Raw genomic sequence first — 72,089 nt, forward strand, 5'->3', positions numbered from 1 at the left:
CCGGCAGCTTCCTTGACTCGCAAGGCACATGGAAAAATTACTAAAAATCTGCCAGTGTCGCACGGGCATCTTTAGAGCTCTTGACGCTTAAAATCGTCCTAGGTCGAGCCGCCGCCTTCGACATTGAATATTTTTCCCTTGATATTCGTAATTTTTAGCTATTTTTAAGCACTTCTCGGCATCAAAACTCCGCTCTCCCTGTAGTGGAAGCACGGATTGAAAGTAAGAGCTATGATGGAGAGAGAGAGAGAGAAAGAGAGAGGGAGAGAGAGAGAGAGAGAGAGAGAGAGAGAGAGAGAGAGAGAGAGAGAGAGAGAGAGAGATGAGATGTGGGAACTCTAACGATCACAATGTGTGACCAACCTTCCCTTTATTCAAATGTCACTAAAGGAATAAAGAATGAAGTGACAGTGATGGGCGCTCACCATATTGGGGGTAAATGCACTTGTGCCTAGCTCCCTTTGTATTAGCTACACAGACAATGATGCACAGTGTATTAGTTACCTACACACTTGTATACTATAGAGGTGATGGGTGCCTATCACTCTCACTTTATTCTTGATCCTTTCAGTGATATTTGAATAAAGGGAAGGCCGGTCGCACATTGTGACTACTGGAGTTCCCACATCTTGTGTATGTATCTCTCTCTCTTTTGCTCTTGCTCCTTCCACCATAGCTCTTGCTTCTGCTCCATGCTTCCACTTTAGAGCTCACTCCCTTCAATTGGTATTAGAGCTATCTTCTCGACTTGGCAGTTTGTGGAGTATACCTTTAGCCTACAATTTTAATGGTAGCCATAGCTTCTTCCATTCGAGGTGAGCTTTGACAAAGCTCTTTTAAGCCATGATGGCTTGTAATAAGCAAAATAATACCTTAGCCAATATTCAACATTAGGTCTACGACTCTAGAGATCTCTCTATTTGCAACCCATAGATATAACAACATCTATGGTAGCATATGCATTCCACACTACAACTTGCTTCCTCCAGCTTGTATTGTCTTATTCCAGGCCATGGGTAGACTTGTTTAAGTCTCATGAGGTGCTTCCCCAACCCCATTCACATTAGCAAGAGTAGCAACTGGAGCAGCAACAACAACATAAATTGCACCTATTGCTGCGCCCCACTTCTTTATACTCTCACATATATTCTTTAGCTCATGGCACTCTCCCGACTCTTCCTTGAAATTGGTCTTGTGATTCTAGCATCATTTGAAGCTCTTGGGATCAACCATTGATTCACAATTTGTGACAATTTGCTATCATATAGTTCATGTTTAGGGGTCACTTATGCTTCATGGGATGTCTATCATTTGGGGATGCTATACTAATGTATTGGAATGCTATGGATTGATTTGAGTACTCATTTGCTCAGTTTTATAGAGCTTTTTACTACTATAATAAGCATGGATGAATACCATTATATCAAGGATCTTGTATGCCTATTGCCATTGGATGCTTTTCGAGCACTTTGGATGCTACATTGGGGTATATCATTGATCTTACATGCTTGGTTATGCTCTTTACATGCTCTTGAGTTGAGGTTGGAGCTTTGATTCTTGACATTGGTTGTCATTCACTATTATGTATGGTCGTTTGATGTTATAGTAAGAGCTTTGCAAGTTACTTGGGTCAGATGCTCCCAAATATATATTACTTGGATGTTGGATATATGGATACCTTCCACATGATGTTTTGAGATTTTTTAGCTCATTAGACATTCAACTTTTATTCTAGTGGGAGTTGTTGCTTGACACTTGAATGTTACATTGAGCATTAGGTTTTCAATTGAGCTTGAGGGTCTTACACTAAGACCGTGGGACTTGGTGATATGTACATGCTCTCTCATGCTTATGTATGTAGTTGATGCCTACTAGGCTAATTTGACATTACTTTTGGGTTGGTACCTATTTCTATCACACTGTTGTCAATGATGTATGCATCTTGATTGGTTATGTATTGAGCTTCCATTACATTGCTCAATCCCTTATGCCTTTAGTTGGTCTATTCTGTTACCTGTGAGATCTACTCTATGCATAATGGTTATGCCTATGGGATACGTCTTAGTTCGATATATTGATCCTTTGATAGTTGTCAGTGCCAATCTCATATTCACTCACTCCCAGTTGCAATTATTCCCTGGCAGTTGTAGTTTGTCTTGTATCAGTGATTGCCCCTCTTTGGCATTGATTTCTTACTATTGTACTTCATTTTCAATATGTTGTAATTGCAATTTACTACACTATTTATGTGAGCCATCACCTCCATTTGATAGTTCTTTGCATTGAGTTTGTGGACAGCTCATTACTTTGTCAATATCCCTTGTTTTTAGCTTGATTTGGTAGACATTTTGCGGCTAATTAGTAGGTTATTATAGCAACTCGTTTTGCCCTTTTGTGTATTTTCTTGGTCTCAATATAGCTGGTGGTTCCAATGATAGAGTTATCTTTAATATTGATAAGTTGGATGGCACCAACTACAGCTACTAGAAGGCCCAAATCTTGCAAGTTTTAGTGCAGAAAATGTAGGTTAAGCCTTTGTTGAAACATGAGGGTGTTAAGCCCGAACGTATTGATGCAGAGGATTGGGCTCAATTGGATGAGCTATGTAAGACCACCATCATTTTGTCCCTCTCTAAGCAGGTGTTCTATAATGTTGAGGCAATCCACATGGGACTTGCAGGATAAGATTCGCAATGTCTATGACAAGTAGAGTCTCACTTCTTAGATGTATTGGTTGAAGCAACTCATGGACCTTCACATGAAGGAGAGCACTTCCATGTCAACCCACTTAAATGAGTTTCATTCTATTATCAGCCATTTGTCTTCACAAGGGATTGTAAATCTTCCCTCTATACATTTTGTACTGCTGTACATGTAAACATGCCTTCTAATGGGCTAAAGTTATAGGATATAGAGGGTGCACTCCTGTGAATGAAGAGGTTAATAGAAAGAATGTTGATGCTTCCCACACTTCTCATGCTTTGACAGTTAGAGGAAGTAATGGCAGGAGCGCTAATGACCATCGTCAAAGAGACTCTCAACAATCTTGTTCTCAGTCACATGGAGAGTCTTGTAGTAACTCCTGTGGCCATAAGTCCTCATTGATTTGTCATTACTATGGGAAAGCAAGACATATTCGGCCACAATGACATAAAATGCATGACAACATGCGTAAGGAAAAGGGCAAGGGTAAAGTACAAGATAAAAATGATGATCACAACATTGTCCCTAGCAAGCCCAATGTTAAGATTGAAGAGATTAATGTCATGCAAACTAATTTTGATAATGATTTTATACTTGCAGCTTCTTCACCCCTCACAGAGAGTGGTTTCACTCCTATCATAGTTTGACTGGATTTGTCTGTTGGGCATTAGAGATTGTTGGTACTGGTGATGTCTAGCTATAGTTTGATTCAGGTAGCACATTTACATTTACTCTTTGTGATGTATGTCATGTAGTATTGGCTCTCATAAAGAACCTCATCTTTGTTGGCACTTTGGATGATGTAGGTTATGTTATTTCTTTTGGTGATTTCTCATGAAAGATTACCTATGGGAATCTTGTCATTGCATGTGGTGTTAAGTCCCATACTCTGTGCCCCTTGCTTGTATTTGGGTCAGTTTACCATGTTTTGGCAGTGGATGTAGTTCCACATGTATCTCTTTGGCATTGTTGACTTGGGCACATGTCCTTAAAAGGAATGAAAATGCTTACTCGTTTGTAGTACCTTCCACTCCTTGACTATAAGTGCTTTGAGTCTTGTGATCATTATTTATATGGCGACATGTACACATGTAATACACATAAAAAGTCTGGTATGACACACATAAGTAAGCCTTTGGCTCTTGTTTCTTTGAATGTATGCGGTCCCATACCCTCCAAGTTGTTAGGTGGCGTGAAGTATTTCATTACCTTCATTGATGACTATATGCATAAGATTTGGGCATATTCTATTAAGCAGAAATCAACAATCTTGACTATATATGAGCATTGGCTTGCTTTGGTTGAGAACCACTTTGGGTATAGGTTGAAATGCCTTAGGTCAAATAGTGGGGGTGAGTATGCCTCTAAAGCCTTTAAGCAATTTTGTGACGAAAGGGGTATTAAGTATCAGTTGATTGCCCCAGACAACCCGCCCCAAAATGGTATGGTTGAAGGTGCCTATGCCTAGCTACCCATGTATTAGTTACGCTAATAGTACTTGCATTGTGTATTAGTTACTCACATAGTTGTACATTGTAGATAGCGGGTGCCCATCATTGTCACTTTATTCTTTATTCTTTCAGTGACATTTGAATAAAGGGAAGGCCGGTCACCCCATATCATCTCTCTTCTCTCTCTCTCTCTCTCTCTCTCTCTTTCTCTCTCTCTCTCTCTCTCTCCTTCCATTATAGCTCTTGCTTTCACTCCTTGCTTCCACTTTAGGACTCACTCCCTTCAACACGCCACCTGTAGTGTATAGGTGTGTGGGTGACTAATACACAGTGCGGGTATCGTCAATGTATGTAATATACATGGCAGTCAGGCACATGTGCTTTACCCCCAATAGTAGCTACATTCCCCCCTACGAATAAGGCAGGTTTAGGTTTGCATGATCTAGAACATCATATTGACAAAATTGCCTCCAAATGGATAACAAGAAGTATTCTACACCCTATCCATATTGCTTCACATGAATGTGGGTCATTTCTCTATTGAAGACTGTCTAAAATGGAAGAAATTGTTTGTACTAATTGCTACATTCTCTAAGATCCCTATCTTTGTGGAAAAGTCATTTCCCATGGTTAAAAACATATGATCTGCTTGGTTTATATATATTCTTTTAGCCATAAGATGAACTTCACCCTCCCATCGGCTCTCAAGTCTCAGTATGGGGTTCTATTTTTTCTATGGGTTTACATGAACAAACTAGCTAAAGCAGGTTGGAGGCTTTGCAAAAAGGGTATTCATATGTGGGAAGACCTTTGGGATTTCCAAAGCAAACAATGGCTCGGCCTAGACATCATCCTTACCAAATTTAACCTTAAAAGGGGTGATCTTGCATTAATACAATACAAAATTGACAAGTCGAATCTGAGCCTCTTTAATGCCATCTAGATTAGGGGCCAATTTAACCATAGAGCCTTCACCTAGGATAATGGGCTCCCTCTCCACCATCTCCATCTCCTAGACTTTGCGCCCCCCGCCCCCCCCCCCCCCCCCCCCCCCAAAAAAAAAAAGTAAACTGATAAATAAGTTGAATGATAAGTGGCACATTCGTTGGGATAGTAAATGCGAATCTGGATGAACATATATGTGGTCCCTAAATATGCCAGCTAGGAAGGCCACTTGTTGTGGTTAATCTTCCACAAAGGGTTATGGATAGGAGAATGAGCTTTAAAATTGGGTGTTGGAGATGGCAAAGTTCTAAATGTAAGTTTGATTTGGAAACCCTAACTCACTTGTTCATATATTGCAGGTATAATAAGGAAGTTATGGCTTTTCTCCATTGGGCAATTAAGGATTTTCACCCCCACAAAACCTCTTGGAAAGAAGTTCTATTAGGAGAGGCTAATGTCCTACCTACTGAATTCTAAAATTTCATTAGAGCCCACTTTCTTTACCAATCAGGTTTGAAAGAAATGATGCTTGGTTTAAAGGTAAATGCTCTTTAGTTGTCCATGAACTAAAGTTTTATTTGTTTGGTAGGTTGGTAACATGTAGCAAGGCCTTGTGAAGCAGTTAACCAAGCGGCCTAGAAAGACCTTAAAACAACTTGGAAGGCTCGCTACTAAGGCTCAAAAAGCCATTATTAGGTCCCTAAGAGAAGAACAAGAGCTTAGCTAGATCCTCAACACCATAAGAGATGCAATAAGACAATATTGATAGTCCTGATTGGCTCCCTCAATATGAGCCAGACCTCCTCTTTTGTTCACCTCGTGCCACTAGGCTTCTATGCATGCTTTTAGAATGCCGTGGAGTCTCCAAAACAATGCCTAGCCTTGTAAACGTTGTGATGTATCTATGGCAATGACTATCCTTCCCTCTATCATGCTTAACTTCTCTCTTTTTTTGTGGGAAGCTTCTATCCATTCTGGATGGTCCTCAAGGCAAGTGTCTGGATACTTTATGTCCATGTTGTAATATTTGCTAAATAATATTTACACATTCAGCAAAGCAACATTTTTTATTTATCTTTTTTTTTTCTCATTCTTGGCGTTTAACTTTTTGTTTTTAGCTTTCATAGCTTTTAGATTTTAGATTTTCTATGGAGCTGTTTTATGGAATAAGAAACATAGACCCAATGAAGCAAGAGACACAAGAGACAGATTTTATTTTTCTACCTTTCTCAAAAAAAGGAGGAAATATTGCAGACCAAATATGTAACATCGGGGGACCGAGTCCCGCCCGTAAGACGGTGGGCCTGCCCACAGCGATGCCTAACGGCTTGTAAACTGATTGTAACGAACGCTGAGACAAGTCGCGGTGTTTTGACAAAAGTCTCCCTTCTCCTCTCTCTAATCCCCCCAACCATCACGCCCCTTTCCTTCCCGTTTTGTCAATGGCGGATGAATGAGAATTTCTAGCTCCCAACCTTCATTACTCTTAGTCGGTGATGGGATGGATCGTAGCCTCCCGCGCGATCGCGGTTCAATCTAGCCGGCACGCTTCATCCCTGCCTGCGGGAATTCAAAAACTTTAGGCCCGCATTCGAAGAAGCAGAAGAAGAAGAAGAAGAAGGAGGAGGAGGAGGAGGAGGAGGAGGAGGAGGAGGAGGTGGTGGTGGTGGTGGTGGTGGTGGTGGTGGTGGTGGAGGAGGATTAAGATGATCAACGTAATCCAAACGTAGGCCCGCGTTCAAACAAGAAAAAGAAGAAGAAGGATTACGATGATCAACGTTCGGCAGAGCATCGTCAACCGGCGGCCCAAACCTCCTACATCAACCAACGATGAGGTATGATGCTTCCACTTTTTCTTCCTTAATTTTTTATTTGACATCTTAAGGATCCGCACAGCTAATAAGATTTAATTAAAATACTACAGCTAGGCTAATTGCATATGGATCCTGGTTAGGTTTGACTAACATAAGCAGTGCAGTCACTTTGCTTTGATTTATACTGACATTTCTGCGCACATGCAATAATACACTATGATATTGGGTTAGCAGCATCTTTACCCTGGTAATTTCGCTTGCTGAGTAGTTTACCACAGGATATGTCACCTTTGCTGAAGTAATTTCGTCTGCTGAGCTGTTTACCACAGGACATGTCACCTTCACCCTGATAATTTTGATTGCTGAGGTGTTTACCATAGAATCTTGATGTATTTTGGAAGAATAGACAGACCATATGTGACATTGAGTTGGATGGTGAAATTCCCAGCTTCTTTAGTAGGAATCTGACAGAAAGGATTTGGTGTTATGGAGGAAGCAGAAAGATGGCAAAAGGGCTTGCTTGGGCATGAAGTGTCAGTTTATCTGAATATAGGTGATTGTTAAACATACATCATGTAAACTGCATATCTTGGATGTCTCTGCATGTGTGTGCGAGTCTGTGAGTGAGTGATCATTCCCACCTTTTCCCAGAGATTGCTGGATTATGTTAACTTCCCTCCACTATGAAGTGTTAGTATTGGGTTATTGATGTTATAATTAACTTTTCTGATGTTTTACTTTTCAAATACTCACTATATGTTTTTATGATATATCCGCGCAGATTTTGCTGCCTAATTATTTAACCTGCTATGGTAATTTGTTTCAGTAGTAGTCTCTATCTTGTCAATGAGACAGTTTTGACAAGTCTCTGCTATTTGCAGAGCATTGATAAGGAGTTCAATAAAGAATTGAGCTCTTTACACAGAAAGCAAAATCATTATGCTTGGAAAGAGGCTGAAGTACGCCAGTCTGTTTCCCCACAGAGAGCAGAAACTTTAAGACGGCAGTAAGATGCTGCTTTTGTTTTGTCACTCAATTTCTCTATAATGTCATTGCTGCTATGGTGAAAGAAAATTGTTTACAAGTCTTAAAATCATAAGTCTATGCTTTGAAAGTATGGGTGACAGATGGACTCACATACTTAAGACCACCAATCTCTTTAAAATGTGTGATGTGGGAGATGGACTTACAGTAGAATCCACCAATTAATTAAGAATTTGATCTATTTTGTATCCAAATATCTCTATCCTGACATTGGATCTATAGACTACAACAATTGTAGCTCTATAAATATGTAATCAGTTCACGAATTGTCATGTAAAGCAGAGCTGAACTAAAAGCAGCCATGGATGAACAATTACAATTGCGAGAGGCTTGCCGTCAGCAATTGGCTGACGAGGAGAAAAAATTCGACCGCTACAATGAGTACCTTAGAAGGTACCTACTGTATTGGCTGTTTTGGCAAGTGTGAGGTGATTGCCAATGTTAGAATGCTTATTTTTGTGCAGTAAACACTTTTGTTCACCAAGGTATTTTTATTTGCTTGGTCATAGGTTTTCTGGTCCTCATTCCTTGGAGGAAGAGATAGCAAGGCAGCAGCGCAGAAAAGACTATCTAAAAGGATTGATGGATGAAAACATTCGGGTGTGTTTTTGTTATTTTGTGTATTTGATTGACTTCTTTGTTTGAGATACATTAGTTAGACTTTTGCAATTGACTGTTGGTTCTTTTAACAAAATGCTCTTGTTTTTTTAGTCTCCAACTTTACTGTTTGTATCTTTGTTGGGTCTCCAACTCTTTTCTGTTGTTCTTTGATGGTGGCTTGGGTTTGGCACACAAAATTGTTATGGAAAACAAGTCTGTGCATACATGTGAAACCTAAAACTATTGCAGTCATGGTAAACTATTGATAGTCTTATTTTCGAAATTTGCTGTGCGTACATGTGAAACCTAAAACTATTGCAGTCATGGTAAAATATTGATAGTCTTATTTTTGAAATTTACAACTGCAGAAACTTCTGGGATTTTTAACAAATCTTTTAAGGCATCCATGAGAATGTAGAGGACATAGATTGAACAAGCAATATAATCAAATGACAAACAAAAGCAGGCCCCTCATAGCTTTGCTTTCTTGTACTTCATCTTGATGTTTTGTGGACTCTACATGAGAATTTGGTGCAGCAAATTCCAACTCCTCAAGTTATCTAGCATGGGCAGCTGCAAAGAGAACCCATACTCGATTTTCTAAAGGAAGCTCAAGGATAGTTGTTCTTGATTTTCTACTGCCAAGATACGATTCTCGCTCGGACTGTGATATCCTTTGGATCTCTCCAAACATTTGTATATCTCTCTGTACAAAAGGATTGTTGGCCTATTTTCTAGGCCAAGCAAGGGTTCTTATAAGTTCCAAACAGTATTTTGTACATTTTCAAGAATCTTCTCTTGGTCTTGAAAAAGCTCATCCCACCTACATGCTTCATTGCCTTGTCAATCAACCACCTCCTTCTTCTATGCATTTAACATGGTTGACATCTTGTTCCTTCTTGGCTACATCCTTATCTTCATTTAGGGAATCTAACGGCCGTTGTTTTGCTATGAATAGAAAACATGGGGATATATCCTCCTTATGGCATGCTTCATTGGCCTCTTTATCTTCTTGCTGTTGTGGGGAAAGTCATGATTAAACTTATGCTGTGGGCATGGGTTAAAGATGCAGTGGGAGAGCACAAGACATTTGCATTTTGGTTTTGTGGGGAAGTCCTGATTGAACTCTGTGCTGTAGGCTTTTATTTTGCAGTATGCTCTGATGTTGGTCTGGTATATCAGTTGGTTGTCATTGGCAAGAGTTTTGGGGGTTGGTTGTTTTGCATATTATGCCTTGGGACTTCCATTTTAATCTTAGAGTTTATGAATTACAGCCTAATATTGGCATTATGGAATATACATGCATGCGCAGATGTGCATGCAGATGTAACCCACCCTATTGCATGCAATTCCAAATTTCAACCTTTTCAACTTCGTACAAGTTTGAACAGCTGGGCCATTTCTCAAGGTGATATGCACTGACTTTCAAACAAGTGGTTCAAAATAACAAGGGGATGCAAGTACAGCCAATCAATAATTTTAGCAACTACCTATCCTCCCTATCTTTAGTCTCCTAACAAAGTCCCAAAAAAGTGTGGACCAGGGTGGATAGAAAAGGGAAAGGGAAAGTTGACTTTGAATTTCCAGAAAAGGATGCTGTGTCATCTCTTTCTAATCCCTTTGCAAAATCGGTCCTTTAGGTGACTATTGATACTTCATTTTTACAGATCTAGCAATATAAATACCAAGTACTTATGGCTGACATATCATTGGCAGACTTGTTCTTGGGATAATAAAATATGTCATGGTCAATGCTGCATGGCAAGTTATGCATGTGTATATCTACTTTTCATTATTTGTGTGCACGTGCACCTGCTTTTACGTGTGTGGTAAGAAATGCTAGGGAAAACATAGAGAAACATGGAAAGCATGACGAACACAATTTGATGGATGCTCAATGAAGATGGATGTGCATAGGAGTGTAGATGATGCAATGTGGCCTCGAACCTTTGTCTCAAGCACTAGGGCAAAGGTGAGCTGAACAGCTGTGAGAGTGTGTCAACCTCATGTTGGATCGCAAAATGTAGCAGCAATATATTTTGCTGTAGCATAGTCCTTCCATAGCCACATAAGGGATGTTCAAGTGGTTCCACCAATCAGATGCAAGGTCAAAATGTTGTGATTGGGAGTGAAATTCAGGTAAGAGGTCTTACATAAGCTTGACCATAGTTGAACATTTTTGCTTTTCAAAGAGCGGACAACCTCGTAAGAGGACTAATGTGGGTTAAATGAGTTGCTTATAGTGGAGTCCTATCACGAGTTGCATAGTGGTCAGTCAAGTGAGCCCATCAATTAGATGCAAGGTCAAAGTGTTGTAATTGGTTGTGAAATTCAGGTAAGAGTCTGTGCATAAGCTTGATTATGGCTGTGGCATTTCTGCTTTTTCAAGAGTAGACAATTGCATGAGAGGACCAATAGTGGTTAGGTTGGGTTTCTACCCCTATACAAGGTTCCACAAATCTTTTGAGTCCAAAGCATGCCACATAGGGCTTGACCAAGTAGTGAAATTTGACAAGTCAAATCAAGTCTTGTCATTGAATGCATTTGTGGACATAGCAAAAGAATGAATGGTAAGCGAGGTGTCTGTTTGTGGGTCTTGTTGGATAGACAAATGCTTGGCTAGGTACATGTAGCACCAAGATGCTTGGTATGGTGACTCATGGCGGTTGTGATCCATTGAAGGTGGAAAACCTAATAGAAGATAGATGGTCCACTAGGCATAGACATTTGTGCAAACTTTGTGGCCATCTGGGTTTGGGGTTTATTAACATGCGTGGGATGGTGTCATGAGGATATGTATTTTTGAAACCTCACTTAACATGTGGATTAATTTTTAATCACATGGTTAAGTGAATGCTGCACATGCGAGGTGCAACTGGGGTTAGAGTAAATTTACGAGCCCGGGACCCGAGGAAATTACGGGATGTCAAAGGCAAAAGTTGCTATAAGTTATGCCACACAAGTACTTGGTGGTATTTGGTGCCAGTTGTTGGCCTAGGTCATTTATTTGGCCATAAGTGTTAGTTGGTGACACTAGAGAAGTGGCGTTTAATGGTACTTAATGCCAATCTGATAGTCAAAGATGGCGCAAAGACACTCGGGAATGGAAGTTGCCTAGCTAATTTAATTATTGGCCAGTGAGATTATTTTTCAGGTCACTGAAATAATAATTAGATTAATTTTCAGTATTTAAAGACTGAAAATTAATATTTAATTATGGATAATGCTGAAAAATTTATTTGGGAAAGCTGCCACTTGTCAAAAATGCCCATGCAAGACTGAAAAACGTCTTTAGAGGTTGGAGAGAGGCATTTTAGTGTATTCAACCTGCAAGAGAGGGGGAGGAGAGGTTGCTAGTCTAATTTGCAGCCGTTGGAGGACCTTTTGAGGTAGCCAGGGTTAGGAGAAGACCAATCAACAGCAGGTGACATCATCTACAAGCTGTTGAGACAAGGCAGCAGCAGTAAATGACCGATTTTCTTCAGTTCTTTGCATCTACAAGCTGTTGAGACAAGGCAGCAGTAGTGAATGACAGATTTTCTTCAATTCTTCGTGAAGAAAGTCTGAATTTTCTCTCTCCTAAGCATTCTGTCTCATCTCCTAGCCATTCTACAGCCTTGCTCCGAAGATTATATCATTGAGATTACCAGAGGTTCAGAAATTTCAGATTTCTTTGCTGTAAACCCTAATCTACATCAAAAATTAGGATTTACGAGCAGCCTCAGGAATCGTGCTAGAAATTGGAAGCTCCAAGCCTTGGATTCAATAGGGCTGAAGCTGTTTTCAGTCAAATTCAGGTGGAGGGACCAGCAAATCAATGAATTTGGGGCATTTTCCATCTCCATCAAAGTAGGAGAAAACCAATTGACTGCCCGAATGAAGGGCAAATCAAATTGAAGACTTGTTGGTCATTTTGGACAACAAGGGGAGTTGGAATACCGAAAGCGATTGGGAGAATCCCATTGTACATCAACTTCTTCTTCAATTAAGTTAAATAAATACCAAAAGGGGCACCGGTTTTGGGGCCAACAGGGTATCCAATGCCCAAGATTATATGGTAAAGTGTGCATTTTAGTTTTGTGAATTTGTTAATTGCTGTAAATAGTGCTTAATCAAGTTATTTACCACCCTATCTGAGGAGGAAGGCTAGTTACATGGTTTCGTTGTTGGGACACCACTCACAATCTCTTGATTTGGTGGGACCGAGGTACCTGATTGCAAGCCAAAGCTTTGTGCTAGTGCTGATTTTTACTCTCAACTGAGACATTATAGCAATATGTCTTCATACAATGAGATGGACTCAAGCAGTGATGATGTCTCTCAGTATGAACATTCACATGGGAATGAAGGAAATGCAATATTTGACCTTGGACAAGGGTCAGCAGACCATGGACAACAAGCTGAAAATGTTTCTGTTGGGCAAGATGCATGGCCTTCAGGGCATAAGGAGGTTGATGACCAGCAAAGTGAAAAGGAATTTGATGAATAGTTCAAGAATCGGATGAGATTAACAATAAGTCTCTTTGCTGAATTGGCAAAGGATCCTCAATTTTCTCGATTTTTGAATGCTCCAAAGAAGGACAACAAAGGCAAGAAGAAGAAGACGTCTTTTATACCTTCGGGACAGCATGGTGCACCAAGGATAATGCCAAACCCTTCATTTGAAGCTCCCAAAGAGATGCCAATGAAATAAAACAGTTGGTACCTACGGGGCAAGGAATGAAAATACAAGGCCATCATGGAAGTGTCAATCCAATGGATTTTGGACAGTCAGGCATGCATGCTATGATGGGGCAGCTAAGATATTTTGGTGGAAGCACGATTTTTCATGCTATGATTGGATAAGAACCGCATATGGGAATATATGGCACAAATCCCTATGCAACCAATGCATGGTGTGCAAGGCCCAATGTATTTGGGTATAGCTGGAAATATGCAAAACCCTATATATGGTAGTATTTGCTTGTGGCCTGGGACACAAAGTAGCATCTTTGGTAGTTCATTTGCACCTTGAATGCTTATGGGGCTCAAGGAATGAATGCTGATCATGCAAATGCTCCGTTTGGCATTGGTTCTGATGTAAATTCCAAATGCACTCTTTTTGTAGTAGCCAGTGTATGACAACTTGACACCCAAAGGGGCAGCAAAAGACTATGATGAGGGTGGAAAAGCATTGAAGTTTGAGTCCTTCAATGGTGTCCAAGATAGGCTACTTTCATTCAGCAGTTTGATGCAACCTATTCAGGGGGAAACTTCACGGAGTTCTCGAAGATTCGAAAGGCAGCCACTTTCTTGAAAGGAAATGGTTTATAGTGGAAATTTCAGCATTTGAAAAGTTGAAGGAAAAGATGACTTTAGATCCTGTGCTTGTGTTGCTCGATCAAGGAAGTCATTCATAGTTCAATGTGATGCATGTGGTAATAGCATTGGGGCTGTTCTTATGCAGGACGGCCGAGTTGTGGCTTTTGAGAGCTAAATTCTCCACGGTGCAGAAAAGAACTTGCAGGTTTATGAGAAAGAGCTCTTGGCTGTAATTCATGCACTATCTACATGGAAACATTATTTGTTGGGGGCTGATTTTACAGTGCATATAAACCATTAAACTTTGAGGTGCTTTCTAACGCACACAAAGTTGTCCGAGAAGCATATGAGATGGGCAAATTTTCTCTTATGTTTCATTTTCAGATTGTACATATTGATGGTTAAAAAAATGTTGTGGTTGATGCACTGTCATGTAAGCCACAAATTTGAGTTGTTAGCATGGTTTATCACACTGAGTTGGATGCCATGAAAGAGCAATATGTTGCTGATTCGGACTTTCCTAATGTTTATGATCAGCTTTACAATGGCCAAAGGCATGAACACTTTGTGCTAAGAGATGGATTTCTGTGATGATGCATGGACGACTCTGTGTCACAAAGCAGTTAAGGCCTAGAGTTATCACTGAAAATCATGCTTCTTCGTATGCAGGACACAGAGGTATTGATGCCATGGTCAAGGCAATGGAGCATTTTTTTTATTGGCCAGCTTTGAGGCATGATGTAGAACAGTTTGTTAAGACATGCATCGTATGGGAGAAGGTAAAGTATAATAGGCAAAAGATGCCAGGTTTGTTGTAGCCTTGCCTATTTCAGATAGGCCTTGGTAGAGCATTGCAATGGACTTTATTTTTAAGCTTCCTAAGACAGCTATAGGGAATGATGGGATATAGACTATCATTTGCAGATTTAGCAAACATGCTAGAGTTGATCTTTATTTGTTGAAGACCCCTTTATGACCAGTTTATTTTAGAAGGGGCTGTTTGAGAATATGGGTACCATGCTGAAATTCTCATCATCCTTCCATCCGCAGACAGATGGTTAGTTTGAGGAAGCAAATTCCACAGTATTAGTTCTTTTGAGGTGCTATGTTTCAAACCACAATACACAGTGGAAGCAATATTTGCCCTTGGTTGAGTTTGCTTACAACAAGATAGTGCATAGTTTTACGGGCAAAGCTCCATTTGAGGTGGTTGAGGGCGTCAAGAAGGTACTACCTATTCTGCAAACTAAGGATAAGATCTTTGAGGTTGATTGTTATGTGGAAAACTTGGATGCAGCCTATGCAAAGATAAAATATGCACTTCAGAGATCGTAAGAAAAGCAAAAGAGAGCAACGGATCGCCACAGACGTGCTTTGCAATTTGTAGAGGGTGATTATGTATTGCTGTGTTTTGAAAAGGCAAGACTGAAAAAGATGAAAGGAAGAGAAAGATTGTATCTAAAGTTGAGTATGATATACTATGGGCCCTTCCAGGTATTGGAGAAGATCAATGATGTGGCATATCGGCTAAACTTACCTCCACATTGGCGGATATACAATGCCTTTCATGTCAGTTTGTTGAGGCCTTAGGCTGAGGTTGAGAAGCTGGATGAGATTTTGTTACCCGAGCAAATTTTGGCACATAAGGAAAGAGAGGTCAAAGGTAAAGTTTCTAGGAGATACTTGGTGAAATTTTAGAATTATTCACCAATGGATGCCAAATGGATGGAAGAGGATGACTTGGCAGACCATCCTGAGTTGTTGTAGCTTTAGCTAGATGCCTTTCAGTTAGAGCAGACTTTAGTTCGAGCTCCGTCAAGTTCAATAGAGCAAGGGTCTGGAGTATTGCCTGATGCTTAGAGATAGCACTTTCACTCCTCCAGTTATGGACAACTATCGTATGTAGTGGATCTCGGATGTATTCAACATGCATCCAAGGTATTGCACTAATAGTATGTTTGCCATGAGGCCACTACTTAGTGTACTAGCCATTGTGAGATGTATGCAGATGAGTATGAGTTTCACCCGGGCATTGGAACTATACTTTTGTATCAGCTTATGATCAATTTGGCATGAATTTTGCCTCAATTTTGAGACAAAAATTCTAATCAGTTTCAGCTCAGTTTTTGATTAGCTTGAGAACTGTTTATAGTCACTTTTGGGATTAGTTTTGCATTGATTGCTGGTTAGTTTTTGCAATGAGTTTGTGATCAATTTGGGGCCACATTTTTAGCAATTTGTGATCATTTCTCAGATCAGCAAGTGATTAGTTTATGATTAGATTATGCTCAGTTTTCAATGGTTTACATCTGGTTCCATGGATAACAACATATGTTATGATGCCATTGATGTCTTAGCCATGGTTTATACTTGGTTATGCTATGCTATGGTTTGATTTTGCTACATGAGTTGAGCTCATGAAAAATAGACATGTCACATGATAATCTGGCAGTGTTTCTAAGATTCTTTGTGAGTCTTATGTTATGTTATGATTGGTTGGTAATTTTCAGAATGTGTTGGGTATATGGAATGGTTGAGCAATAGTGCGCAGTGTTGTGTTAACTATGATGCCTCGTGAAAATTCTAGTCCATTATTTTGCTTTTGATGCATCTGGCAATGCAATCGAGAACGATTGCAAGGATTTTGAGAGGGAGGGCTATCATGAGGACATGCATTTTTGAAACCTCACTTAACATGTTGATTAATTTTAATCACATGGTTAAGTGAATGTTGCACATGTGAGGTGTAATTGGAGTTAGAGTAAATTTACGAGCCTAAGACCCGAGGAAATCACGGGATGTCAAAGGCAAAAGTTGCTATAAGTTATGTCACATAGGTACTTGGTGGTATCTGGTGTGCCAGTTGTTGGCCTAGGTCATTCATTTGGGCATAAGTGTCAGTTGGTGACACTAGAGAAGTGGCGTTTAATGGTACTTAACGCCAATCTAATGATCAAAGATGGTGCAAAGACACTCGGGAATGGAAGTTGCCTAGCCAATTTATTGGTTGATTGTTACCGGGGACGTGAGATTTTGAGATGCTTTAATCTTACCGATAACATTTGATTAAGTTATTAAGCAAATGTGTAAGGTTGTTTAGCACATATGATGCACATGGTAATTATTTCTTAGTAATAGACCAAGGACCTTGAGGATGTAGTGGGTGTTAAAGGCAAAAATTGTATAAGTTATGCTTGATACGTACTAGGTGGTAGTTGGTGTTAGATTTGAGCTTAGACCAATTTATTGGCCACTAGTGGTGAGATTAGAGACTAGGCATAAATTAATTAATTAATTTATTTCTAAGGGTCAATAATTGCTTAGTGATACTTGGAAGACAAATTGGCCTAGCCAATTTAATAATTATTCTAGTGCTTAGAAAATTAATTTCACCAACCAATAATATTTTGAAAATTAATCCAATAAGCTGGATAATGCTGGAAAATGGTATTAGAAGGATGCCACTTGGCAAAACTTGCCCATGTAAGTGGGAAAAACGTTTTTAGGGCTTGATGGAAGTCTATTCCAGCATTGTGAGAGAAAAGAAGGTTATTAGAGAACAAGGAGAGGCCAGTGATGTGATTTGCAACCACCAAGGATCAGTCCTACAGCATATGACAGCAGTTTGGAGCCCTCCATGAGTAGATGACAACATCCCAAGGTCCTTTTGGTGCAGATGATAGCATACAGGAGAGGGCAAGAGTCTTTTTGGTGGTCCTATACTATAGGTGACAGCATCCATGGCTATTTGAGCAGCGCAGTAGTAGTTTTTCAAAATTTCTTGCAATGAAACTTTGAAATTTCTCTCTCTATAGCATTCTCTCTCATTGCCTAACCATCTCTCAAGTTATCTCATCATTTTTCAATACCTTGATCCATCACAGGAAGAGCTTTCAGTAAATCTTTGTTGTAAACCCTAATTTACAACAAAAGTTAGGGTTTAACAACCACCTCAGGATGCATGCTCAGAGCTGAGGCCTAGGACTTGAATTCTAGTAGCTGAAATAAAGGAATTTCAGGGAGATTCAAGAGACCAGCCAACCGATATCAAATCTCGAGCTGAATTAGTCTTTCAAGGAGCAAGGTGAAGGCCGATTCCCAAGCAAACCAAGAGGCAAATTGGTTTGGAGGCTTGTTGGTCAATTTTGACAGAAAGAGGCATTTGGATTAGCAGAGGAGATTAGAGGATCTCAATTGTACTTCTTCCATTTGCAATATGAGATAAAGAAATACCACAAGGGATGCTAGTTTTGGGGGCAACAAGGTGTCCAATGTCCAAGATTAAAGTGGTAAAGTGTGTATTTTCAGTTTACGTGAATTTTATGCTTGCTGTAATTAGTGATTAATTAGATTATTTACCACTGTATTTGAGGAGGAAGGTTGGTTTAACTGATCTACATAAATCCGCTCTTGTAAGACACCATTCAGAAAGGTGGACTTAACATCCATCTGATAAGCAGACCAATGGTGGTGGGTTGCAAGAGCCAAGATAGCCCGAATAGCAGACATGGGGGCTATCAAAGCGGAAGCCTTTGTGACTAATCCAAGCCTGCCCGTTGTGCAAAACCCTTGGCAATAAGCCTAGGTTTGCCAGGTTTTTGGCCTTATAGACTTCATATCAAGCACTTTACGCTTGTTTGGACGTGAAATACTTGGAGGAGTTGGCAAGGGTGGGGGAGGCAAAAAAAGAGGTGGAGGGGGCGTCATTGAAGATGAAAAAGAGATGCCAAGTGGTACTTTGGAAGGTAATTGTGATATTGATGGTGGAGAATGGGTAGAGTTGAAGAAGATCCACTTGAAAGAGATGCACCATCCATAAGCCTCATCAAAGACAACATCCCAACTCACTACAATCTTAGGTTTCTTGGAGTCATAAAGTTTGTATTGTTTGATCACTTGATTATAACCAATGAAGATTGCTTCTTTGACTTGGCATCAAGCTTTTCCTTTTGTTTCTTATCTATATGGACATAGGCATCGCATCCAAAGATACAAAAATGGGAGATAAAAGGCAAGTCTGGTTTGGTGCTATGTCTTTCAAAGCTATCAATTGAGACTTGTTGACGATATGAACTATGATAGAGATTGTCTCCTCCCAAAGGGTGTGAGGATGACTCTTGAAGACTCTAAAGTGGAAACTACAAGCTAAGAGCCAAAGAATGGCTCATATGGAGTCCTTTGAGGGACAACCGCAATGAGGCATTGGTTGAGGATGTACAGTAAAGTCTTAACAGCCCAACGACGCTTAAGGAACTCGGTTGTGAAGAGTATATAGTGTGCCATATTCATGATGGTCCGGTTGCTATGCTCCATGACTCCATTCTGAGAGGGGGAGTTGGTAGAGGTAAGCTAGCGAGAGATGCTATGCTCTTGTAGAAACTCAAAAAACTTGTGGAAGTTAAACTCATCACCACTATCACTCATGTATCCTACACGACTACATCGTCCAACATAGTGAGATTTGGGCCCTATCAATGGCAAAAACTGATGTGACCATGAGCCTGAATCTTGATTGAGGAGTTGTTTTCAACGCCAGCTATCTTTCATGTAGGGTCTTGGGAGATGAAAATGTCCAAGATGTAGCTTATATGATGAGTAGCTCCATTGTCCACAATCCAAGGGGTAGCTGAAGTACTTGGTTGTGATGAGTGGGCCTTTACTGTAACCTTGTCAAGAGGCAACTCGTAGATATGGACAAGACTTGCATCTTCAAATGTCTTTAAGGAGAAGATGTAGGCCAGTCAGAATGCCCTCTAGTTTTGAGAATGATATTGACTATGATGGTTAACCAATGGCAACGTGGGTTTTGTCTCGCCACTATCCTTGTTGTTGGGGGTTGTTACCACCCTGAATCCCTTGATGGGCGTTGCTTGATTGAGGGACGGGGGTCTGACTCTTAGGTTTTGGTGTTGTGCCTCTTGCTATTGATTAATATTTCTCATCAAAGTGGATAGTCTTTTGACATTGTTGATAATACCTATTTTTCTTGGGTATATTCTGCCACCCAAGTTTTAGAGAGGACTAAGAGTTCCATGGGGTCTCACTAGCTTGGCTTTGGTTTTAATTTTAATTTACGTTTTGATTTTGGTTGCTCTTCCCTTACTGCCCCCTTTTGAGAAGCAGCAACAAGAGCCCCCTTTGTAGAGATCATACTATGAAACTAATCGAATAGTTGAGTGTAACTCAATAGTTAACACTCAAATTTATAGAATGTGGGTATAGTGGACTGTGAGATCACCTACTGCACAAAATGGAAGTATTTCCGTGGCAACTTGTTAAGGAACAATGTGACTTGATTATTGGAGGACTTAGGAGCCCCTGTGGTAGAGAACTTGGTGAAAGTTGCTCGTGGTTAGCCAACTTAACTTTCAAGTCATCTTGGTCAGTGATTTCAAAGTTTTGGAGCTCATGGTTAGATCTATCCAATGGGTCTTATCCCAAGCCGCATAGCGGTTAGTCAAGGGTGCCCAACGCTCTAACGCTAAATCAAAATGCTGAAGTTGAGAATGAAATTTAGGCAATAAGCATTGCATCAACTTAACAATAGTGGGGCCATTCCTAGCCTTCCATGAGCAGATAACCTCGCATGGAACAAGTGCGAGATTGGGTTGGGTTTTCAATCCTTACACAATATCCCATAGATTTTGTGAGTCAAGGACATATCTCATTAGATTAGACCAGATAGGGTAGTTAGACCCGTTAAAATGAGTCTTGTTAGTGAAGGTGTGCTTGGTTGATGAGGAGAAAGAACCATGAGGTGTTGGATAGGTGGGGTAAGAAGGATAGTGTGGATAAGGAGGTGGTGGAGGAGGATAAAAAGGAGAAGGAAGAGGAGGTGGGTGAAAAGAAATAGGTTGTGAATGTCCAAAGGGTGCTGATTGATGCGAAGCCTTTGGAACATGAATGTTTCTATAAGGTGCCAGTGGAGGTGTAGACACCAGGACACATGAACCTTGTCCAAATGTCAGCTGAGGCAGAACAAAATGACCACAAGGCCCATTGGGTAGTGCCATGGAGGCAAATTGTGGTACCAACTGATCTACACTTGATAATGGTTGGGAGGGAATCCCAGGCCGTATGATAAGATTGAAAGTGTGTGAAAGGGTTGTGAAGATATGCTAGGGTTTGCATTGAGGAAGCATAGCATGTACGACCAAGACTGAAACACAAAGACTCAGACAGAGACAAGCAAAACTCAAACCCTAAATGCAAAACGCAAAACTCAAAACTCAAATACAGAGAGAAGAAACTCTGAAGTGAATGAATGTTGTAAATGAATGTAAGAGTGTACAGAATGCTCAAGGGTAGAGCAATGCAGTATTGGAGAGTGATGCTCACCGGAGACGGATCCCAAGTGCAGTAACCACCGGTCGGAGTGTTAGAGTGTGGGAAACACCAAATGTTGATCATCAGAGTATCAGGAAACTGAAGTGATAATAGGAGAGGTGTTTGCTGATGTAGGCGGCTTGTTGGATAGCAAAGACGCGGGTACTACAGCAGTGGCATGGTGGGAGAGATGGCAACAACCTATGGCATGGCACTAGATGCTAAAAACGTAGGCTGATCAGGTGCTATGATGATGCAGCAGATGGAGATCTCCAAATAGTAGGGCGATGACTAAAAATAGGTTGCTAGTGATGGATTGTAATTGGTATGGCTGGACAACAACTAGTAGGTGGCTAATGGCGAAAATATGCACTGTAAAGAAAACCAAAATGGAACATTCAAAGGAGAGAGGAGATGATGGTGACAGTTGCCAACTGATGGAGATAACAACCAGCAATGGCAACAGCTGCAATCACGCGAGGAAGGCTGAAATCAAGCACGAGATGGTAGCAAGTGGCTGGTGGAAGCTCTTATTGGAAAATGACAGCAAGCTATGGAGGAGAGAAAATAGAGAGAACGAGAGTGTGTTGAAGCAAAAGAGTAGAATGTACTTGCTAAACTGAAAGAATGAGAATGAAAGGTACAAGATAGATCTAAGATAGACCTAGATCTAACTCAACTAGAGTTAACTAACTCTAAGAGTGGTGACACAACTTATAACTTAAGTTGTGCTCACACTAAGAACTTAAGTTGTGCTCACACTAAGAACTGAAAAAGAACTAAAGACTAAAACATCGGGTACTACCCATAGAATTAGCAAATTCTAACACCCCTCTACAGTGTCAATGTGGCAAAGTACAAGAATGATCAATCACCAAAGGGTAGCTAGTTTAAGAACTTGCAAAAAGCCTCAAACTTCTCACGAGGTAGTGCCTTGGTGAAAATGTCTGCAACATTTTCCTCTGTAGGAACATATATCAAGCTGATCTCTCTTGCATAGTATCTCTCTTTGACATAATGGTAATGCACCTCCATATGTTTCATGCGAGCATGAAACACAGGATTTCATGCAATAGCACTCTGAGGGTTTTGGTGGACCACCGAAACTCTCTCGAATCATGCATCAAATTTGTGTTTTTCATTAAGTGTGTTTTGGGGCTATTTGAAAATACTAATCAACTGTAAAGGGTGGTTTAGCTCAACACACCGTTTGAGGCCTAAAATCGAGCCTAAAAGGGAAGGTTGGCAATGTTCACCCCAAGGCGTCTCATCTCAAAGTAGCCAGGGTAGTGAACCAAGGGTGTATGCCAATTGCCCTGTGGCCTACCAAGACTATAGAGGTGATGGTTACCTTACCAAGGGAGTCTATGTTAACCCTCAAACGAACGAAGGTGGAAAATCCGGAAAAGCTAAAGCAGAAGACAAAGACAAAGGCCAAGGCAAAGAGAAACGGAAGACAAAGACGCACAAGGAGAAGAGTCCTAAATAAGGGAGAAAGGCACACAAGGAAAAGCGCAAGTCAAAACTTTTGTAAAAGAGCGCAAGCGCATCGTGGTTTAATTCAAGGAGCGCCAGGCTCTCACCCGTGCAATTTGTAAATATAGACGGGCGGTGGAAAGGAGGCTAGTAAGATAGAAGGACAATGGAAAAAAGGGCCTAGGCTACGGCTGGCCATGTAAAAAAAGGGGATGACCGCCCAAAAGAGATTTAGGGTTTTGTATATAAAGTTGAAAAGTGAATGAGAAGCTCATTCTTGTGTGTGGCCAAAAGTAGCTCTCCTCTTCTTCTTCTTCTTCTTCTTGTTTTTGCTTGCTTGAGCTTGTGCTTGAGAGAGGGAGTGTGAGAGTGTGAGGGAGTGAGTGTGTGAGGGTGAGGGACCGTGGGGTGGAGAAGCTCTCCATCTTCTCCTCTCTTCTTCTCTTTTCTTCTCTTCTCTTATCTTGCTCGCGGCGATGGAGCTTGGAGCTTGGAGCGGGAGGATCGAGCTTGCTTGAAGCTTGCACTTGGATCGTGGAGCTACCGGAGTGTGCGGGAGAGGAGGCAACTCGATCGGCATGAAGGCACTACACTCATAGGATCGACGGCGTGTTGGCTAGGTGAGAGATAGCCATTATAAGCGGTCCGTGGGTCTTGGCGGTTGAGCGTGAGCTCCCACTACATTTTGGTTCCGTTGCCGGGACCAACGGATTCAAGCTTGAGCACTTGCGCGCCTCATATCAAGCATCGAAGTAAGGGATTCATCCTCGAAACAGAGCTTGAGATAGGTAGGAAGTTTGGGTGTTTTTGATCTTTAAAACAAGTAAGTATTTTGGGATATTTTGTTTGTTTGATGATTGGGAAACATAGAGAAATTATTTCAGTTTTTTGCTTTCAATTCTTGTTGCATTTAGCGTAGGTTAGGATTAGGAAATCGCACCGGAGAAGGGTAGGGTTTACTGTTGCAAAACAGGGAAAAACAGGGCAAAAATCGTGCAAAAAATGGTAAAAAGCTCGCTTGTGATGCCTAAGATCGGCAAGTGAGTGATTGGGGGTATCAACACCATACCCGTGAAGGGGTATAAGAGCCGAGAGGCCAAGGGAGAGCTCATTTGTGACCATTTCAGTGAGAGAGAGAGAGAGAGAGAGAGAGAGAGAGAGAGAGAGAGAGAGAGAGAGAGAGAGAGAGCCAGAGCATGATTCGATCCGATCTCACCATCGACGAGCCTACCGCTCTATTCAGGTATATGAATCCCTTCCCCTATTCCCCTAGATAGGATCTCGAGGTTTATGCTTGCTATGATTGATTAAATCGCAAGAATTGAGCAAAATCGACCTCTCGCTGTCGTCGTCGTGCTGCGTTCGGCCCGTCCGAGCGGTTGCTTCTGGGCCGAGTCCCAAAATCGGCCCTCGGCCCTCTTTCGTTCGGTCCACTCGGCCCGAAACCCTAATTGGCCCTCGGCCCAGACCTACTCGGCCCGTCCGAGTGACCTCGTCCGAATTGACCATTCGGCCCATTCGAGCCAACCTGTCCGAGCGACTTGGTCCGAGTTTGCGCCTCGGCCCGTCCGAGTCTACCCTGTCTGAGTCACGAATTTTGCCCTCGGCCCATGTACCTCGGCCCGTTCGAGTGGCCCACTCGGACCCTGCAATTCGGACCAGCTGGGCCGAGTGTAAATTTTTATCAAATTCTCAAAAATTTGATCTGACAACTCAGCAGCGCAGACTGTCGAAAGCCCTTCTGACTCTCAGAACTTGATTCTGGCACACAGAATAGACGAAATCGTAGGGAGCAGCCGCTTAGCAGCTTGAAGTAGGCAGCAGCGAGACCCAGAGACCTAGACGCAAAGCGCTGAGCAGTTAAAACTTGATTGGCCAAAAACAAACGAGGCAACATATTAGAAAAACCCTGAACCCTGTCAAGGCGGCCAGGAAATTGACCAACAAGCCTATCAGGCCCGAAACAAAGCGAGAGTGCGTAAGACGCTTCGAGATTGTTTGCTGCACTCACCTTGAATTTCCGCACTCCAATGCACTTAAGGAAATTGAAAGCCTGATTGAGCACAAGTGCACAAGAAGCGACACGCACACTGAGTGACCATAAATTGAGGATTGTATTCAATAACTGAAGGAACTCACTCAGATAAACCACCTAGAGTCGGACCACCCTATCCGATCCGATTCTGATAATCGGACTCCTCAAAATCGGACATTTGAGAATCGGACAGAAAACTGTCAAAATCGGACAGGTATCTGGAACACAAATTTTGACGCATCTGAATCCCAAAATTGACCCCAAAGGCTACGTAGAGCTAAAGGCACATCACAGATCCATCACTGGGCTGAAACTTAGAGGAAGTAGTTCAAAATTTGGCTAAACGGTCCTCCAAATTACGCATGGTGTTTACCATAACGGCCCTTCAGGCCGGGGGGGGCTGCCCCCTCCCGAGACCCCCGCAGAGGGGGCTCTGCCCCCTCTGCCCCCTTTGCCCCCTCCAGACCTCCCCCAAGTAGGTTGGAGAGAAAACACGCGCCGTGACAGGTCCTCCAAATTAGACCCTAGTGTAGTAATGGCTCTACATGAACATGGATTCTCACGGACAAAAGAGCAACCAAAAGACCATACCCGAACCAAGAGAAACAAAGACCCTAGAGCCTCAATGGGCCAATCTAGCCAACAAGGGCAAAAAGGCCACACTGCAAAAACACATACGTGTTGCATTCGGACTGCATCTAGTCAAAGCGGAAAGCAACAACATCAAACTACAATAGCGAGAATGACTAGATATGACAGTCCTGACAATAAATGCTCCTTGAATAGCACTGCACTGGCAAGCCAAGATATCAGTGGAGAATCCACATCTGGTCGTGCAGTTGGGGACTCAAAGGCATTTGTCAGAAGGCTTAAATTTACAAGCCAAGACCCGGAAGATGAAGACATAGTACCACCTGCTTATCTTAGGGTCAAACTCACCGCGAAAAGAGAGCATACTATCGATGCTCTGATTGATGAAGGAGCATATTTTAATGTATTGACCTATGAGGCATGGACCCTACTAGGCCAACCAGAGCTGACACCGACTAATGCAACTCTTAGCCCTTATGGGAAACCTCCACAAGCACTCATAGGGAAGTGCAATATCCTTGCAACAATTGAAACTGAAAGCTTGCCTATCCTATTTCATGTTCCTCCAAATAGTGCTAAATATGGTAAGGAAACCCTCCTGGGAAGACCCTTCAAAAGGGCGACCAAATGTGAGGCTGACTATGTAGCACAGAGGATACACGTGACACTACCAGGTGTGAGGATAGTCACAACCTTTAGCAAGGGTGACCTCATCGAACCTCGAGGAAAAGGCAAGGAAGGTGCTGACGTAACAGTCAAGCCTACTAACGAGAGCAAGGACTTGTTGGAAGAGTTGATACAAGCACAGGTCGAACAACGAGAACCAGTGAGTGAGGCCATGCTTGAAACAAGAAGGTCAAGAGACAATGCCAAGGACGGGCTTTGGACTTACAAATATCGTAGAAGACCCCAAAAGAAGCCCAAGCCTTATAGAGGAAGGCATCGATGGAGGGTCAGCACAATACCACGATGGATATCCAAAGCGTTGCTACGTGCTCAAGGGTATTACGCAGGTGACCGATGGATTTGGGTACCAAAATCCCCTGCCAAACCATCTCTATCAGTTGAAGGAAAGATTGCATGAAAAGCAACGAAGCACAGGAGGAAATCTAAGAGAAACTCTAGGTCTTGAGGCAAGAAACTAGACATGAGTGTTCGAAAGAAAGAGCCTTAGCCTAGCATGCTTAATAAGCAGATGTTATATGTAGCCATTGAGCGTGCACAAAAGCCATTAGTGCCCAAAGAGCCTTTGATTTTCCAAGAGGATAACAGGCATCATAGGCACAACATTGCTCATGGCAAGGCTGATCGCTCAACAAAGCAAATGGCACAATCATCTAATAGCCTCGAGCAAATCATTCAGCTAGTGCCAAGTCCACCTAAGAGTCCTAGATCTCCTACATCCTCTTTTTCCAAACGGACACAGGAAGCACAACAACGGTCGTCAATGGCGGCTGCTCACTCCCAATCTCTATCTCCATCAAAGCTTCCAAATATCCAAGAGGGGGGACATGACACTAGCCGTAGCTGTCGGCCCAAGGATATGCCTGTGTAACCCAATGTGACCAGATCAACTCATGCTCGATCTACACAGATGAATGCTCAAAGGGCAATAAAAGACGCGACCACTTCCGATCGCCCTAGGGACCTGACACCGCAATCCACCAAGAGTAGCCAGCCCACTGGACTAGCCGCTACTACTTCCAATCAGGGATCACAGCAGTCACAGCCCTTGGCTGTGACAATGCCCCTTGTGGAACGTGTCCTTAGCAGTTTACCTGTGAAGGAGGTATCGTAACCAACTTCCTTGACAACTCCAGCACTTCCAAAGTGCCTAAAGCCTAGGTTGGAGGAGTTAAACGCATGGGAATTGGCTGAAGAGCTAGACTCTCCCAAAAGGGAGATAGTTGTACCCTCACAACTTGGCGAGGCTATTCAGCAGGCCACGGCTATGTCCCATGAGGACACACTAGAGAAAGGAAATGCTGAGGCCCAACCAAGCACATCAACGGTTGACCTAGTCCAGGGTCCTGAGTCGTTGAGAGATGCACCTTCATTGACCAAGAAAAAGAGGAGAAAACAGTGAAAACAATAACAGTTGCAGGTGGTTGTGGACCCCAAGAACATTGAGACGAAGAGCGCTGGAGAGCTGATGAATAAAGCATCGAGTCCATCCACCAATGAACCCATTGATGCCTCTCCTAATAGCGGTGAAACCTCAGACACATCCGTGTGCTCTGGAAAATCAAAGCAGTTGTTACCATCAATGGCTGCTTGCAACACTCAATCCACCGACAATAGAACTTGCATTGACCAATCAAGAGTGGATATAACGTTGTCACAACAGGGTGACAAACCTATACCGGTCACATCCAAGGAGAACCATGACGCAATAACGAAGCCTCAGGAGAAACATGGAAACCCCAAGAGCATAAAAAATCCTAGCATTGGCCAAGCTTGCACGTCTAGGCCTGAGCCCCCAGCTACGCTAAAGCCCAGGAAAACTCCTAGAACCTTGCATGAGATAGCAACCGAGCAAGCCCTCGTTGAACATAGATGTGTCACAGAGTGCTTAACTGAGTTGGATGCTAAGCTCAAAGTGTTCGCACGTGTCTATGTCCTGGCAGACATGCGCGCATTCCCTAAAGAGCAGTTCGAAGAATACTTGCCATTTTCCTTATCTTGGGAAGAGCAAGAACATCTTGACGAGCACTATAACAGGCTCCTGTATGAACGCATGCGACTCATCTCTGGCGAGGAAGCCGACGAATTGCGCTTAACTGCCACATTCAATGATGCGCTCTGCCAACCAAATCTCTTAGAGATAGAGCAACTAAAGCGACTATCAGAGGGCCGAAGTCAATTTGAACAGCGCTGGTGTGAAAATCGCGTTGCAATGGCCGAACTAGGAGCCCAGATCATGATAGTCTCAGAGGAGCGATTGGCCAAATGGCGGTCTCAAAGAGACCCAACCTATGTGGCACCAACTTCCCTTCGAGTGCTGACTGCCATTCGGGGTACGGACTTAGCTGAACCTAGCCAAGAAAACTCTCTGTTTGATAAGGTTCTCACTGAGGAGGAGTTACATGTTGCCAGTAGACTCGGACAAGGTTCCATGCTACTCGATGTTGCAAAATATCTATCGGTATTGAGTAAGCTGCCACGAGTACTGGATGCGTGTGCCACACTCCAGTACAATCCAGAGTTCTAAAATTGGCTTTTATCCTCATAAAGTGATATGGATTCATGGAAATGTATGTAAATAAACAATGACTTTTGTGACCCTGTATAGACACTATCAACACACATAAGCAATAATAGTCAAGCGCAGGGAGAAGAGTTGGGGTCAACAGGCTAAGCTCATCAAGTCCTCCTCTCACCACATATTTAGAAGTTGTGTGACCATTTCCACCTCCGGGCGGAGGGCATGCACCCCTCATTATCACCATAGGAAGCCCTGACCAACATCTTTGATGATGTAGACAGGGTGCAGTCCCTTTCTATACACCTTTTTCCCTTTCCGGTCTATCCTTCCGAGGATGAGCCCTGCAGAAGTTTGGCTTACAGGATTGCAAGCCAGTTTGTACTCCCATGGAACCTGGACTGAAACTGTCATTACATGATGACAGTGATTTGTTTGATATACATACATATGCTCCTGCAGTTGGATGTCTTATCTATCTATGCAATACTAGGTCGGACATACAGTTTGCAGTTTCAGCTTTGAGCAGGTATATGCATCAGCCACGTATGTCACATTGGCAAGCTGTCAAGCGTGTTTTTCGCTACTTGCAGGGTACTCGTTCTCTTGGGTTGCTTTATGCCAAGGGGGGACCACTGCAGTTACATGCTTACAGTGATTCTGATTTGGCTGGTGATTATGATACACGTCACTCCACTAGCGGCAATTGTTTCTTTCTTGGCTCTTCTTGCATTTCTTGGCTTAGCAAGAAACAATCCACTGTTGCCACATCGTCATGTGAAGCTGAATACAAGGCAGCTTTCACTACCACAGTTGAATGCGTATGGCTTAGACGCTTGCTAGCTGATTTGGATGTATCTGTTATACTGAGCCTACTCCTTTGTTCACTGACAGTCAGAGTGCCATTGCAGTGGCACGGAACCCAGTGTTTCATGCTCGCACGAAACACATTGAGATTCACTATCACTTTGTCAGAGAGAGGCTACATGCAGGTGATATCAGCCTTGTCTATTGTCCTACCACCAGTAATGTGGCAGACATCTTCACCAAAGCTCTTCCTCGTGACAAATTTGAAGCATTTCGAGATGCTTTAAATTTGATATCCTTTGGTGGCGGATGATCCTTGTACTCTTGATCACTCTTCACTCCAGGGGGGTTTGTTGGGTATTTGACTCACGCCTTACTTACGCCTACGCTCATATGGGAGTGTCGGTGATCAGTAGGACACTGGGGCACTTTTTACTCTCGGTAGGAGAGGTTTTTTCCCCCAGACTTATTGTCTTATTGTCGTATGTACTTATGTGCTTATGTTACACACATTTGGGCACTTAGTGTGTGTCGGGTGTGAACACCCCCTACAACCCTAAGGTTTAAGGGTTGTACTTTGTACTTTCAGGTTACACTCATTCAGTCTATTCTCTTGGGTGTCATGCTTCAACTCTGTCTCTCACTCTCACACTGTCTACTGAATCCCAGCTGTACTTCGATCCTCTGACCTCATAGCATAGTAATTAGTGTGGTGGAGACATAACCAAATTCTGGATGAAGACTCTTCAGCAGCAGTAGAACTCCAATGTATACATCATCATCCATTTTTAAATTAATCTCTGCAAGTTGAGTTAGCAGACTTTCCATATAATTAAGATGGGTTGCAAGGGATGTATTAGCCTTCATATCCACCCGAAAAATTCAATCAATAATCCATATTTTGAAGATTTAGAATGGGCACCAAATAGTGCGTCCAGTTGTTCCCAAGTGGCATGAGATGTATCACATGTGTCTACATGGTAGATATAACTATCATCAAGCTCAAGCTTGATGATGACTTGGGCTTTGTCATTATTCTTTTGCCATATTGCTATAAGAGCAGCATGTCTAGGTTTCTTTTCTTAGCCGCTCTTCATCAGGATCAACTTGATCCTTGTCTGCCAAGTGTGGAAGCCCGTTTCTTTGAAGTGGCATGATGGTGAATCTTTTCCCATACTGGAGGGTAGGAGCAGCAACAAATCAGCTTCAATAATTGATGTAAATCCAACAAGAGAGTTGGAAAAGAAAAAATTGTGCCAAAAGACACAATAGCTATTAGTGTTTAAACAATACTATTTAGTATTAAGAGATACTATCTTGAAGCTTAATGTCGGATGTTGATGCTTGATCTTCTTGAACCTTCTTCTTGCTGAGTTTGAGGGTTGCACTTGTTAGAACTTTAGTGGTATAGTGGATTAGAGTTGTAGTGGGTTGTTTGAGTCAAGGGAGTGAGAAAATGAAGTAATTTTTGAGCTTGAGATCAAAATGGCTATGGTTGTCTTGTCAAATAGGGACCAATGACTAGTAAATCAGCTCTCACAAGCTCCACAAGTCGAATTTGCTCAAACGCTTTGAGATGGAGGACTCTTACTAATGGGTCTAAGCCCCTTTAAAAGGGTTTGTACTTATTTTGCCCGAGTTGAGAGATCTAAGTCTTTGAAGTGGTCGCTGTCAAAATTGTGCCCAGATTTGGGCAAATGCGATGCTGGGCATGATGCGCATCAATCTTCTCGATTTTTGGGCCAAGTTGTACTTTGACCTAAAAAACAACTCTCGGAAAGAAAGCTCGAAGAGATATGGCTGTTTCAACAAAGAGCTAAACCAAGCTCACCATGGCTCTGATACCATGTTGAGAAACACGGATCCTTGAGCAAGGTAGCTATGGAGGACGGAAGCCAATGACAAGAAGCATGATGAGTGAGACTAGACACATCGACTGTTACTCAAATGAATTAGGATCCAAGATAGATTAGCTCAGACTCATAAACACAATCTTGAGTAGAGAGACAAGACTTTCATGAAAGTACAAAGTACAATAGCATTTATTTTTTTAAGTCAATGTCAAGTACATGCTTTTATAGTTGTAGGATGAGGTTGTCTTAGGAATGTGATTGTATAAATCTCAACAATAGAGACAAGCAAAACTCAAATCCTAAATGCAAAATGTAAAAATTCAAAACTCAAACGTAGAGAGAAGAAACTCTAAACTGAATGAATATTGTAAATGAATGTACGAGTGTACAAAATACCCAAGGGCAGAGCAATGTAGTGTCAGAGAGTGATGTCCATTGGAGATAGATCCAAGTGCAGTATCCACTAGAGTGGCAAAGTGCAGGAAATACCAAATACTGATCACCAGAGTGTTAGGGAATTGAGGCGACAACAGGAGAGGTGTTTGCTGATGTAGACGGCCTGCTGGATAGCAAAAATGCAGGTACTATAGTAGTCACATGGTGGGAGAGATGACAGTAGCTTGTTGCATGACACGAGATGCTGAAAACGCAGGCTGATCAGGTGCTATGATGATGCATCAGATGGAGACTCCAAATAGTAGGAAAATGGCTGGAAATAGGCCGCCTAGGGCTTGATAGTGATGGGCTGTAGTCAGTGATGGTTGGATAGCAGATGGTAGGTGGTTGATAGCTGAAATCTGCACGGTAGGGTAAGAAACCTGCACAAAAGGATGAGGCTGAATGGTGGGCAGTCTGTTTGTTTATAGATGTTGAAGGGTACCCGAAAAAATTAGGGTTTTGGGGGACTACTAAAACTCTCTCAAACCGTGTATCAAAATTGTGTTTTTCATTAATTAAGTGTGTTTTGGGGCTGTTTAAAAATGCTACTCAGTTGTAAAGCATGTTTTAGCTCAACAAGGGTGGACGAGCCTCCATCATATATATACCACTCCTAAAGGTTGCGCCTAAGGGTGAAGGATTCCTCGGTGTGATGTGTGAAGACATGTGAGATATACTTAATGGATATGTAATGGAAGGTGCAACAGAAGAAGTGGGAGGGATGGATTGGAGATTAAATGGATTTATGGTTGTAGTAGTGGGAAATGTTTGTTTCTTTTATCCATTGAATGCATTGAATTGAAATGAAGAAAGGGATGATTTACCTACTTCAATATGACCTTGAGATGAAGAAGCTAAAGATAAAAAAGGGGAAAACTTATAAGTGGAGAAATTAACATTTTGCACTCTTCACCTTTCGTTGAGTTCAAAAACAAAAGTCTAACTTCTTCAGGACTAATTAACCAATATCTTGTTTGCATGGTGCCTTCTTCATGGGAGTCACCAAAATCTTGTGGAAAAGAGGAGGTGGGGTCAAAGATTGAGAAGTATGAAACTATGTACCTAGCATAGGAGTAAATGAGTGTAGAGATGTGAATAACATAGACAAAAGAGGTAGAGAAGTGAGTGGTATAGGTGTAGATGAGAGTTAGTGAAATGAATGGTTTGTACTCCATGCCCGTTTCCACGACAGAATGGCCAGTCCCTTGTGGAGCATTCATTCTTCTTGCAAAAACATTAGACCAATGCATCAAAACTAAAGGAAAAAACTGACATTTATCTTCAAGTTGTTGGTAGTTTGATGTCTCTTTGGCCATGTCGGAACCTTGTGGAGTGAGTTGTGTGAAACTAGCCTTCCTCCTCGGATAGGGTGGTATTAATTTGATTTAATATTACAATAATTATAAAATTCACATACACTAAAAATGCAAATGTCACAACTTAATCTTGGACATTGGAGAGCTTGTTACCCCCAAAACTTGGCGCTCCTTGTGGTATTTCTTTAACTTGTATTGCGAATGGATGGAGTATAATTGAAGATTCTTCAACCTCTTCCACTAATCCAAGTGCCTCAATGGATCGTGTGGCCCTATGGGATCGGCTTAATTCTAGAGCTCGATCTTTCCTCTTTATGAGCTTATAGAATTATGTCCTAGTGCAAGTGCTCAAGTTGCGGAAAGCAACTGAAGTGTGGATAAAGCTTGCTTTTTGTACCATTAGAAGGCATTTGCCCACCGGATTACTCTCGAGAAGAAATTACGGATGGTCACTGTTGATGATTCTCCTTCCATGAAGAATCATATATCAATAGGCTGAAGAATATAAGGGATGAGCTTGCATCCCTTGGTAGGATAATCTCTTTAGAGGATATGGCTATAATTCTTTTGACTCAATTGCCATCTCTATGGTTTGATGTCGTCTACACTAGTCGTCTTACATCGAGGACCTGTGAGAAGCTTTTATGGGAAGAGCTTGCGCCGATTGTTTTGGAGTATGACGAGTATGCCATAGAGGTAGCTAGTGGATCCACCTTCACCAAAGCTTTTGTTGCAAGTTTGAGAGGAGGGAAGAAGAAGACAGGGAAGTCAAAGGCTAAACAATAGGAGAGTTCTTTAGGCTTTGACTCCAACTCAGAGAAGCCTAAATGCCCATATTGTGGGAAGGGGATACATCCAGAGGAGAAATGTTGGAAGAAGTACCCTCACCTTTGTCTAGGAGTGAAGGATGGAGCTAAAATCTCCAAGCCTTCTACCTCTACTCCAAGGTTTACCCATGAGTCAATGTTCCTTCATATTGTTGAGTTGGAGGAGCCTTCTTCAGTGGTTTCCTTGTCTTTTGAGAGGCCTTGGCTAGTGGACCTTCTAATCATATGACTCCATGAGTTGATCTGTTTGAGAATCTATGCTCTTTTGAGGGTTCCGTCATTGTTGGTGACATTGGAGCCTATTAGTGGTATTGGCACTTTGCCTTCGTTTCCTAACCATATGTCGAGCTCCCTTTCGTAGGCTTTTTATGTTTTGAACTTGGGCTTTCCAGTTCTCTCAGTTTATGGCCTTACTAGGCTTGGTACCCAAGTTATTGCAATAGGTTGGCAGGAGAGCGAGCTTTACCAGCTTCATTCCCCTTCTCATATGCAGGGTCCTCTGAGGTAGTCTATTGCTACACCCATCTTTGCTTGTGTACCCTTTATTCCACAGGTTCCTTCCAATCCCCCACCTCCGATGGTTCCCTAGTACCCCCCATCCCTTTCAGAGGGGGATGATCTCAATGATGCGGCGTGGATTTCTTGGCCCCTAGTATTTCAGAGGGGGTTTCCTAGGATTGTGAGGAGCTGCTTTATCAGTAGTCTTTACCGACAGACTTCATCGACATTGGCATTCCTTTTGCTACTTAGGATCCATTTTTTCCTTGGCCTTCAGCCACATCCAAGATTTGAGAGGGGGTGTTAGCAGTCATGATTGTCATGCCTTGTCATCTCCTACCTATGAGTCTCAGTCTGAGTCCAGGCGAGGACTTTAAGAGCTTTGACATGTTTGTCACTTGTTTTGATGGAGGAGGTAGCTCATTTTAGAGAAGTCATTTAATTGCCTTTCACTGCATTTTATCCTCCAGTCAAGATTTTGTGTGCATTTTTCGGGTAGTTAAATGGGACCAGCATTAAATGCTCGTTGGCCATATTTTAGGCCCCAGATGCAAGTCGGCTAGTTTTTTAGGGGTTTGACTATATATATAGCCCTAGTTGGTTGGTCCTTGGCATTCTTCAATCTTCCCTTTGGTAGGTGCACACTCCAACTCCGTCTTCTTCCTCCGTCTCTGGTGCTACCGTCATTATCAGCTTGATTTGGTGCCCTCACTGATGTTGTGGGCTGAGTGCAGGGGCTGATCAGTCCTCCTTCTGTATTTAGCATTTATTTCTTGTCTTGTGCAGATTTCTTTCTTCTTTTCTTGCAATTTCTCTCTATTCCTTTGTCTCTGTGTTCATGTTTCTTCTTCTGTTGCACACTTCCACAAAAAGTTATAATATGTTATGCTTGACAAGTACTAGATGATGGTACCGAGTGCCAAAACTTGGCCTAGAACATTTAATTAGCCGTTAGTTAATGCTAGTGGTGATACTAGGGAATTTGCATTAATTAATTAAGTAATGCCAGTTTCGGGCTAATGAGTGCTCAGATCACTTGGTTGATAAATTGGCATAGCGAATTCAATTGTTGGTTGTTGGTAATATTTTTTTTTTGGGCACAGGAATAATTAATAAATTAATTTCAGAATTTAAATTCTGAAAATTAATTAGTGGGCTGGATAATGCTGAAAACTCAGTTTAGAAGGCTACCACTTTTGAAAAAACTTGCCTATGCAAGTTTGGGAAAGCTGAATTGGGGACCAACCTCCCCTAGTTACGATATATGCAATTGCCTTCACGAAAATGGTCTCTAATGCCTGAAAAATGACCCCAAAGCAAGCAGTAACCAACCTCTCTTCCCAATAGCTCCAAAATGCAAAAACGAGATTTTCTTCTCCCTTCAGCTCCAATTCAACTTTCCCAAGCTTGTATGGGCAAGTTTTGCCAGAAATGGCAGCCTTCTAAATTGATTTTCCAGCATTAATTAGCCCATTAAATTCATTTTCAAAATTTAAATTCTGAAAGTTAATTTAATAATAATTTTGGCTAGGCCAATTTATCACCCAAGTGACCTTGAGTACTCATTAGCTCAGAAATGGCATTAATTAATTAATTAACACCAATTTCCTAGTGTCATTGTTGAAACTAACTAATGGTTAATTAAATGTTTAAGGCCAAGTTCTGACACTCGGTAACATCTAGTACGTGTCTGGCATAATTTATTACAACTTGCGTCTTTGGCACCAACTGATATCTCGGGGTTGTGTGTGCCACATTGTGAAATAATTACCTTGCACCTCATATGTGCAAGTCATATTTGCACATTTGATTAACTTTTAATCAAAGGCTAAGCAAAGCAATGAAACTTCACATCCTCATGATATTGTGAGATCCACTCCTACTCGTTTCTCGATGGATTTGGCTCGGGAGAATGAAGCAATGATGTAGTGTTTGAAGTCATATTGTCCTCCTGTTGTTCTTCCTTTTACGGAGAGCTTTCATATCCGAAGCCTAGGTTTCTTTAGAGAATATCAAGCTCAAATACCATGTGAAGAAATGCCCTAACGCAAGAAACACAAATACAATCATATGTCAAAGCACAAATTGATAACAGTAGGGTTAGGGTAACTTAGAGACAATGAACACAATAAATAATCTGGAATGAATAAATTTGAATAATACAATGCTAATGTAGCAAACACACCATGCTATGAATGAATAGTGAACCTTGAACTCTTGTGTCTCATGGACCGTGGCAAAGATAATGAGGTGGAGAGTGTGTCATACTTTGATGGACCCCAAAATGCAGCAAGACAGCCCGTGAAGACATCTGGTAGTAGCAAATGTAGTAGTGTGGATGCCAGATTTGCGTCAGATAGGCAAAGGAGAGAGAAATCTGCAAACACAGCTAGCAAAGTGTAGGTGACAGGCAGGTAGACACCAAGAAGATCAAAACGAAGATTGATGATGATGGCGATAGTTTAGAAGGTCAAACACAGCTCCTTGAGTGAAAACACAGCTTGTGTGTGATGTCGCCAGCAGTTGGGGTAGGTGATGATGCAGCAAATGCAGCCTGAACAGGCCGTTGCTGAAAATGCAGCCTCCTGGGTGTGGGTGTTAGCTTTGGCTGCTGCAGCAGAGGCTAGGAAGTGTGTGGAGAAGGCTGGAAACAAACGCTAGAATGTGGTAGATAGTAACGGGTAGCTTCGGCTGCAGCAAAGGGTAGGAAATGTACGGGGAAGGCTGGAAACAGACACTAGAATGTGGTAGATAGTGATGGGTAGCTTTGGCTGTGATATCCTCTGTGAACAGGGTGTGGGCAGCAAAGCCCTGGCACCTGCAAATTGCAAAAATGATATTGGAATGCATGGGAGGGTAGGCTGTCTATTTATAGAAAGTTTGGGGCCTCCCAAATTAGGGTTTACATGTGGGACACTGAAACTCTCTAAAACCACGTCAGTTTAAAAGAAATGGTTAAAATTCATTTATTAACTTGAGTTTTGGGCCTGGTTAATGAAAGCTAATGATAATTTAGCTCAACAAAGGCACCTGATTAGGTTGATGATGCAGGAATGCATAGGCTGTGGAGAGAGGGTGCTGAACCTACAAAACTGAATGTACTGCAAGTGTGAGGGAGGGATGCTTTAAACGGGGGGCTGCTTTAAATAGGGACAGCAGCCCCAAACAGGCCTCCTGCCCTAAACAGGCCAACAGCTACCTAAACAGGCCGGCTGCCTCAAAAAATGGGCAACTGCATACTGGGCAGCTGCAATTAATGCAGCCGCCTGCACCAAACCTGATCACCGGCCCCATATGTGTGAATGCAGGCCTGGTTAGCACGACAAACTGAAACACACTGAGTTGGATGAGTGACAGGCAGCATGAACACACACAAAACTAACTAAAATTGAAATGCGCACTAATGCAAGGGCTGGAAACAGTCAGAACTCCTCTGTCTCTATTAGACTTCGATGGAGCTCACAACTAGCAAATGATTAACATGAAATAAGACAGGAGGCTAACAGGGACCCGCTAATCATGTGGCCATTGGACCTCCCCCTCAGCAGCCCTTGTTATGACAGCTGAGGGATTATTTGACTGGTCAGCCGCCCCTTCCATAGATTTTACTCTTGAGGCACTTCATGTCTCTCTTGAGGATTGATAGGATATGTCCCTGACTTCTACTTTTGAGTTGCTATCTCTTTCTAGTGTGCAGCTAGATGCAGCCAAGTCTACTTTTCCACAAGATCCTCCAGCCCAAAGAATTGTGGAGTGTAGTGTCTCTTGGTCCAGATACCTGGTATTGATCAAGTTGATACCCCTCTTCTCATCAGTGTATCTTTGGGTTCTAGTAGGGGAAACTTTTGGCCTTACATAAAAGCACCTAAAGCATCTTCATTGAAGTTGAGGTATGTGTTTTCCATGGCCTCATATTGTACTTATGCTTATTGCTCTTGTTTCAGTTATTAGGAACTAATTGGACCTATTGATTTTGATTGGGGTGGAGACTTGGATAGTTTGACACTTGTGAATTTTTCTCTTTGAGCTTTATATTCTTGGACAAGCATGGAGGCTTCCCCTGCCAAGGCTTAGTCATAGCCTTTCTTGGGGTAACCATGGAGATACTTTATCTTGCAAGTTTTTCAGCTGCGACACATGTTCACTCTTCATCATTATCAATTCTTCTTCTTCCCCTTAGGCAATGATAGAATGGAGTGAGAGGTGATGTTTAATTCTTCTTTCATCTTTTGGTAGCGAGTGGGGGAGACCTCTCTTTTGCAAGTCATGATGGCTTTTTGTACTAAAGTATGTGTGTCTCACACAGATGAATGAACCATTGGTTCTCTCTCTCTCTCTCTCACACACACACACACACACACACACACACACACACACACACACATATGACTAGTCATAGCCTATTTGGTTCTCTCTTTTTTCTTTTTCCTATAAAAGGTAATTGTATTACTTATGAAAAAAAGTACAAGATTACATGGTTACAAGATACATGATGGCTCTAGGCCATCATGCATAAAATCTGAGACATCACAATCAAGGTACAAAGGAGGTAAGAGTGACTAGAGGGGGCTAGAAGAAACTGCAGTGTGCCAAGTAAGCAAATCTTGTCTAGGGCGAAAATCTATTAACTTAATCAAGTCGAGTTGCCACTAAAGAAGTCCTTTCAAGTAGACTATATGACTTTGCATGTCCAATGAAGCATCAAAGATGAATGCATTCCTCATGGTCCATGAATGCCAACAACCCTAGAAGCCTAAGAAAGAAAAGAGCACTTTCATATTAGCTTGCACAGGGTCCACAAACTTTGGATGTCCAAAGACCTAGTTCTTTGGAAGCATTGATAGCCCAACCACTTGGAACCAAATGGCCAATAGTAGTGACCAAACCTTCCTAGCCACTGAGCAAGTAAGGAACTGATGGTTGGGGGTTTCTATGGACCTCTGACCAAAGAAGTAGCAACCATTGGAAATCCTTTCCTTGGAGAGTGCAGAGGCAAGAGAAAGCGCACCAATCAACATTCACCAAGTGAAGACCTTGGATCGGAAAGGCAATTTGTTAAGCCAATTTGTCATTACCACAAATTTCCACCACGGCTAGCCTTTTTGGAGACCCCACATAGTATTCCCTTTCTAGACAAGTCAACCCTTGTCGCAAATAAGAAAATGATATATCTATCTCGTTGAAGCACGACCCAAAAGTAGCTGACCATTAATCATCTACTCCCACCAAGGGGCATCTTAAGCCAAAGAGGGAAGAGGTTGCATGGCCCGTAAAGAGGTGGAGATGGCATTCCACAAAGTGCGATAGCCTCGGGAACACGAAAGTAGGGTTGGACTGATTTGAAGGACATAATAATTTGAGCAATATGTCAGTTCATGGTTGAGTCTGTGCATGTGTTCAGTGAGTTAGGACACTGGTATATTTCCTAGATTATTTAGGCATTTTATTTTGCTTGACTTGATGTGTGTTGGCATTTATTACAACCAATCGGCCAACATTTAATGTTGGTCGACTTGTCATTTTCATGACACATTTTCTACCTATATTAGTCAGTTTGCCTCCTCCTCCACAGTCATTCATCTTTCATCACAACAGACTTGGTGGAGAGAGGAGCCGGTGCTAGTGCCTTCACAGCCAATGACTCACATTGGTTCTGTATTGTCTCATATCTTGGTATATGGATTCTATTTTCCGAGCATTCTTCCCGAGTTCTCTTCTTTTGCAGTGTTCTTCTTTTCTGTCTATCTTGTGTTCATCAATCTATTTAAGGATACGTATACGCTTCCATTTACTACATCCACTTCTGACATGGTAGCAGACTATAGGATCTACACTCCTATTGATATTTTTCTACTGATTTCAGGTTTGATACCCCTCTATGTTTAGATGACCTGTTGTTGCCTCCTATTTAGCATATCTACTGCTTTCTATTGCCTGCGTTTTGTGCCTAGGAGCTTGCATTTTGAGCGTGTGACAATTTCTCTAATTGCCATTGTCAGTTTGCTACCTTTATTGCTCCATAATCCATTAGGACGCATTTTGGTTTTCTGAACCTAACTATGGCTGGGTGATTGTTTCTATAGGCCACTTTTTTGTTTCTGGTAGTTTTTGGCTGAGTTTTTATCCTTTTGCAATAGTCGCCCCTCTTTTCTGATTAGATTTTTGTTTACACTGCGTGTGAACTCTCATTTTGTGGTGTCTTTGCTATTGGTTTGGCAATCTTCTCTCTCTGTCCATCCTCTATCCTCTATCTTCTCTTACTACTATCCTCTCCAGATCGCTCCTTTGTGTACTTCTACTAATGATAAGTTACATGGCCTTGACTATCTAACTTGGAGTGCTGTTATGAAAGCCTGGTTGGTGTACAAGTAGTTATGGTACATTGTTTGTAGAGCTGCTTCACATCTTGAGCGTCCTTTTCTAGTTCCAGAAGTTTTTGATGAGGATAATCATGAGGAAGTTGTGCTTACATGGAATATGGATGATGCATATGCCTATTTTGCTATTTTTCGATGTATTTCTAAAGGAGTTCTTCTGGCAGTTACCTCCTGCAGAGGACATCTCCCAAAGTATGGTCGAAACTTCAAATGTTGTATGAGGCACCTTCCACCATGTGTGTAGTGACACTTTATGAACAACTCCAACATATGAAGTTTGAGCCTAAGGACACTATTCAGTCATTTTTGCTCCATGTTACATAGGTACAGGACTAGCTTCAACACATGCTATGTGCTCTTCCAAGGCACATCTTGTGGGGACAGTACTCTACAAACTCTCCCCGGAGTTTGATGGAGTGACTAATGCTTTGAGGGTGCAGACATTTTCGACACCTTTGAGCTTTGCTCATATGCCCTCGCTGCTTGAGCATGAGGCATCTTTGCGTCTACAAGGCAGGCTTCTGTCTCACTATTTAGGTTCTGGTGAGGCTCTTGTAGCTTCTGAAAGGGGTGATAGGAAGAAGTTGAAGGACCAGTGTTATCATTGTAGTAAGAAGGGACACTTGCGGAAGGACCGTAAAGAGTTAGCGGCTTTGAGGAAGGAGCAGAAAAAGTAGGATCCGGACTCTTGTACTGCGTCATCCTCTTCCTCAAACTCTGATTCAGATCCTCTGGTGCTGGCGAAGACCAAGGTGTGGAAAGGATCCTCGTCTTTTGATTGAGGGAAGGGATTGGTAGCTCCTCCATTTGCTTCTTTTTGGTACAGGTGATGTGGTCATCCCTCACGACTCTTTGGTGCCAGAGAGGGAGTGTGAAAGAGTGGTGAGATAGGGTAGATAAACCTCATCTATACAGGTATACTGATGCACAGGTTCTAGTGAGGGATGTCCCTGACACATTGACCAAAGTTTGGCAGGTTCAAATCTTGGAGTAGGGATTGACACATGAAAGTTTATGATGGGCTGGCCTTTGACAGAGAGTGGTCTAAGCTCACATGAGGGGACACTTTGGTGGTCTTGGCCAAAGGTAGGGAATCCATGGTTATTTATATTTGGAGGTATTTTTGATAGGATGGTCTTGTATGCTATTACGAGACATTTTTGAGAGACATTGAGAGCTGCTAGTATTTTTCTCTATTTTTAGGAGTTGGTACAATCGATATCGACATCCGGTTCTCTCAGATGCCCCTTGGTGGTGGCTTGTGCATCCACTGTCTTGGTATCCATGGTTCTACTTTGGTGGTTCTTGTTGTATGTACTATGATGGGACATTATCATTGTATATTGTATTGTATCAGATCACCCATGATCTGAGAAAGGGTGTTGGTAGATATGTCGGTTCATGGTTGAGTTTGTGCATGCGATTCAATGGGCTAGGGCACTAGTTCATTTCCTAGATTATTTAGGCATTTTATTTTGTGTGATTTGATGTGTATTGGCATTTAAGGAAACTAGTCGGCCAGGATTTAATGTTGGCTGACCTATCATTTTCATGACACTTTTTCTACCTATATTAGTTACTTTGCCACCTCCTCCCCAGTCATTCATCTGTCATCACTTCTAGCAGACTTGGTGGAGAGAGGAGTCGGTGCCAATGCTTTCATAGCCAATGACTCACATTGGTTCTGTATTGTCTCGTGTTTTGGTATATGGATTTCATTTCCTGAGCATTCTTTTGAGTTCTTTTATTTTGTAGTGTTCTTCTTTTCTCTTAGTCTTGTATTCAACAATCTATTTCAGTATATGTATATGCTTCCATTTGCTGCATCCACTTCTGACACATAACAATCCCATTGATGGGTAGAAGAGTATCAACAACAATGATGAGACCCAAGCATGCCATTCTATTCAACATCGGCCTTTGTTCCTCTTGGCTTTGCCAGGAGAGAAGCTTCGTAACCGCTAGCTTTTCTCTTAGGGAGTTTGTTGCCTCTCGATCCGGAGGCGGGTGCCAAGAATATTTAACAAGGACTGATCTCCAAGAGTGGACCAAATGATTCAAGCATACAAGACTTAAGATGGATAGGCTGTTCAGCATTAACCACATGCCGCCATGAGACAAAAATCTTGATGTTCCCATGATTAATACCCCGAGTCTCAAAGGAAAACTTGGCAATCAAAAACCAAGGTTGCCTACCCTCGCATAAGGCCTGGAATAGTGACCAATAGAGAGCAATCATATGTCTCTTGAAATCTAGAACAGCCCACTTGAAGTCTAGAACAGCTCCATTGTCCATTCTTTTGGGAGTGCAAACATGGTGCCAAAAGATCCAGGAGATGCCCATCCATGATGAAGCTTTTTTCCAAAGCAAAAACCAGATGGCCAAGGGAGCAAGGGAAGGTAATATGAAACCACTGGTATCATGATTGTTTGCACTATTTTTAATCTTACATGGAAATGAAAGGCTAAGCTCGTGATTTCCAATACACAAACTTATCCATAATACCGGGCCGATTTAGATACATTAATGTGTAGTCTATTTGGTTCTCTCTCTCTTTTTTTTTCGTAAAAGGTAATGGTTCTCTCTCTCTCTCTCTCTCTCTCTCTCTCTCTCATGTATGTGTATTGACTATTCTTAGAGCTTTCCCTCTCATTTTCTCTCCTTGTCTCTCTCTTTCTTGTGACTAGTCGTAGCCTATTTGAATCAAGTGCTGGTTCTCTCTCTCTCTCTCTCTCTCTCTCTCTCTCTCTCTCTCTCTCTCTCTCATATACGTGCATTGAATATTCTTAAATCTCTCTCCCCTTTTTTTTCCGTAATGAGTAATTGTATTAATTACATGAGAAATACAAGGGTCATGGCAGAGGAGGAGAAGAAAGTGCCGTATGCCAAGCAACTAAATTCTCCCTAGGGAGAAGGCCAGCATGCTGAATAAGATCCCTCTCTCTCTCTCTCTCTCTCTCTCTCTCTCTCTCTCTTACAGCCATAATTTTGTTCTCAATCCCTACCCAAATAATTTATTGCGTTAGGCAGGCCCTGATAACACAATCCAGTGGATGGACCTGATAATTCACTTAAGTTTTATTTCATCATATTCCCAGCTAAGTCATGCACTGTATAGATGGGGCCAGAGTCCATGCTATAGCCCTTGCTTTTCTGTCTTCATCATTTTGAAGCACTTTGCATTACTACTTCTGCATAGGTTATCAACTTCTCTTGCAAAGAACACTTAACTCACACCTTTGCCATATACAAATCAATCTGATGCAATGACCTTCAGATATGTCCATGGTCACCTTTAAAATAGTTCCACATGTTAATTCAAAATGTCTAGTTGATTCTTCTTGCAACGGCACCGATATCTCTCTTGATGTATTAAGAACTTGATGCAGGAGGGCAGGAAAGGTTTATAAATCAACAAGATTCTCAACCAGGTGTATTTTGTTTAGTGTCTTTGGGCCTGTTGTTTCATGAATCCATTACAACATATACACGAAATTGAGGTTATAAGTATTAAAGAAGCTCTTCATCCAGAATGATTGTTTGTTCAAGCCCGTCAATTATGGTTTCTTTTAGATCTGTCTTCCAAGCAACTAGCAAGTCATTGTGCTTGAGTTCAGTTTTACACCGGTTTTGCACAATTTTACAAGTTGAAACTGTTACCAAAGCAAAGATGGGTGATAACTCCTATCCTTACTTATACAAGCAATATAATGGTTAATGTGATTCATGCTTCTCTGTACGTAGTTTTGAAATGTAGAATCTGGCTGTGTGTCTCAGTTGTCAACCCTGAAGAAGGAATTATCCGAGAAGCAGAAAGAACTGGAAGCGGAGATGGATCGCATACGAGCTGCAACTCCTTGTACATGGAATCGCAGGCACTATTTGTAACTATGCTGGCAATTTTATTCACAGAAGCTGGCTTGTACTCTGGAATTTTGCTTACTTTGAAAACCATCGTACACATTATAACTGTGGTGCTTACAAGAGCATTCTTTACTCATCTTCACGACAATGAAGTCTGGGAGGAAAAGGAAGTTCTTTTGGAATACCTCCAATATAATCTGTCCCTGAGTTGCCCAAGAGATGTATACCCACTAAGGACTGGGCAAAATACACTATCCAAGGTACAGACACCTTAGTGGACTTAGTTGTCTGTGGTGCTGGACATAAACTTAAAGAGATGAGTATCAAGGAAGACAGGCATGTCATAAGCCTTGTGTGTTGTGTAAATAATGACTTTTGCGAAAACTGTGGAGTCTTGTGTTTCTTTTAGTGCTTTCTTTTTTGCCACCATCAGATATGAGGAAAAACACATTGTTTTGCCAGTCTTATTATGCTGCTTATTGTGTTCAATGTTCAAGCTTGATTCTCTTTCCCTTTATTTAGCACAGGGTACTGAATCATTAGCTGTGATAGGAGAACATTGTTTTGTAAATTGCAAGCAGCAGTCAATGGTTACAAATGCCACCAATTTTGCAACAGTTAAATCTCGTGCCTGGCTAAGTGCTCCTAAATATCTCACTAAATTTTAATGCTAAGTCAACTGAATGAGCTATGCACTATCTTTGTGTGCATTTTATGTTAATGGCTACAAATGTGACCAATTTTGCCACTGTTAAATGTGAAGGCTGGCCGAATGCTCCCAAATATCTGACTAAATTTTCAGCCTACACTAGCATGGACAACATGGTGTTGATTCTATATCCTTGTGGCTTGGGACCTCTCCAGTGCTTCTGTTTTAGGTGAATCTTCACTTTTTAGGCTAAAAATATGGGTCCCAAACAAATTAGGCGACAAGTAGGGTTATTTTTGAGTCCCCAAATGATAATGATCGCCTACAATTGAAAATTCTGGTATAAAATTTGAGTTTTGATCACCTAAAATGTCTACTTCAGTGGAGAAATAGAATGGATATCCACAAACATCCATACAAAAGTATATCGCAATATATGATAATGAACCTCTCAAGTTAAGGACTTGTTGCCAAATAATGATCAATTTTCAAAGAGAGGTCTTCGAAAAGAAAATCATTGGTCACCTATTATGTGTTCCACTCTAGACAAGGTTAGCTATGCTTTGGCCTATATCTATCCGTGTGCATGTTTACGTGGCTCTTGCTTGATTGCACGCTGATGTTTGGATGGGATAGCACCCCATGTTGTGAGTGCTTTGTGTGTGCTTCTCTAGAAAATAATAGCTTAAGTGCATTAAATGCTTCAGTTACACCTTCTATAGGGGATTTTGCTCTTGCTATTTCACATGTATCATGGCTCTTTGTAGATTTCTAGCACTTACATTGTATGCTGTTCACATCTATATGTGGTTCATGGATAGTAAAGTTACTCTTTGCAGGGCAGATTTAGGGAATGACCGGTTGTGGGTTGCATTGATTTAATCATCATCTCACAAGCCAAAAGAGCATATGATCTTATTTTAATACAATTGTCATTAAATTGGGGTATCTTTTGTCATGCTTATGTAGGGATATCATTTAATTGGCATGTTTACCCTAATGCTAAATTCAAAGGTGTCTCTTTTGACACTTGACTTGATCTTTGTATATAATCTGCTTGATTTTTGTTGAGAATTTGCACAATCGGACTCTAGGGGATGTAAATAAACGGTACTCTAGGGGATGTAAATAAACATGTGTAGCACAAAATTAACATTTTATACGCATTTTTGATATTTTTGGTCAACTTTATAATGTTGATTTGAATTTTAGAGGACAAGGATATAGTGGATGTATGTAAGAGTCCTTAAGCATGTCAGATACTTCAAAGCATATTAGGGTCTCTCTAATGGCGAAACTAGTAATTTGAACTCAAATGCTTTGGTAGCCTAAGTGTATCGCATAGATAGGTTAGTGCTTGGTGGTCACCTTGTCAATTGTTCTAATAGACTTACATTGCAAGAGTTGTATAATATTAGATTTTTGTCTAACAATTAACAAGCTCAAGTAACATCTACAATCATTATGTTTTCCTTTTACAATCCATTCAAGTCTTACATGCTCTCAAGATTTGTATAACACAACTCTTAACACACTTAAATACATCAAATACATTTATTGAGGATGTTCCAATAACACTGAGCGTATGTGTAATCCTAGCTTGGTATTGAAGCCTTGGTGCAAACTAATGCTAGAGTTGGGGCTATTACATAAAACATCTCTCTTGCATATAAAAAGCTGTGAGAGATTATTATTTTAGTACGAACCCATTCTAAAGTAAATGAACACAGGAAATTTTGCTACTAGACAATTCACAAGTTATCTACTATATATTTGTATGTTACAACTAAGTATGCATTACAACTATGAATTCATAAGAATGTAATGGAATTCAGAGATACATGTGTACATATGTGCGTGCATACCTACACACACACATCATCGATGATGTCATCATGGAACATTCTCGAAGACACAGACACACTTTTTGTCTTTCTTGAAACTTACCATCAAAAGAATATCACCTGGCCTTAACGATAGCGATTTGGTTATTGGTTGTCCTTTTGATAGTCTTTAAATAATATTTGTGCTGACCAATTTGCAGCAGGCGGGGATAGCTCAGTTGGGAGAGCGTCAGACTGAAGATCTGAAGGTCGCGTGTTCGATCCACGCTCACCGCATTTCTGTCGTTCAGTATGCTTAACTTCATACTAAAGCAATACTTGTGGATTGTCTTCTTACCTAATTGGACGACGTTTTCGCAAATTTTTCCTTTTACATAAGCAGGTAAAGGGGGGCTAATATTTATAGATTCAAGAGACTATTTTTCCTTTTACATAAGCAGGCAAAGGGGGGCGAATATTTATAGATTCACCATTCAAAAGGAGACTACTTAACCAATTCTCCTAATAAGTTTGTAGACAGTAGAATCTTTTCTTCAAAGAAAGTAGAAGTTTCTTTTGTAGATTTGACACTTTCTTGTGAGTACATTCAGCTAGTCTCTCTTTCTGGCGTTTAGACTTTTTGAAACTAGATAGTTGGTTTTCTCAATGCTTAGATTGTAAAGATAGGAAGAAGCAATGAACGAACTTGTTTGAGTTTGCTTATTAAGTTGATTGATAGTTGTGATGGTGATATTTATTGCTTGATGTTGTTGCAAAGACTATTGCTATGAATTACAAAGCATGAAGAAGTACCTTCATTATTAGTTTTATTTTAGAAAATTTCTATGGATATATAATTCATAATGTTACTTGAATCCCATACAATAATATGTTGTAGAGTTAACATCACTCAATAAAATAAAAAAGATGGAGGCCATGCCTCCCCCACCAACCAAAGTGCATGTAATAGTAATGTACATGCTTCAAGATCTAGAAACTAGCTTGTAAACCTAGTTTTCTAGCAACATTGGTTTCTCAATGCTCTTGTGGTGTTCATTGGTCCTCTTTTTTTGATTAAAATCAACTTCGTGCTGTCAATGTTTCTTGCTTAATGTCCTTGCAAATAATATTGCCATGGGAAAAAAGCATGAGCCACGAGATCACCTAGCAAACTTGAGTTCGAACATTTCTTGTTGAAATTTATGCGAAGGGAGGGATATTAAAATCATAATATCTAGAGCAATCTTGGATGATCAACTTTCATTAGGGTTCTTATAATCACATAGTTGGAGCCACTATATGAACTATAAAGTTGCAAGGAAAATGGGCATAATTGAGCATAAAATCTACATCTACTCTTGCATGATTAGCTTTTGATAGGGTTCTTATCACCACATACTTGGTGCCACTATATGAACTATAAAGTTGCAAGGAAAATGGGCAAAAAAATTTAATTGAGCTTCCCTCCTCCTTGATGATGAAATCCATCATGCACATTTATATGACACTCTTGTTAGTTGGTGGCTCGTTAAATGTCCTACTAGCCCCATTTCCATACATCATATGTATGTGTGACAGTGATGGCATGTGGTAGTTGTCCAAATGCTGAGGGTTTTTTACAATCATCGACATGATAGGTTTATTCATGTGGGTATGCAGCAACCATTGATAATGTAGTTCAAGTTAATGATCATATGCTTCCAATGACTGTGTCGAACCAAGTGGTCAAGCACATTGTAAAACTTTAAGATCTTGTGACATATGGCTTTATTAAATGGCCATTTCCTAAAATTGCTTTGGGCTACCAAGTAACAAGGATGGTTTATAAGAGTGCAAAACATGAATACTGATCTAATTTTTAGTTGATAGTAGAGCAGTAAAATTATATGGTATCTTCTTGCTATTTATAATATATAGACCTTCACTTGTTAAACTGCCAATTTTACTACTATGGTATTTTTACCAGTTGAGTTCTTCCTTTTCTTTTTTCTTGCTTTGAAGCTTTCTCCTTGGTTGCTCCTTTTTTCTACGTTTACAAAAAAGAATTTATATTACTCCCCTTGCTAGAATGTTTGATTACGTGGCTCTCTTTGGATGCACTTAAGGTGCACAAGACGTTTTCAGTGCATTTGTTTTTGACAAATTTTCACATTTAGAATGCACCTTAGAATGTATCTGCATTCACACGTACACACTTTCTAGGAGGTGTATTTAGGCTTATTGTGGGCATGCATGGGAAAGCACATGATTGGGAGATGGGTTCAGACCTAGACAATTCGGGGATCCCTAGGTATGACCTGTAGTTAAGGAGCCAATGGATGGGACATGTGCGGTGGTGATCTCTTGGATCCAAGGTGATAGGTCTATCAAGCAAGCTTTCAATAGTGTCACGCTACCGTAGAGTGTGAAGTGGGAGAAAAGAAAGAACCAGTGAATTGAGGCAATCATACAATACTAACTCGAGTACCCTTAGGCTTAATACAATGGGTGCACCTAACTTTAAGGACAACTTTTGTTCTCTTTTATTCTCTTTTTTTCTTGAGAAGCAAGGGATAATTAAGGAGGGAATGGATAGAGCAAATTTTATAAGAAAGTTTTTCTTATAAGATGTTTTCCAATCGACACCTCGTTTGCCAAGGGTGTCTATAGAATAGACAAAACCACTCTCCTTCATTTCTTCCAATAGTTCTAAATCTAATGGATGTAAAAAGGTAGTGTGGAGATCGAGCTTATTAACTGTGGCAACATGGTCTACTCTAGCGTTTATATCAAATAGTAGGGATAGGTGATAGCCAATCTTCATAGGGTGCCGGCCTTAGTGTTGGATTCAATAGATGAGAAGTTAGAGTTATTTGCACATAATGATGAAAGATGTATAGGGGCAATCAGTGAAGTATCTTGTAGATATTGAAGGACACCACAAGGTCTCGAGGTTGAAAGGTAAATATGAGTTAGGTGGCTTGCATTGACATTGGAAATGATTAGAAAGTTGTACCTTCTATGCTTGTATCATAATAAAATCTATACCTCCACATGTAGAGGAAAAATGTGAGATCCTATCTTGTTTGTATGAGTTGCAAAAGAAAGAAAACTACACGGTTGTTAGTATCTAGGATCTTATATGAGTTCCTCTATATATGCTTCTTGTGACTTCAAGCTATGCTTGGTACACCAAGCCTTGTTATCTTTTCATGACTAGAAAAAGTCTCTAGAATTTGATATGAAAGTGAGGAATCATCTTAGCCGCAATCCATTCACAAGGTCCAATTCAAATTTTTTGTTATGGAAGCAATAAATAATATTGTTGTAAATTTTATGTGAGATTCACGCTCACTCCAATGCAAATGGTAAAACTTTCTGATGGTAGAGTAGGTAATTTGATTCACTATAGATTGGTTGGGTCTCATTGACCTAAGGATATATGTAAAGGGTCAACCAAGGAGCCCCAAAAGTGGATTGGGTGCCTAACATTAAGTAAAAATCTTATGTATAAAAGCTAAAAAGTGAATGGAATAGCTCACTATAGTGTGTTCCAACTTGCGAGTTCAAGCTCTTCCTTATTGTTCTTGTTCTTGTTTGAGAGAGAGAGAGAGAGAGAGAGAGAGAGAGAGAGAGAGAGAGAGAGAGAGAGAGAGAGAGAGAGAGAGAGAGAGAGAGAGAGAGAGAGAGAGAGAGAGAGAGTGTGTGTGTGTGTGTGTGTGTGTGTGTGTGAGGGACTAAAAAGCGAGGCACTTCATTGCATCCATCCTCTTCTCCTTCTTCTTCCTTCTCATCTCACCCTTGCAACAAGCATACTCAAGCTTGGTGCTAGAGCATTGGAATGAATGCTTGGAGTGTAAGGGGCCACCACAAGGATCATGAGACCATCTTTTCCACTTCAAGGAAGTGCTACATTAAGAAGGAAACAAAGAGATGCATCTACTACAACCTCATAGATTGTTGTGCTTGCTTCTTGCATGGTCATGGTGAGAGGTAAGTCCAATGATTTTGAGTTAGAAACCAAGCAACTAAGGGAGAGCTAGTGTACCACAATCGGTTAAACTCTTGAATCATTAAGATATCCACTCATGTCTTATTGTTGAGTGTGTGTAAGCCTCGGTATTTTGTTCCATTGGTGGGATACAAGTGGAGTAAGCTAACTGAGGTGCTTGCTTTCTTTCTATGCATAGGAATATGAAGCTTGTGTTTGTGTGCAGAAAGGATCAATGAGGAATTGATGTTTTTCATGCATGCTACATGCTTCCAAAACATGCATGTTCGGTTAAGAATTGAATGTATGTGTTTGGTTTAGTTTAGAGATTTGGAATAGCTAGGTAAGAACTATTTGATTAAAGAAAAGAAGAGAGACATTATTTTCCAAAAAAAAAAACAACTACAATAGTATAAAAAGAAGAGTAGAGGTTCCATATTATCGATTGTGTTTGGAAAGGGACAAATTGTGTGGGCTTGAAAGAAGGAGTAGAATGCTCACAACTTTGGACTGCTCTGAGTTTCGAGATTCATTCCCAGACTCACAACTTTGGACTGCTTTGAGCAGTCCTCGCGCTCGAATCTGCTCCTGCTGGTACGACTATCTAATGACAGAATACCTCTTGTTCCACCCATGACTGACTTATATGATTGTCAGATGTTGCCTCAAGCTTTTCATCAGAGCGAGTCACCACTTATAGTGTTGGCTCTATGGCTTTTCTCATGACTTTTAAGTTTCTATGTGTCATATACTTGGGCATCATGACATTTCACCCACCTTCATGCATGTAGAAAAAACATTGTCCTCTGAGGGCATGGGGAAAACCACCCTAATCACCTTCGTCCCATCCTTGACTTTCACAACCCATGTTGGAAGTTGGATAATCTTGTTAAGTATAAGTGACTGTGGGTCCCCACACCATCGATGGCTCGAAGCACTCTAGTTGTTGGCAAATAGATTCCCTCCCAAGCCTTGCCATCCTTGGTGTACCATCAGACTACATGAGTTGTATTGACAAACCTTAGTTGATACTTGAGTGGAGCATGTTCACAATTGCCACAAATTTTCATGTTTTGTGAAATAGGATTTGAAGGGTTTGAAAATTGAAACATCTAAAGATTTGAAGGTTGTGATAGGTGTGAGTTGGAAGAATGACAATATCTATGCCAATATTTTTTGCCTTTTGCACAATTTTCAAGCCTCATGGGTTGCCATCCATCCACAATGAGCACATGTTGAGATGAAGGAGAAGGTGAGGTTGGGACATCTTACTGGAAATGCTCCAACGATGCCTCAAACAATTTCCCTATCATCCATGCTTTGTTTTGCAAAGACGTTGTAGCCCTTTCTTTGCACTTTGCATGGATTTCTTGCCTTTGAAAATGTAGTACCCTAGCAAAGCATATCTAACAACATTTACACAACATAGGCCTCCCTACTATTAGGTGTCATGCCATATATATTTTTGGACCCTTTCCTAGCCAAGACACACATACTCCTATCCTTGCTTCCTTGCATTCTAGTGTCATTTTCATTCCAAATATGTTGAGGAGGGTAGTACTCGAGACCTTTCAAGACTCTCACACACATGAATTGTGAGCTTGGTGTGTTGATTGAAGAAATCCATCCCACCAACATTTCCTCGAGATCCTATTGGTGAAAGGGTTGGTGCAAGATTGGAACTATCTCTACTGTCTTCAACTTTAAGCAATTTATAACTACTGAAGGCTCAATCAACAAAGGCCTTCTCTTCTTCATATAGTGTTGGAAGATAGAACAATGATATATGCTCTAGGAGAAAGGCTCAGAATCTCATAGCACAATGAGGAAAGTGGAACTACCCAAAGGCTATGAAAACACATACTTGGCTCTCATTTCAATGCAATATATAGTACTTCTCTTTTGTGTCAACTCAAGGCTGTGTTTATGAGTCCAAGCTAATCAATCTTGGAACCTAATTCACTTGAGTTACAATCTGTCATTCTAATAAGGTATTGCGTTTAAGACTTGCTTCCACCATAGCCAACCTAGCTCTAGATTTGTGTTTCTTAACATGGTATTAGAGTCGGCTAAGCTAGGTAGCTAGTGGGTATACTCTCTTAACCATTCCCTCTCTTATCCTCCTCTATTCAACTCATCAAACCATTTATTCCCCATCTCAAACTCCCAAGCTACATGTGGTGATTTCTAGTTCGGTCAAGAAGCTTGGTTCGAAGCTCATATTGGAGGTGCTAAGCAATGGGTGTGCTTGTTTTTCTATCACATTGAGACAGAGAGAAAGAAAGAGAGTTTGAGTAGCTTGTGTAGCCTCCACAAATCCATTGCCTCTACTATTGCTGCGAAGAGAATGTCCTTGCACAGATCGAGTACATCAAGTTCATATATTGAGAAATGTAGAAATTTGCACCGCTAGGTTCACACCTTTCAGCTCATGAAAAGATTTAAAAGCTTTTCTTTACTTAAGCTAAAGTAAAGAATTATCTAATTGAGCCTTTTATTCAAGCCTCTTTCACACTTACTCACTCCTCAATCTAGTTCAGCTTAAACCCCATTCACACCCTCTCCCTCACACTCAAAATCTTGTTCACATTGCTAGTTAAATTAGCTTCCTCCTTGCAAATTGGATGTAACTGATCTTGATCCCAAAAAGTGATTCACATTCTTATGGAAAGCTATTGTGTGTGGAATGCTCCATTGATCAAATTTTTGTAAACTCTCAATTTTATTATAAAAGGATAGACACTGCTCAAGTGTACCATAAGCTTGTAGTAAGACCTCCTTATCTAAAAATGATGGCAGATCTTGAGCAAATAGCTAAATTTAATAGTGAAGATTTCCTTGTATTGAAAGAGAAGACCATGCATCATCTCATGTGCGAAGACCTAAGGGATCTATTTGAAGATGATGTAGGAGATGTAGATGTTGAGAAAGAAGATGTAGGAGGCGGGACCTTTGACAAAGTCCAACCAAAGACAAAATAATGGAAGAGAATGAACAAGGCTCTAGGCATCATTGCTTGGGTATTGACCAACGATGTGTTGCATCATATCTCTGGCATGAGGGATTCCAAAGCTGCATGGGATGAACTTGATAAAATCTTTGGGACATATGCTAGAAACTCCAAGGTAAAACTACTCATGCAGTTCTACAAACTGGATGTAAAAGATAATTCTTCTATGACCATGCAAATTACTAAGTTTAAGACCCTAAAAACTCAAATTTTCACTCTAAAGAAGAACATTGATGAAGATGAAGCCATAGCAGTATTACCAGCAAGTGTAAATCAAGAGCTATATAAGAACCTTGTATCTACCTTAAGTAATGTTCCAAATCTCTCACTTCAGGACATTGAGCACTCTCTACTAGATGAAGAAACCAAAACAAACATAAAAATAAGGATGCAAAGGGAGTTGTCTCAACACCTAAAGACAATCTCTTGTACACTAAAGGAGCTTATGGAGCAAAAGGAAAAGGCCAAGTATTTAACATCGACAACAAAGATCGGATGACATGTCATTATTGTGGTAATATTGGCGACATAACCAATGAATGTTGCCAGGGGTAAAAGAGCACAATAGGTGCACAATGGCAACCATCAAAATCAGTTCATGAATGAAGAAGATGCTTCCACTACTACCGACAACAACTCAGACAAATTGTTCTGAATAATTTTCCATTGTATCTTCCATAGTGGATCCTTGTTTCACGTAGTGGATGTTGCTTTGTAAAAACCCTTGGCAAAGATGTAAAGTTTTAAATTTTAACTTGACTAGGTTGCTTATGAGCTAGTCTCTCGGGCCATGTATTCATGTAGGGGGGCAAAAGCTAGCAAGTGTAGGAACTCATCATTTAGGGAGGAAGATAGAACAAATGATGTATGCTCTAGGAGAAAGGCTTAGAATCCCATAAGCACAATGAGGAATGTGGAACTACCCAAAGGCTATAAAAACATGTACTTGGCTCTCATTTCAATGCAATATATAGTACCTCTCTTTTGTGTCAGCTCGAGACTATGTTAATGAGTCCAGGCTAATCAATCTTGGAACCTAATTCACTTGAGTTACAATCTCTCATTCTAATCATGTATCGTGTTTATGACTTGTATTCACCATAGCCAATCTAGCTCTAGATTTGTGTTTCTTAACATATAGCATGGTAGGTGGGCCCTTCATCCTTTTCTTTGTTCTACCATCAATCTAGTTTGCCAATGAATGTCAAGCTCATTCCAATACATTGCCTACTACATTGTCTAATCGGCATATCTTCTTCATGAGCTGCAACTGCATTCATCAAATCTTCTTCAGTCAATTTTGGTTAGCGTCCCTTCTTGGCACTATGTTTAGATCAATGCTTGGGTGGATGAGGCAAAGGGTCGGCGGGTAGAGGCAAAGAAGGTTCCCCACTTGATTGGGCAAGTTGAGGAAAACATGGCCCTTCACTAGGTTGAGATTGAATATAAACATGTTTAGTGGCTTTAGTAGGACGTGCCCTCTTGTACTAACAGACATGCCCTCTCGTAGTGCAGATGAGTAGTTTTGGAAGGAGGAACAATTGACCAATTTTGAGGTGTGCCTACAACCTTTCTTCACTATCTTTGTAACTTTGTACTCTTGCTATTTCTAGAACTTTTTGTGGTAAGTAGTTAAAGGAGATCGGTTTGCAAATTGTAATAACCATCAAAAAACACAACATCAGAAGCTGAGTCAATGTTGTAAAGAAGTTTTCTTAACTCTACATTATGTAGTGACTAACCCAATCAAGTAAGAATGCATAATCATGGCATCAAACTTTCTTGTTCGGTTGTTATTCCAAGGGTGGATGTTTGGAAACTTCAACACTTTTAGCTTTTGGCACATTGGGGAGCCTAGTTTTTTGGTGATGGAAGGGAAACTTAGAATTTGGGAATCAATGGTGGTTTGGGGGGTTGAATTGTCAGGTTTCAATTGCTTCTTGACAAGGCAAAAAGCAAGAGATGTTATGTGGATTCCTCCATATTGGAAAATCCCACCCCCTTAGGTGAGAGTTAGAAGTGTTCGTCAACGACCTGTGTGTCCATTCAAGTTGGAAGGAACACCTAGAAAAAACTTCTTTTAGTGCACCATTTTATTTTCCATGCATTTCATTTTGTTTTTTGCAAAAGACATACATATACTAGATTTTTTTTCTCATATGCCTAAAAGTATCCCATTTTTTGCATGCACTACTTTTCAATTTTTGTAAAAAAAATACATACATTGAAATTCTTTTGTCATGCAAATCAATTTGACTATTTGGTAAATCTCTTCCTCACATAACCATTCTGTATATGTGAATGAGAAAAGCTTTATGGCTTTGCATTTGGAAACTATTGACTTGGTGTTGAATTTATGTGCATTGTACATATGGTGTTTACAAAACATTTATTACAAAATAGTGCAATGTTCCGTCAGGAAGATTGAAAGTTAGAATGTAATTCAAACTTAAGACCTAGTTGTTGTGGACTTGTCTTGACTAGGCCTGCATTCACCTAGCAGTAGGTTCTCCACTCCTTGCTATCATCATTATCACTAGCAACTGCCGAGACAATATGAACCATTTATCAAGTCAAGTGTTTCAAGTGAGTGGCAATGGCTACCTCTCACATAGCTGTGCACGCTCTCACACACGGATGTAGTGAGCTTACTATTGAATCCAATCATTGTAGTCCTCTTACTTGAATCTTTCAATGACTCTACGATTCAAGGCACTAGCTCAAGCAAGCTCCATCTCCATGCTCCAAGCTCCAACCTCCATAGCTACACTCGCAATGAAAGAGGAGAGAAGGAGAAGAAGCAGAGAGGAGAAAAAGTAGAGAGGAGAAGAAGAGCTTCTCCATGGTCCCTCGCTCTCACACACTCACACTCTCCATCTCTCACACACACTCTCTCCCTCTCTTGTGCACAAAAAGGAAGCAAGAGCAAGAACTTGAAGAGAGCTAGTTTGCACACATACTAAGAATAAGCTTATCTATTCACTTTTTAACTTTTATACATGCCCTTCTCCCCTTGGGTACCCAACTCATTTCTATGACTGGCTGTTCATCCTTGGTCCTCTTTTTCACTATTTTTCCTATTCTCATGGCTCCTTTACATGCGCCTTTTTATTTACAACTTGCGCAAGAGGAGGGACCCTGGCGCTCTTTTACAAAGGGCTAAAATGTGCCTTACTTCTTGTGTGCCTTGTTCTTGGTTTTTAAAAATTTCCCATGCTTCTTGGTTTTCTTTTTCCAACGGGCTATCTTTTTATGCTCCTTCTTAAGCCTACTTTGCGCCTTGTGTCGTTTCAATGGTTAACATTATCCCCCTCCTAGCTGAGTGCATGTCCCATAGCATTGGATGGTATGTGTTGGAGAATTGAGGGTAGTCGAAAAAATGGTACTTAGGGCTTTTTGAAAATTGATCATGTAGGATAAGCTTGTGATATATGATTGGAGATTGTTTTCCTCTTGAGGACATGTTGACTGATCAAAGAGGGCCTTTGGAGTTGTTGGCTTGTTGCATAGTTGCAAAACGTATATGTAAAGGAAGAATGGGTGCACTACCTAAGGGGAGTGTTTGCCTTACCATGTAGTGCATTGTGTTAAGTGTTGGTGGAATTGGGAGATGGGTCGAAACCACAAGCAAGCTTAAGGTGTTGTCCCACACTTGAGGACCCAGTTCGTGGAAGGGGGAGGTGTTGTGCATGACTTAGGGAGATATGCCTATCACAATGTCTTGCCCTTGATGTGCTCCAAGTGCGTGAAGTGGAGAGAGGCTAGGGCACTAAATCCTTTTCTTTTTACTCACTGTATTTTCACTCCAACTATCCTTCTAATTTTATAGACTTTGAAAGGTTACAATCCAATGAACTTTATCTTTTGTTTGTGGTCACCCTTTATAGAGTATAACAACACTAAGTCTTCTCGTTCAAAGTCACATAGTTTGATATGCTTGTCAAACCAATTCTTGTGCATGCCTTCTCATAGATTAGGGAATGGGTTGCAATGAGCTGGGTTTTAGATATACATTCTAGTTCTACTAGGCAATTTATCCATGCTTCCTTGCCAACCCATCTCTCTTGCATTGCTATTCTCAAGCTTGGAACAAAGAACTCTACTGTAAGATTGCTTCAGTTCCATAGGTCGGCTTAAATGGTGTCTATCCTATAGCCATTTTATAGGTTGTCCCATAAGCCAATAATGTTGCTATTCATTTATTGTCCTAGAGGCAAAGATCACCTTGGTTAGGACAATTACTAGGATTTTATTTGTGGCTTTAGGTTGATCATTGGCTTGAGGGTAATATGGTGAGGATTTTCAATGGATTATCAAGAAGGTGGATAACAAGTGGACAATCACTTCATTGATAAGTGTGTGCTTTGATCACCGAATAATTCTATGGAGCATACGAACCGTGAGATCACTTGCTCTCAAAGAAATTTAGCAGTGATCCTAGCATCATTTTTTTGATTTGCCCGAGCTTTAGCCTACTTGGTGAGATAGTTTGTGGCTACAATTATGTACTTTTCTTGTTGAGTATTGTGCTATAGGGTTGATTAGACTGATGAAATCAATACCCTGTTTTTCAAATGGTTGGTGTGCCATCATTGGAGTCAACATCTTCTTATCCTTACAAATAGGGACCTTGATTTGTTGGCACTCATCATAGTGCTTTAAAAACTTAGTTGCACCATGGAATAGTATAGGCTACCACAATTGAGACTCAAGTACCTTACATATTGTAGTGTCCCCATTGAAGTGTTCTCCAGTAATTCCACCATGAGCCCTATAATCACATCATGCATCTCATGCTCATAGACACCTCCTCAATAGTCTATCATGTCCGAATCAATAGAGTTGGCTAGCAATCAATTGATAGGGTTGAATTCTTAGAATGAGACATTTTAGCCTAGCCTTCTCAATTGGATATTCAGGTAATCCATTTTCTAGGATGTAGACTATGTGATCTATCTAATAAGGTGTAAGGTCTACTCTAAACAAATCTCCTTCAATGGGCATTCCAAACAGATATGTGTTGGGTAGGTCATCTACGATGCCTTGCCCAGCTACTGCTCTTGTTGTTATGTGAGACATATGGTCTGCCATGTAATGTTGCTTACCCTTGTGTACTACCATAGAGAAATCAAATTCTAATAGCAAAAGTAACCATTGAGCAATGCGTCTTGTTGCATAGGGTTTGTCACGAGATAAAGCAATGATTAATGAAAAAAGTAAAGGGTGTAGGTAGAAGGTAATGTCAAAATTTCTTTATAGCAAACACCATAGCTAGCCCTTCCCTTTCTATTGTGAAGTAGTTCATTTTCGTGTTAGTGAGTTGTCTGCTTGCAAAGCTCACTAGGTTATCCAAGTTATGCTCTCTAGGTTGGCATAAAATTTCTCCCACAACAAACTTTGATGCATCAATGTACACATGGAAGGTAATGGACTAACTTAGGATCCGTAGAATAGGTGTGGTCATCAGAGCTTTTTTCAATTCTTCATAAGCATGTTGGCACGCCTTAGTCCATTGAGGATGATGTAGGAGATGTAGATGGTGGGAAAGAAGATGTAGGAGGTGGGACCTTTGACAAAGTCCAACCAAAGACAAAAGAATGGAAGAGAATGAACAACAAGGCTCTAGGCATCATTGCCTGGGGATTGACCAATGATGTGTTGCATCATATCTTTGGCATCACGGATGCCAAAGTTGTGTGGGATGAACTTGATAAAATCTTCACACGCTAAAAAATCCAAGGTAAAAGTACTCATGCAATTTTACAAACTGGATGTAAAAGATAAGTCTTCTATGATCATGCACATTAACAAGTTTAAGAGCCTAAAAAATCAACTTGCCATTTTAAAGAAGAAGATGGATGAAGATGATGCCATAATAGTATTACTAGCAAGTGTAAATCAAGAGCCATGTAAGAACCTTGTATCTACCTTAAGTAATATTCCAAATATCTCACTTAAAAACATTGAGCACTCTCTACTATATGAAGAAAACAAATAAAAAAACAAGGATGCAAAGGGAGTTGTCTCAACACCTAAAGACATTCTCTTGTACACTAAAGGAGCTTATGGAGCAAAAGGCAAAGGCCAAGGATTTAACATCGACAACAAAGATCAGATGATGTGTCATTTTTGTGGTTAGATTGGCCACATAGCCAATGAATGTTAGCATTGTAAAAGAGCACAATAGATGCAAAATGGCAACCATGAAAATTGGTTCATTAATGAAGAAGATGCTTTCACTACCGACAACAACTTAGATAGATTGTTTTGAAGAATTTTCTATTCTATCTCCCATAGTGGATCTTTGCTTCCCATAGTGGATATTGCTTTATAAAAACCCTTACCAAAGATGTAAAGTTTCAAGCTATAACTTAATTAGGCTGCTTTATGAGCTAGTCTCCCAAGCCATCTATTCATGTAGGGGGGAAAAAGCTAGCAAGTGTAAGAACTCATCATCTAGGGGAGGGGGGTTGTTGGAAGATAGAACAAATGATATATAATCCCATAAGCATAGTGAGGAAAGTGGAACCACCCAAATGCTATAAAAATATGTACTTGGCTCTCATTTCAATGCAATATATAGTACTTCTCTTTTGTGTCAACTTGAGACTGTGTTTATGAGTCCAAGCTAATCAATCTTGGAACCTAATTCACTTGAGTTACAATCTCTCATTCTAATCATCTATTGTGTTTATGACTCGCATTGTGTTTATGACTCGCATCCACCATAGCCAATCTAGCTCTAGATTTTTGTCTCTTAACATATAGTATGGTAGGTGGGCCCTTCATCCTTTTCTTTGTTCTACCATCAATCTAGTTTGCCAATGATATCAAGCTCATTCCAATAAATTTCCTACTACATTGTCTAATTGGAATACCTTCTTCATGAGCTCCAATGGCCTTCATCAAATCTTCTTTAGTCCATTTTGGTTGGTATCCCTTCTTGGCACTATGTTTAGATCAATGCTTGGTTGGATGAGACAAAGGGTTGGGTAGAGGCAAAGAAGGCTGCCCACTTGATTGGGCAAGTTGAGGCAAACAAGGCCCTTCACTAGGTTGAGATTGAATATAAACATGTTTAGTGGATTTAGTAGGACGTGCCCTCTTGTACTAAGGACATGCCCTCTTGTAGTACAAATGAGTAGTCTTGGAAGGAGGAATTGTTGACCAATTTTGAGGTGCGCTTACAACCTTCATTGACTACCATTCTTGAACCCTTTCTATTGCTTAGAACTCTTTGTGGTAAGTAGTTAAAGGAGAGTGGCTGCGAATTGTAATAACGATCCAAAAACACAACATTAGAAGATAAATTAATGTTGTGAAGAAATTTTCTTAAGTCTAGATTATGTACTGATAAACTCAATCAAGTAAGAATGCACGATCATTCCATCAAACTTTCTTGTTCGATTGCTATTCCAAGGGTGGATATTTGGGAACTTCAACACTTTTAGCTTTTGGCACATTGGGGAGCCTAGTTTTAGGTAGTGGAAGGGAAACTTAGAATTTGGGAATCATTGCTGGTTTGGGGGATTGAGTTTCTAGGTTTCAATTGATTCTTGACAAGGAAGAAAGCAAGAGATATTATGGGGACTCCTCCACATTGGAAAATCTTACCCCCTTGCTTGTTCAATAATAGATTTGAGCACAAAATATGGGAATAAAATGGATGTCTAGTAGTAAGACATGCCTTACACTCACATATAGTAGGCATGGTAGGAAAATATTGATTGGGAAGCATGCTTTGTAGGTAGCATCAACACACAAAAGAGGGCAAACCTTTGGATAGTTGCATTTAAATAATTTGCAAGTAGCATGGAAGAAGTAGACAAAAACACAAGTAGCTAAAGTAGATAAGCTCACAAGTTGCTTGGCTATGACACACATGCATCCTTAAGGTAGTAGCATACAATTAATTTGTAGCCGTAGGGGAGAAGTAGATAAACACACAAGTACTTTGCCTGTGACACACATGCACGAAATGAAGTTGGGACATAGTGACTTGCATTAGCAAGTTTGCAAGTTTGTCTGCTACGAGTACATCCTAGGAGAGAGAAAAGTAGTAGGTTTGTCTATAGTACAAGTACTTGTAGACTCTAGAAGTAGCAAGTACTTACAAAATAGAAGTAGGAAATGATGTGGATGGCCAAGATATGTATGGGGGACCTGAAGAAGAGCACTAGTCCACTATAGAGGAGGATAGTTGGAGGATGAGACGATAACACTTTTTGTAGATCTTCTTTAGAGGAAAAGGAAGGGGGCGTGCTAATTCATTGGGCCATTAAGTGAAAATATTGTAGGAAGGGCACACTCCTCTAAAAGAAGATTTTTTAAATTTTATGTGCGCATGTATGCTACTTTTTTTTGGCCTTTTTTTGAAGGACCACTAACTTTTTGGCCCTATACCCTAAGGATAGATTTGAAGCTCCTTATTTTTTTGTTTAGTGGAATTCAAGTCCTTGGGTGGGGCCTCCAATTGCCTTTACATGTGGCATCATCATTTTTGCTATCTTTAGTCCATCAATCTAAGCAACTCATAGTTGACCCGTAAATTTATTTTTCTTCATATTTTACAGAGGAGCAAAGCATTTTCATAAGATTTATTAAGAAATATTCTCAAATTTTTGAGAAATTTGGTTAATTTTAATTTTTTCTTAGTTTTAAATGAGAAAATTTCAAAAATTTTAACTTATTTTTCCATTCTTTTTTTAGAGAGAGAGAGAGAGAGAGAGAGAGAGAGAGAGAGAGAGAGAGAGAGAGAGAGAGAGAGAGAGAGAGAGAGAGAGAGAGAGAGAGAGAGAGAGACTTTAATTAAGGCTTAAAAGGTGGCCTAAGAGGGGGAGCTTCCTTAATAGGGGGCATGTGCGCTACATGGTGGCCCCTCCCCCTTTACCTAATGTAACTAGTCACCATTCCCCCTAGACTTTGCGTTGCCCCTCTCCCCCCCTCCCCCAAATCCCTAAGGGATAATAGGGAGGAAAAAAAAGCCATTTGTGTGCTGATATCCTACTTATGAATCTTCTCTTTCAAACACCCTTTCTCAATTACCATGGCCCCACACAAGAATGTTGACATAGTGGGATTGTTGACCATCCAAAACATCGAGAACATGACCGTTGATATGGCACATGTTTACTTTTTTCAACTTTTTTTGAATAATTGATATTGTTTGAAATTTAATCATAAAAATTCTCCTAAATTAAGAATGTAACTAATCTCATATTCATTAATTTTTTATTATGATTAAATTATTAAATTGGAAAATATACAAAAATCATTGAAAATAATAATCTAAAGTTGAAAAAATGTAATTTAACTTATATAAGAAGTAAAAATTAAAATTAATTAAATAAAAATTAAAAGAGACTTAGCCAAATAAAATAAATTGTCTAAAAAATTAGGTTAGTAGTTAGAGGCTTAATTTTCTTTAAGAAATTAGTTAAATAAATCAAAATGATATAAATATACATTTTAATCTTTAAAAATATCAATTAAAAATTATTATTGGAATAAATAGACTTTTAGATAAGTTTTTTAAATTTAGAATAGTATCATATGGCTGATAAAATCAATATCTTTATATCTTAAGCTTAAAAATCATGTAAAAAAAGTAAAATTTTTATAAATTAAGCATATCACACTTATATTTTTTGTAGTTACCAGAATGTGTATAATTTTTTTAAGTTATTTCTTTTTGTATTTTTCAAGTTGATAAAAAATCAATCAACATACCTTAGTTCCATAAATGCGTATTCACATGTAATAGGTTAAACTCAAATTATGAGTAGGATTTTATTGCTTAAATAGAAATTACTAAAAATTCCACTAGAAAGTTTATCTTGATCCTTGTTTAGAAAGGAATGATTATTTAATTATCTTTTTTGACTAATTTTGGTTGCATTTAAATTCTAAAAAAAGATTCTAATGGCATCCATGCCTTCAACAATGAGAGAGGATTGAGCCATAATGCCATCCCTAGGGTCACACCTAGGATACTCTTCACCCAGAGTTGTATACAAATTGCGTAACACAATCGACCACCACTTATGTACGTATGGTTATTTATATATGAAGGTTCTCCCTTATAGAATGCAAGAACAAGTGGGGCTCTGGTTTGAGGTTATAATCTCAATTCAAGTCCTAAGGTAGGGAAGGAAACCTATACAAGCCCTATGTGGTTTAGCATTGGAAGGCCTGGGATGAATAGGGTAGGGTGGCAATCCGGTTTCAAGGTTGGTTTTCTCTTTGGAGTAGTGGTAATTATGATAATAATTTTTTGAAAAAGATTATTTTTGTGTTTGTATTTAAGAATGTGTCAACAAACCATGTGTAAAGATTAATTAAGAAATTTATTTCATGGTATGAGTAGTATGCTTACTTAGATAACTAAAATACGCCATGTTATTAAAGGGAAGTGGGTGGGCAGTCTTCCTAATGAAATCATCCTACGGTTGGGTGGACCTGATTAGTTGGGTGGCTTTCCCCAAAGTTTAGAAAAGGGTCAAAAAATGTGACCATTTTATGTTCAAGTCTTAGAACCAACTAAGCACTGTTTTAGGGGGTTGGTGTGAGACTATGCCTCATGGGCATAGGGGTTGATGCTCAATCTCTGCTTGTTTCCCACTCTTATTAAACCAAGTGTGGTGCTTTCTTTCCTTGAGTCTCTGATGGCTCGCGTAATAGTAACCATCTTAGGTTGATGCTAGATTGCTATTAGAGACCGTAGTTGTGACATTTAGTTATAGGTTGATCCTCATGGGATGAGGCTCAATGCTTCACTTGCTAGGTAGGCCTAGGGAACACCTAGTCACCTAAATCCACATGCTTGCAAGAAGCACAAATGGTGACAACTACGATGAAATCCCTAGATGACTTAGGGTTGAGTGCGTTTCATTACATTCTTGAAAATGGGCTTAAATAGGTTAAAGAAATGCATACTAATGGGATTGTTAGATCTCAAGAAGCAAATGAAAGAGCATAGAAATATGCTTGGGCAATGCAAAGTGTCTTCAAGGTTGTTTAAGAAATGGAATTTAGACATGCAAGGCAAATTGCATGTTCAAATACATGTTGTTATGTAGGATCATGCTTGGTTGAGAATAGAAAGGGTATTGCTAGGTGTAAGACTTCAACCGCTGCTACAAGTTGAAAAGTAGCTTTTGCATGACATGGAGGTGGATTTAAAGGAATTAGTTTTTATACAAGATGCTTTGAATAGATGATTTGAATGTAATAATCTCCCTTAATAAGCAAGTGATTGCTAATCAGAGGTTATAGATGATAGCTAAACCTTACGAAGTTATTCAACAAGACTTTGTTTCTAAAAATCTTGACCAATCAAAGGTCACATGTGATAGGTAGACCTTATGGAGTTATTTAGCAAGGCTTTCTTTCTAAAAACCTTGAGGCTTTGATTACTAAGAAAAGTAGGCTCTAAGAGAGAGTTGAAGCTATGCAATTTAAGCATGATAGGATGGTGAAGAAGTATGCAAAAGATTATGAACATCCTAGAGGGGTTTTGTTCATGATTGCTCAATAATAGCTCATTTTGAGGTGGAAGGTTTCAAATGAGATATAATTATACTCTCTATATTATTTACTGTTGGATATGACATTTTGATGTGGACTAAGGGTTTGAGTCTTGGTTATGGCTAGCCAATTGAGCTTTGCTAGTGTTAGGCCTTGACTTTAATAGTGACATTTACTTGTATTACATACTTTAGTATACCTTAGTCTATTTTAGTCATAGATCTTCATTATATATAAAGTGACTTTGTGTTTCATGTGATTAGTTAGTTGTGACATGCTACTATAGGCATGGCCTATAGCTGACTGTTGAGAGAGGAGAGAGAATAGAGTGGGCTAAGATGAGAGATTCTTTTGATAGAGTGGCTAAAGTTACTGATTGAGAGTATAGGCACATGGCACACACAAGAGGAGAGAGAATAGAGAAATACTAAAAATTGATATCTTGATAGAACGCATCATTTTCTAAACAGATTCTCATGATGGGAAGCGTGGAAATTCTCTACCTTGTTGCCTTATTCCATTCCCTTGATTCTAAGAGTTGTAAAAATCAACTTTTTATTCAAGGAGGTGCCAAAAAAATGGCACCCCCCTTCCCCCCCATGATTCATGTTTTTTTATTTTAGCCTTTAATTAGGCTATTAAGCCTTTAAACCCAAAAAACTAGTTCAAGTTTGGAGTTTTCACACTGTCAGCAAAAGTGGAGTTTTGCTGAACTGAGGCCCAAACGAACCCCGACTCACAAACAAACTAGACGGTCGACTGTGTAGTGTCAAAATCTATCAACTGGTCTTCATCATGCACTTTTTGGCTCTCAGATCACATAGCTACTTTATAACGTGAAACCATGTAGGGATTAAATGGGGGGTCAAACAAACTCTAATCGACGAACCGAGATTTGCATTGTGTTCCTAGCATCAAACTCTATCTAGAAAAACTCCAACTCATTGATCCACAACCGTTTCATTTTGCATGAAAATTTTGTCTTTTACACCTCTCTTGGATTAATTTTTCGCTTCAAAAACAGGTCCCAAAATCCAGCTCTGACTACGGGATAGGGCGACTTAGCCATCAAATCCCATCAATTGATCTGCACAAAAAACAACCATAAAAAGCATTAAGCTGCCACAAAAAATAATACTCAACAAAGCATAAGAACATATCTCACCGTGCCCCCCTTGACAAAACCAAGGCATGAAAATCCTCAAGGGATAGACCCAACATAATCTGATGGAAATCTAGAGCGAGTCGCTAATCAACTGCTCCAACACAGACTATAAAAAAAGAACCATCAAAGAGATTATCCTAGTGGTGGTTTGAACTGCCTACCTAACTGAGGGCAATTAGTCTAGGTACTCCTACTAGGTGAGGACTCCTATAGCCTAGTCATCATAAATTTTCTTTTCAAACATTTTTCTATCAAGGTTTCCATACTTGAGCATGTAAAATCGAGGGAGCTAAGCATAGAGTGACCCAAGGAGAACATGGCATTGGCCTTAGGTCTTGCCTCGGTATCTAATAACCTACCAAGCTCTCGCAAAAGGTGGCACTTCAATATTTTTCTCTTTTGCTCACTTTTATTTTAGCTCCAACCTTCCTTAGTATTTCTTTTTTACCTAGATGCCATCTCTAGGAAGACAAGGCATTGATCTCGAGTCTAACTTGTCCTAGGAACCTACCAAGCCTTCGTTGTAGGCGATAATCAATTGCTCTTGATATTTTCCTTCCTTTTCTTTGCTATTTTAGGGGTTTGAAGCCCTTTTTACACACCTCTGTATTTTTATATTTCAATAATACTCATGCTTGTTTCTTCTCTTTTATTTCGGCAAGCTTCTCTAACTGCCTCACACTAGTAGGGACTCCTAGAACAACTGCCTAGTAGGCTTGTAGAACAAGGTCACTAGGTCTGCCTTCAAAAAACAGGTCTTTCAATTCCTGACAATGTCTTTATACGAGGTAGACAACTACTCGAACCTCCCCCAAATATACCTAACCTAACCTTGGGACTTTATGCCTTGATTGCAGGTCCCCAAAAAAAGAACAATTCTCCCTAAGTACATAAACACATATAGAATAAAAGAAAGTACTCATAAAGGAAGAACGTCGCCTCGACTTGGCCATAAGAAGCTTCTATGTAGCAATTGGCTTCCTCTAGGTTCTGCTAAATCTGTCTAAGCACATCACTAAAATAAAACTCATTAACCACACCCACACTAAATAGACACATGGCCCTCTTGGCCTAACGAAATGTGACATTTCATTGCACAATAATTGGCCCTCTTGGCCTAACAAGATAATCCACATAACAACCATTCAACAATGTACTACTAAAACAAATTCTTGGTCCTGACATAACTCAACTACATCACAAGACTGACCAAGGATAAGGGCTCCTCAGGCCCTACACTAAATGCATCTAGTTATCAACTAACCCCTTGCATAAATAGCAAGGGGTGTGCAAAAAATATGATGATAAACAATCCTATGCATTTATGTGAAAATAGAAATGTGCTCAATTGCTACCTAGCTTATAACCCAAACTAGCCATCGACAACCAAAATAGGATGTGTTAGCAAGAAGATCCGAAAGTAGTTCTGGGCTAATGTTAGAAGGTAATTGTAAGAGCTCCCTTGAACCACAATTGAAAAAGACATCTTCAACAAAAGCATAATTGGCCAGGGAATCTGCCAAGCGATTCCACTGTCACAAGGAACTAGCAAACAAGTCACTATCTCAAAAATATGTAACATATCCAAGGCTGCACGATTGTACATCTCTAGGATGGGATCCCACACACTATAGGTCCCATTCAACACTAAATCACTAATTGTGAGTCGCCTTTTACCAAATAACCGACGGATACCACCACATCGGGTTACATTTAGCCCCATAATCAAGGCCTTGTATTTTACCATGTTATTAGTAAAAGAGTGTCCTAAATATACTCCCATTTTCATAGCAACCCTACATCAGGGATCTTTGATGACCACACCAATGCTCTCATGTTTAGCAAGCCCTCTTGACACTCCATCAAAATACAATGTATAGACCCAGTCTTCACTGATAGGCCATGCCATACTGATCAAATCACTCGTACTTATGATAATCAAAGTTGAGCCAAGAGAGAGGATGTATGATAGGTACAATCTCTCCCTCCTTACTGAACTCGATAGGAATACTCATCAAAATTCTTTGACAATGGTGGTAGTAGACCTTAATATCCCATGTGAAACATCTGTCTTGCCACTCAATAACCTGATAACCTTTACTCCACCAGATCACTTGACCTTGGTGGTAACATTTCTCTAAATATGGATGCTCAAGATAAGGAATGATTCTTCCCATTCGATTATCTTGGTACCTACTTCAAGTTAAAGCTGAATCATGAAAGACCTACATAGGCACCAAGTCCGATGTTGGCCCTTACACATAGTAAGGCTTCAACTTATTAAAGTTAACTTTATTTTTAAACTCTACCCTTGCAAATTTGCTAAGAGGGTTATAGAGCCATTCTTTTCTATATGTATAATTTTATATGGCCCATCCCATTTGGGTTCTAGTTTACCATGAAATAGCTCATGACGAGCATCATAGTATAACACCAATTGACCCTTCACAAATTTACATTTCTTAGTTCAAAGGTCGTGAAGTGCTTTCATTCTCTTCTTCCCTACCTCTTGATGTAATAAAGCCTACAATTGAATTCCATCAAGATGTGCAAGAGAAATAGATATTTCCTGTAATGCTTCTGTCTCTCCCAATGAATTATTGAGAGCAAATCACACAGTGGGAAACTTCATTCCAACAGTAATACACTCTTCCCTATATACCAGCTTAAATGGGGTGCGGCATATAGCTCTGTTGAATGTTGTAGTGTAAGCCCAAACTGCCACATACAATTTCTTATCCCAATCTCGCTTACTTTCAAATACTATCTTGGATAAGATCCCTACAAGCTGTTTATTCATACTCCTGACTTGACCATTTGCTTGTGGACTATACGGGGTATTTTTATTGTGTTTAAGCTTCAGAGCTTCAGTCAAGGCTACTATAACCTTGTTTAGGAAGTGTATTCCTCAATTAGAGACTATCTCCTTAGGTGGACCAAAAACAACAAACAATCTACTCCATAATAAAACTGGCCATCTCCTTAGCATTATCCTTCATCGTTGCTCGAGCTTCAGATCACTTTGTAAAGTAGTATGTTGCTACAATAATATAACACTTCTACATAATCGATGAATGGTATATTGGTGCAACAAAATCGATACCCCATTTTTCGAATGGTAATGTAACTAAAATAGGATTTAGTTGACCCCTTACGATTCTGCCTGGCATCATATTTTTTGGAAGACATCATAGTGCTTAACATAATTGAAAGCATCCTAGAAGATTGATGGCCACCAATATCCAGCACGAAGAGCTTTCTAGGTGGTAAGCCATCCAACAAAATGTCCCCCACATGTTGAATCATGGCACTCCTCAAGAATAAATGGTACCTCATTAGGTACTACGTATCGGCAATAAATGACATCCACTCCTTTCCGATACAAGACACTTGCTATAATCGAAAAGCATAGTGCTTTGCTACTTAATCATTCTCTTCTCAGACTTTGATAGAGCAACCCTAACCTCTCCTCCTATAGATAGATAATACGTTATAGTTGCATATCATGAAGGGATGGTTTGATCCTGAATAGACCTTTGATGTCACTTCCTTCTTCAGCCAAAATTTCCTTTGGCTCCTTGAAATCCACAAAACATTCCAAAATACCTTGCATCTTCAGTGGCTTACTCCTAATCTCAAAATCAAACTTCTCCAAAGTGATTAACCACTTTGCTAAACGATCAGGCATCTACAACTTGTTCATCAACAGTTTAAGTCCTTCTGCCTTCATAAAGAATACCACCTCTCATAGAGAATATAGTGCCTACATTTCTTTATCTGAAAAATTATTCCAAGGCACAATTTCTCCATATAAGTATGGTTTACTTCAAATATCTCCAATTTACGACTAGCAAAGGCAATTGGATGATACCATTTCTCTTCCCAAATTTGGGCTAAACAATAGCTAATACTATGCATTGTTACTGCTGAAAATCTATAAAAGACCTCACCTCTTCTAGGTTCTTTTAGGATTGGTTCTTTTTCTAGTTTCTACTTCATATCCTCAAAGGATACATGATAAGCTTTGCTCTAATTAAATAGGCAGTTAAAAGATAACAAGTTCGTCACAATGGCAACATTCTTTCTACTAGTGCATTGATAAATATCCAATACCCCACTAATAGTAGAAAGTTGTGTACCTCTTTTGGAGTGTGTAGCGAACTCATATCAACTATAAAATTTATCTTTTTAGGGTCAGTCAATCATCGCAATACCAACCAATCTAACCACATGGCCTAGTAATAACAACCCATAGGGCACCCCAAAGATGTACTTCTGTGGATTAAGAGCAATGTAGAACTGTCTGCAATGCTCAAAATATTTCCTTAAGATGATCAATTGTATTTCCCTCATGGTGGTTGCTCCTAGATCATCAATAAAGACTTTTAACTCTTCTGGGGAGATGTCACCAACGGTCTTATCAAATGTACATTGCCAAGAACCATGTGCATTGCATAACCCAAAGGCCATCACATGATACACAAAGGTACTCAAGATAGTGATAACTGTCATTTTCAGCTTATCTTCCTCTACAATAGCCATTTGTTTGTATCCAACAAAGCAATCCATAAACGAATACATTTTCCTAACCGCTAATTGATCTAAGATCTGGTCAGTAAATGGTAACATATAGTAATCCTTAACCATCTGCTTATTAAGCTCTTTGAAATCTATGCAAAGATGAATTTGATTATTATTCTTCTTCCTAATAACAACTGGTGAACACCACTTCATGTGTTGTATTGGAAATATCAGGCTAGCTTTTTGTAGTTTTGTTAATTCCTCAAATAGCCGGTCCCTTAGTTTGAAAGGCATGTGCCTTACTTTTTGTCGTACAGGAGGGCAACTACCTTCCTTTAGGGGAATGGCATGAATAGGTAGGCTGGGAGGAATATCTCTCAGCTCATCATAACTCTAAGCAAAGATATTGTGGAATTCTTGAATCAAAGATACATAGTCATTCCTTTCTTCCAAACTGAGCATGGACCCTAATTTGATTGGCCATGAATAATTCATATGTCCAAAATGCATTCCAATATTGGCAACATTCACGTGGACTTTAATAATGAAACCTTCTAGTTATCTTCAATTGTTATCAGCCATTCAGATGCGCAAAAATTTTTTAAACTCTTTACGCACCCTTGGAGACAACTTACTAACTGTAGGAGGTTTACATCTGGCTTTACTTCACAAAGAGAACTCGCTGAATCAAATTCATGATAGCTAGCAATAGCTTTCTTTTCCCACCAGACCATTCTCTCCTTTGGTCTTTGAAGAACATGCTTTGGTGTCTCTTTCGTTAGAATATCAAGCTCCCGTTACTCTTCAATCAGTCTATCTTTATGTGTGTGACCGACATAGCTGAATACAACTATACATGTGTGTGACATTCAATAAGTTGGTGTAGTCAGTGACTTAACCACAGTTAGTCTTGGTTAGTCATACCTATGTGTGTAAATCTCTTTCAATTAGTATGA

The 72,089-nt window shown here is 40.3% G+C and overlaps 1 protein-coding gene and 1 non-coding gene across 2 annotated transcripts; both read left to right on the top strand.

Moving 5' to 3' along the window:
* The first annotated feature begins 6,803 nt into the window (after window positions 1-6,803).
* Window positions 6,804-44,812, top strand: LOC148020159 (uncharacterized). The gene is made up of 5 exons (XM_087700913.1): window positions 6,804-6,934; window positions 7,795-7,919; window positions 8,240-8,350; window positions 8,467-8,557; window positions 44,383-44,812. The coding sequence occupies exons 1-5, from the start codon at window positions 6,869-6,871 to the stop codon at window positions 44,491-44,493; spliced, it is 504 nt and encodes a 167-aa protein (XP_087557039.1). The 5' UTR covers window positions 6,804-6,868; the 3' UTR covers window positions 44,494-44,812.
* Window positions 44,813-47,165: 2,353 nt separating this feature from the next.
* TRNAF-GAA (transfer RNA phenylalanine (anticodon GAA)) lies at window positions 47,166-47,238 on the top strand. Its single transcript has one exon. It is a non-coding gene; the product is annotated as a tRNA-Phe (tRNA).
* The last annotated feature ends 24,851 nt before the right edge of the window (window positions 47,239-72,089 follow it).

The sequence above is a fragment of the Lygodium microphyllum genome, chromosome 19 (assembly GCF_053477565.2).
Source record: "Lygodium microphyllum isolate KBCC chromosome 19, Lygodium_microphyllum_v1.1.10, whole genome shotgun sequence".
NCBI lineage: Eukaryota > Viridiplantae > Streptophyta > Polypodiopsida > Schizaeales > Lygodiaceae > Lygodium > Lygodium microphyllum.

Coding starts and splice junctions, on each gene's coding strand:
- LOC148020159 (XM_087700913.1), top strand. CDS start 6,869: ATGATCAACGTTCGGCAGAGCATCGTCAACCGGCGGCCCAAACCTCCT. Junction 6,935..7,794: donor CTACATCAACCAACGATGAG/GTATGATGCTTC, acceptor TGCTATTTGCAG/AGCATTGATAAGGAGTTCAA. Junction 8,558..44,382: donor TGATGGATGAAAACATTCGG/GTGTGTTTTTGT, acceptor TGTGTGTCTCAG/TTGTCAACCCTGAAGAAGGA.